General features: G+C 43.6%; 2 protein-coding genes across 2 annotated transcripts in view; both read right to left on the bottom strand.

Annotated features, from left to right (window-relative positions):
* Nucleotides 1–9,289, bottom strand: part of LOC311233627 (pleckstrin homology-like domain family B member 1) — a 105,496-nt gene extending 96,207 nt beyond the window's left edge. The window contains exon 1 of the mRNA XM_084320593.1: nt 9,187–9,289. Coding sequence (XP_084176719.1) covers nt 9,187–9,189 — 3 coding nt within the window. The 5' untranslated portion in view covers nt 9,190–9,289. The remainder of the gene's footprint in view (nt 1–9,186) is intronic.
* A 20,088-nt stretch (nt 9,290–29,377) lies between these two features.
* Nucleotides 29,378–55,752, bottom strand: LOC311232977 (uncharacterized protein). Its single transcript, XM_084319823.1, has 2 exons — nt 55,663–55,752; nt 29,378–31,669 (listed from the first exon to the last, which is right to left on the bottom strand). The coding sequence occupies exons 1-2, from the start codon at nt 55,718–55,720 to the stop codon at nt 30,480–30,482; spliced, it is 1,248 nt and encodes a 415-aa protein (XP_084175949.1). The 5' UTR covers nt 55,721–55,752; the 3' UTR covers nt 29,378–30,479.
* Between the last annotated feature and the right edge of the window lie 16,337 nt (nt 55,753–72,089).

The raw sequence follows: 72,089 nt of genomic DNA, 5'->3' as shown, positions 1-72,089 counted from the left end.
GTGGTATGTATCCGCTTCCATTCATTTGTGCTAAGCTAGGCTAGTGGTCTGTATCCGCTTCCATTGATTTGAGACGGTGAGCGTGTCTACCATAACGCCGGCATCTTCTTTAACCTGCGATGGGCTCAGCAGCACCTCTCCGGGTCTCCGACGCCTCATCAGATGAGGAGACGAGAGAGAGAGGAGCCACCCAGCTGTCTGGAAACAATCACCCCCACTGTGTTGAGTGTCTGAGGACGCCCTGACTCAGAGAACACAACATCCCTCTGTCCTCCCGGCTCTCAAACCCACGGGCTGTCAGCACGCTGCACCCCCCGCTTAGCTCTGATCCCCATCCACACACTCAGACCAGGGCTGACGGGAGGCCACTGGACTGTGTTCGGTTATGGTTATTATGGTTCACAATTTCTCTCTCGCTCTCTCACACACAATATACAGTATGTGCATGCTGTACACACACACACAATAGCATACAAGTGCATTCCTGATAATTTGACAGGCTACTGGACAGTATGCGGAAATGTTACAGTCTCCCCACACACGCACGCGCACACACACACACACACACACACACACACACACACGCTGTGTGAAATATGGAGCGTCTTGGTTGATTGACAGGCAAGACCCCCGGAAAGCCTCAACGGCAACACTTGGGGGGCGGTCTCTGTAAGAAGCTGTTCAGAATTATTTACCACAAACAAAATGCCATTTAGAAGCTTACCGTCTCCATTACTCAACTTGTAAAACATTCAATCACAGATGACTGAGTGTTGAGAACACTGAAGCACTATGTGTAGGTAGAGACTATAGGGTTGAAAACAGATTGGACTGGTGTGTGCAGTGGCGGACTGGCCATCGGGACGTTCGGGACGAATCCCGATGGGCCGGAACCAAAGTGGGCTGGCCCAAAAAAAAAAAAAAAAAAAAAAAAAAAAACCCTTTTTTTTTTTTTTTTTTTTTTTTTTTGGGGGGGCCAGTGTGTGGGCCACTAATGTGGGCCGGTGTGTGGGCCACTAATGTGGGCCGGTGTGTGGGCCAGTGTGTGGGCCAGTGTGTGGGCCACTAATGTGGGCCAGTGTGTGGGCCGGTGTGTGAGTCGGTGTGTGGGCCACTAATATGGGCCAGTGTGTGGGCCAGTGTGTGGGCCAGTGTGTGGGCCAGTATGTGGGCCGGTGTGTAGGCCGGTGTGTGGGCCGGTGTGTGGGCCAGTGTGTGGGCCAGTGTGTGGGCCACTAATGTGGGCCAGTGTGTGGGCCGGTGTGTGAGTCGGTGTGTGGGCCACTAATGTGGGCCAGTGTGTGGGCCAGTGTGTGGGCCAGTGTGTGGGCCAGTATGTGGGCCGGTGTGTGGGCCGGTGTGTGGGCCAGTATGTGGGCCAGTATGTGGGCCGGTGTGTGGGCCAGTATGTGGGCCAGTGTGTGGGCCAGTGTGTGGGCCACTAATGTGGGCCAGTATGTGGGCCGGTGTGTGAGTCGGTGTGTGGGCCACTAATGTGGGCCAGTGTGTGGGCCAGTGTGTGGGCCAGTGTGTGGGCCAGTATGTGGGCCGGTGTGTGGGCCGGTGTGTGGGCCAGTATGTGGGCCAGTGTGTGGGCCGGTGTGTGGGCCAGTGTGTGAGTCGGTGTGTGGGCCACTAATGTGGGCCAGTGTGTGGGCCGGTGTGTGGGCCAGTATGTGGGCCGGTGTGTGGGCCGGTGTGTGGGCCACTATGGGCCAGTATGTGGGCCAGTGTGTGGGCCAGTGTGTGGGCCACTAATGTGGGCCAGTATGTGGGCCGGTGTGTGAGTCGGTGTGTGGGCCACTAATGTGGGCCAGTGTGTGGGCCAGTGTGTGGGCCAGTGTGTGGGCCAGTATGTGGGCCGGTGTGTGGGCCGGTGTGTGGGCCAGTATGTGGGCCAGTGTGTGGGCCGGTGTGTGGGCCAGTGTGTGAGTCGGTGTGTGGGCCAGTGTGTGGGCCAGTGTGTGGGCCGGTGTGTGGGCCAGTATGTGGGCCGGTGTGTGGGCCGGTGTGTGGGCCAGTATGTGGGCCATTGTGTGGGCCGGCAATAAAACAATAAACAAGTTGCATAAACTAAATCAGATTAAAAATGATCACAGTTCTGGTTTGCCTTAAGATGCAGTTTAAGATGGGTCTTGAACATGGAGTATGTAGGGCACTCTCTAATCACAACTGGTAGGCTATTCCAGTAGTTACCACCTTTAACAGAGAACACAGTTTTTGCAAAGGTAGTATACCGAAAAGGCACCTTACAGTCCCCTCTACTGATGGCCCTGGTGGTAATGCCAGTGTCTGCTTTCTGTTGGATGAACTCATTCAATGGGGGAGGGGCAAGTCCATGCAGAACCTTGTTGCATGTTATGTTTTTCTAAAACATTACAGTGATGAAATGAAATTGGTTTCCTATCAAATACTTTTATGGCTTTTTTGTAGAGTAATTCTATTGGTGTAAGAGTAGTGACATATGAAAGAGACCAGTTGATAAAACAGTACTCGATGTGTGATAAAATCATTGAATGCAGAAACATCCTTGCAGCATTAACTGGCAGGCAGGGCCTGATCTGCCTGAAGTTTTCGATGTTAAACTTGACTGTTTGTCACTTTCTTCACATGACTTTTTGAAGGTGTGTAGAGTCCAATGTGACCCCAAGATACTTGAATTAATGGGATAATCCTTATGTTCCCCGGGTCCTATGTTCCCCGGGTCCTATGTTCCCCGCTTGATTGATTAATAGATTGACATTTTTATTAATTTCTATTATTTTATTAATTATGAATGTCCGCCTTGTTTCGAACTGGTTAAGCTTAGGCCCTCTTTCGAACTGGTTACGGTTAGAGTTTGGAATCAGGGCTGGTGGTCTAAAAATTTCAATCAATCAAAGCGGGGAACATAGAACCCGGGGAACATAGGACCCGGGGAACATAGGACCCGGGGAACATAGACATGCTCCCGAATTAATGTACAATGTCCAGCTCCGCCTCTCCCAGAAACACATTAGAGTGAGTGACCTCTACTGGTGACTTTGTGAACATCATAGACACTGTTTTCTTGGTGTTAAGTGAAAGACATGCTTTTGTTTTTGTCTTGAATGAGACATGAGACATCAGTGAATGAGATTCACGTTTCCTCCCAACCGCGGTAGTAGGCCTAGAAGCGCAGAAATGGAGAAAAAAAAAAAAAAAAAAGTGGAGCTGAAAAAGCTAGAATAAAAAAACAAAAATTGCTAGTAAAAGACGCAGAACAATGTTCTAAAATTACAGACATGTTTAGTAGAGGAAGGGCTCTCGTTAGAGTAGCTGCTGCTGCTAATAATGATGAAGTTCAAGTGGAAGGAACCAACAGTAACATGACAGGTGCGTGCAGTAGCCTAGTGCATATTCTACTGTTGGTGTCTGCCGGATCATGAGGGCTAGCTAGCCTATACTAGCTCTTGCAGTGATTTCAGTCATTCTATTACAAGACAATGTGCTTTCCGTATTCCTGATTCCTTACAGCACGTGGACATAAATAGTCGTGACTCGTGAAGTTTTTTCTCTGACTAAAAGTTTAGTTAGCAATGTTAGGACTAGTGCCCACCACAGCATCAGAAGCTAAAGTGCTAACCTAGAGAGCCAATCAGAACCTAGGACGGGCTGCAAATTAATCGGCTACTAATATTATAATAGTAAATACTAAAATAAAATACTATTATGTTCCCTTCCAAATTTTCATGTTGATATAATATTGGTAATCTAATTGATTGAATTGATTAGTTGCCATTTTACATGCTTAAATAAGATGTACCTTAGAATTCCCAACTGTTAGCCATGTTCTCGATATGATTAGTCTCATCTACATGTTTGTAAATAACCACAGCTAACTAGCTTAAGCTAACAACTCGGTCAACTACTACCCCGTAGTTAAACAAATGTGATTGCATATAACAGCTAACTGCTACAGCTAAGTTGGTAGTTAGCCTATTCCATTAATGTTGAATGTATTTATGAAGGTTGTTGATGGTGGTTGGCGCTGAATAGCAGACATGATTCCGTCAGTCTGCCACAGGGCAGCTGTGTTTGCTGATGCTGCTCATGACCACCAGTAGCGTGTGTGAGTGTGAATGCAGAGAGAGAGAGAGAGAGAGAGAGAGAGAGAGAGAGAGAGAGAGAGAGAGAGAGAGAGAGAGAGAGAGAGAGAGAGAGAGAGAGAGAGAGATGGCAAGCAGCCATGATGAAGTTGAGCTTCATCCAGTAGAATGAAAACGTTTATAAAAGACACCTAGATCATGACATTACTTTTCAAATTGTGTATTATAATGTGTATATTTTAGTGATGTCCGATATTATCGGCCTACCGATATTGGCATTCAAATGTGATATCGGAAATTATCTGTATCTGTTTTCAAAAAAAGAAAAATTTAATATCTTTATTTTTTATATTTATTTAACCTTTATTTACCCAGGCAGCGTGTAGCTTTATGCCAAGCAAGCAGTGCAAAAATTTACCGTAGTGGCATGCAGTAATGCGCCTTTCATTTTCCGCCGCCCAGCGCCCAGGTCGCGCGGAAATAGGCTGTCTATTGCCATTCTCTTTGACAAACTCTAACCTTAACCAGCTCCTTAACAACGCCTAAACTTAACCGTTCTAACCTTAACCAACTCCGAAACAATGCCTAACCTTAACCTTAACCTTAGAAATTATATTGCCATTCTCTTTGACAAACTCTAACCTTAACCAGCTCCTTAACAGCGCCTAAACTTAACCGTTCTAACCTTAACCAACTCCGAAACAATGCCTAACCTTAATCGGCGAAAGAATACACGTTAAAAAAAAATCACGTTAAAAAATATTTTTGATGGGATTCGAACTCGCCAGCAAACAAGCCATAGGATCCACAGCCATGTGTCCTTGCCAATTGAGCTATTTGCTAGATACTGAATAAGGGGCGGTGACTTATATATATTGAGCTCCGCTCGTGTCGCATGCGCGGGCACCTCGCGCGAGCACGCCGGCGCACGCACGCACCTGAGCGAGCACGCCGCCGCCGGTGCACGCACGGTAGCATTTGTCTGAAAAGAAGGGCGCTTTACCGCACTAGCGTGCGGTGACGAATGCGGAAGCATTTTTGCACTGCTTGCTTGGCATTAACGTACAGGCACCCAGGCAAGCAAGTAAGAACAAATTCTGATTTTATTTATTGTCAAAAGTATGCATAATGTTGTGTTAATTCCACAACAAGAGATATGTAATGTTAATTACCTGAAATTATTCGTTTTTTGGGGGGGAAACCCTGCATATATTGGTATCGGTTGATATCGGTATCGGAAATTTAAGTGTTGGACTATATCGGATATCGGTAAAAAAGCCAATATCGAACATCCCTAGTATATTTGTATCTTCTTCCTTACTGCCCCCACTACTGGGTCCATCACTACTAGCACAGATTTCAACTTTATTTTCAATTCTAGTGAAGATAACATGTTTTTCTCTATTGGATGAAATGGTGCAGCGATAAAAACATTGTATTCAAACATTTTATTCAATAAAGCCTCAACAAAGAGTTGGAACAGCATACAGAATATAGATGTGATGTCAGTCTGAATCAGAGCATTCTCTGCCTCATTGAATTCTGAAGAAAATCAGATTCCAATGAACCCTCAAATTCTGAAAATGGGAGTAGTCACCACTCACCAACTTCCCCATCTTCTCTAGTCACCCCCACACCTTCTATTTGAGCCATGACTTCTCAGCAGAGCCCAGACAAAACTTCCCTTTTCCTATCAACTCTGCTAATACTGAGTCACTATTGAGAGAGAGAGAGAGAGAGAGAGAGAGAGAGAGAGAGAGAGAGAGAGAGAGAGAGAGAGAGAGAGAGAGAGAGAGAGAGAGAGAGAGAGACTGAGAGAGACTGAGAGACTGAGAGAGACTGAGAGACTGAGAGAGACTGAGAGAGACTGAGAGACTGAGAGAGACTGAGAGACTGAGAGAGACTGAGAGAGACTGAGAGAGACTGAGACTCTTGGAATGGGTGTCTGGGAGGAAGTGGGGGGTCTTTCGATGTTGATTAAACGGCAAGCAACTAATGTCATGTGTGCCAAATTAAAGGACAATAAATCCAATCTAACTGAAATTGTGTAGCACAGACCTTTCTATGGATCAAAACCTCAATATTATTATGGTGTAGTTAATACTTCATGTATCCTTAATCCCTAGGCTAATGAGGCACTAAGATGTTACTAAAAAGTAAAAAGCCAAAGTAACGGTATATGTATGTGTGTGTGTGTGTGTGTGTGTGTGTGTGTGTGTGTGTGTGTGCACTGTGCACGAGTGCACATCTAGGGGCGGGGTGTAGATTTGGTCTCCCTGATGTTGACTCCTTAGCCACAGCCTTGGGTTGTTTAATACTGGACAAGTGTTTCATAACGGCCATTGTGTGGGCCGGTTTCGGGGCCGGTGCGTGGGCCGGTGTGTGGGCCGGTGTGTGGGCTGGTGCATCTGAATGTCCCGGGCTGAATTTGTGTCCCAGTCCGCCACTGGGTGTGTGCCCGTGTTCTTAAGGGTTTCATTTGTATAAATGCACCATTATTCATTTGGAAGAAATCACTGGCGATTGCGTTCACGTTGATTATACAGACATCCTCGGAATTAAATAATTATAATAATAAATACGACAATATTTGTATCATTAACAATTACATTTACATTTATAGTCATGACTCAACAAGGCATCGTGATGTCCGAAAATAAATAAAGGCACTAGTACACAAACACTTGGTGAGGATGTATACGGAGCTGCGCGCTCCTGGGCAGCTGCGCTCAGCGTGTGCACAGGAGTGAGGACCAGTACCGCGACCATGTGGACCTATTCGCAGAGAGCGATGAGTACCAAGACCTGTGCAATACCCTGGAGCCGGCACTGAGGAGCCGGACCAGACGCTCAAACCCTGTGCCACCACACGTCCAGGGACTGCCCACCTTGGGCACGTGTGCACTCGATCCACCGTCGAGTGCATCATCGGACTGCTGAGGAGGCACTGGATGTGTTGGAGCAGCTGACACACCTCAGACAACCCTGAGCCCACTGTTCCTCCTCCAGTGGCCAGCATCTCTATCCTGTCTTTTGAGATTCTTTTTTTGGACTCTGATTTCACATGAGCCCATTTCTATTTCACTTCAGCCACTGTGCGCTCCTCTCCCGAGGCCACGTTAAACTCACCCGTTATCTCGCCCCATGCTGCTTTTTCTGGGTGGCCTTGTACCCGTATTGACACTACTAAATAAGATGTCACGCTAAGATGTCATGTTCTACAGAATGGCTTACTACTAAAGTGTCTTTAAACCTGTATCGCTGTACATATTAATACTAAATGCATCTGATGAGCACTATTACTCAGTAGTATTTATATATTTTATACCCAGTTTAATCACCTGTACATTGTATGTTACTATTGCACTTTACTGTTACATTTTTACTCTGGTTAGATGCCAAACTTATTTTCGTTGTAATGTATGTGCTGTATGATGACAATAAATGTGAATGCAGGTGTACGAGAATGCGCTTTCAGTTGAAGAATGAGTGACGTTCTTCATTCAGAGGATCGCAGCTGAGATCACGTGGGGTGGGCTATTTTACGAACACCTTTTCACGCGTTCAGGCATCCGGAGGAGGAATTTCGTAAATGTGTTGGTACAAACTACTCATGAAGATAGTTGCGAAGATAGTTACGTATACTTTTGATCGTGAGGTCCAATGTTGTTTTTTGTTAAGGATGTTAATTCTTCAGTTCACCGTTTTTTTGTGATCTCTTTCTCTTAAACAGTACTGTATATTTGTATGTCTTGCATGTCATAAGTGTCTGGATGAAACAGTACTGTATATCTGTATGTCATGTATGTCATAAATTATCCTGATGAATTGAAAATGGGGGACCCTGATGTAAACAAGACAAAAGTCTTTCTCTGGTCTGCGTCCCCTTAACAATTGTTTGTATTGAGCCGTACTGTATTGTACCCATTCTGCAATCTGTTAATAAAGTGTTCAATCAATCAATCAATCAATCAATCACTGGACTGTGTCTATCGTTCTGCCCTCAGATGTATTACTGGTGACAGGTATGACACCAAACACTGTGTTCTTCATGAAAAGGTTGGATGGCCTTCTCTAGTCAAAAGGCGTAACCGCCATTGGTATTTGTTTATTTTTAAAGCCCTTATTGGTAGAGACTAGGGCTGAAAACACTGAAACACTAGGGCTGAAACACTGAAGCACTATTTGTAAATAGAGTGAATGATCCACCGTCAACTCTGAGTAGTGAACAACAGAATCATTTCTGGAGCGATTTATTCTTCCCAAAATAATTTACAGTACTACTGAGTAACAGTGCTAATCAGATGTCATCACTGTACACTGTGATAGAGGTATAAAGACACTATGGTAGTAAGTCATAATGGTCAGCAGCGTAACTAGTAACCAGCAGTGTAACTAGCAGCTTAAAATACTAGTACAATTAAAACAAACGTGTTTCGGCAACATGCCTTCATCAGGGTTACACAGACACACACAGACACACACACACGTGTGCAGAAACCCACGTGTGCAAAAGCCCACATAGGCGCAGACACGCACCTCAGACTCATGGCTGACAGCATGACAGACTATAGTGGGACAGTATGCTGTAACATGACACAGTCTCACTAGCATGCATGCACACAAACACATGTGCAGAAAAATAATATATATATATATATATATAAAAGTATGCGTGCACACACACACACACACATTTCACCCATACCTTGCACACACACAGCTGGGGGAAATAAAACAGTCACAAGCTCATTTAATTCAGGCCTTAACTCTGCAACATGTAATTATGTGGGGTAGTCATGCCCTTCAGGTCCGACCATAGCCTTCTGAAAATAGACACACAGCCAGCCACATAGTCTGGCCTGCTTGTACTTTCACTCTGAAATAACTTTGAATTGAATACGCATACGAGTAGAGAAAAGGAGGTACAAGAGACGTGTGGATATTTAAAAACCTAAACATCACCTGGTAAAAGGTTAATAAGGGGGGGGGGGGGGGTAGAAATTGAGGATTATAATAACTGACGGTTACTGGAGATTCTCTGAAGTACACAGTTGTGACAGATATTCTGTCAACAGCAGTTCACCGGGTTGGTTCACAGACGCTCAGCGACACTCACCATTCCTTCAGTCCCAGAGTGTCCCGGTCGGGTCCATGGTGTCCGTCCGCGAGGATATTAGTCCATAGACACACAGTGTCCGCACCGTGTTGTTTATGTCTCGTCTCCAGCTTAGTTCATTCAGTCACTGAGGACAGACACCACACCACCAGCTCCTCCCCCTCCACACCACCAGCTCCTCCCCCGCCACACCACGACCAGCTCCTCCCCCTCTACACCACGACCAGCTCCTCCCCCTCCACACCACCAGCTCCTCCCCCTCCACACCACCAGCTCCTCCCCCTCCACACCACCAGCTCCTCCCCCGCCACACCACCAGCTCCTCCCCCTCCACACCATGACCAGCTCCTCCCCTCCACACCACGACCAGCTCCTCCCCCTCCACACCACCAGCTCCTCCCCCTCCACACCACCAGCTCCTCCCCCGCCACACCACCAGCTCCTCCCCCTCCACACCACCAGCTCCTCCCCCTCCACACCACCAGCTCCTCCCCCTCCACACCACCATCTCCTCCCCCTCCACACCACGATTAGATTCTTAATTTTTTTATTTATTTTTTTACTACTTTGTTAATTAATACCCTAGTTACAGTACAGCAACCAAATTAAACTGTATCAAGTCAACTGAAAATGTGAATAGTATGAAAAAAATTTAAAATTTTCAAAAAAAAAGAATTCTCCTGCGAAATAAGCTGTGACCTGCACCTCAAATAATCGGAATCGAGAATCGTTCAGAACAGGAATCGATATGGAGAATCGGAATCGGAACCGGAATCGTTCAAATCCAAACGATGCCCAACCCTACTCACACTCCAGGATAAAGGTCACAGCCACCGCGCCCAGCTTTGATCCAAGACTTCCTCCGAGTTTTCCTCAAAATCCACCCGGCCTCTCTCTCGCTCCGCCTGAAGCTATAGCGTACGTTCGGCGCAAAAGCCACGTGAGGCTCTGCCGCTCGTGGAGACAGACTCGTATGGTTGAACTCTTTACGTTCTATACACTATTCATGAAAGGATATCACTTCCGGGTCAAGTAAAAGAGTGCAAGTCGTGAACTCGCTCTCGCCGACGCTCCCACCGACGGGAGGTCAAAACAGGCGGGAATACTACCTTTGATGGCCGGAGCCTTGGGAGCCGAGAGACCGCCAGCTCTGCCGCACGGAGCAGAGTACTATTCAGCGATACTCTCTGCCTCTTTAGTGTGGATTACTGAAGCAGGCATGGAGCAGAGTACTATTAGCTATACTGGAGCAGAGTACTATTAGCTATACTCTCTGCCTCTCTGCCTCTCTGCCCCTCTGCCCCTCTGTCTCTCTGCCCCTCTGCCTCTCTGCCCCTCTGCCTCTCTGCCTCTCTGCAGGCACGGGCAGTTCCAGGAGGTCCGGGGGACCGGTGTTACACATGGAAACGTGGCGTGGGAGTAGGAGATGGAAAAGACCTTGTGTCTTCCAGCTGGCTTCCTGTACGGAGCGCTGCGCTGTTGACTAAACAAAAGAGGGGCTTTCCCACGTAGAGAAAACCTTTTTGAAAAGTGATCCAGTCTAGATTAGTAGACTATGTGGTTTTACTACAGTAGTGCAGAGGCAGTGTGGTAACCAGTAGTTAATGACATAAGTTCAATTACTAGTTTAACTACAATTTGCAGGAGTTGGGTGGGTGGTACGTTGACATTTAGTCATTTAGCGACTTACACATTGTGAACAAGAAGTCAGCAGGAAGGGTGCAACTCTGGCAGATCAGGGTCAGTGGTGTTGTTGGTCAAATAGTGTCGAACATGAGTGTTACATAGAATTACAGTGTTGAGTGTTACATAGAATTATAGACATGTTAGCATGATAGGTAATAGTATAGTAGCATAGTAGTAAGGTTAAAGTAATAGTTAAAAAATAATATATCCAGATATTGATTGAAGAAGTGTGTTTCTAGTCGACGGTGGAAAATTGGCCACGTTACAGCTCTCCTGACTTCTCTTTGATGAACTTAGATAGTTAATTACAAAATACATATTCCCCTAGAAATCTAGCATTTTCCTGATTCCAACCTCACAACTGCTCCCCACTCCCTTAAAAACACCCCCTCAAGCAGCCTAAGTGAGCCCTGGTCACTAAATCAAACACACCCACACTCGACTGTCTCAGTTCAGTTGTTGCACCATGTAACTATGTGAGATTCCAGACCCAAGATTGTGATAATTCTCTGCCATTAGTTTAACTACTTTTCGTTGTGAAGTAGCTAGTCGTTTGGTAAACTACAGTTTCACATTCCTCAACACTGTTAGTAGCTCATTTAGTTACTGTGATTGAGTATATTTGTAAAACTATGCTACTTTAAAAAATAATAGTTAATACAAATGTAACTTTTACTTTATGACATATTTACTTCTACTTGAGTACATTTTATTTTTGGTTATAGGAGGGAGGAGGATGGCCTAAAGGCAAAGAGGCTGGCTAGTAAACAAATGGTTGCTGGGCTGATCCCTGCCACTGACAGGAGGGTGTATTCCAGCTGTGAGCTGGTGACGGGTGGCTAGTATTACATCTACAGTGTCCACCATCCTGCCTAAGTACCCTTGAGCAAGGCACTCAACCCCAAAACTGCTCCAGGGGCCTCTGCACTGCGGGCGACCCTGCACTCTGATGAAATGCATGTGTGTGGGGGGGACTGTGTGTGTGTGTGTATCTAGGAGGGATATGAGCATGGTGTGTATGTGTAACTAGGAGGGATGAGGACTGTGTGTAACTAGGAGGGATATGAGGACTGTGTGTATGTGTAACTAGGAGGGATATGAGGACTGAGGACTTTCTGAGTGAAAGACCCCAGGCGGTCAGGGTGGGGGGTCAGACCTCCAACACCATCACCCTGAGCATCGGGTCCCCCCAGGGCTGTGTTCTGAGCCCCCTGCTGTACTCACTCTACACACACGATTGTGTGGCCAAGTTCAGCTCCAACTCCATAGTGAAGTTTGCAGACGACACGGTGGTGGTGGGGCTGATCTTGGACAACGACGAGAAGGCCTACCGGGAGGAGGTTGAGGTACTGAAACGCTGGTGCCAGGACAACAGCCTGCTCCTGAACATTGGTAAAATCAAGGAGCTGATCGTGGATTATAGGAGAGGACAGCAGGAGACACACACACCACTGAGGATAAACAGGGCTACCGTGGACAGGGTGAGCAGCTTTAAGTACCTGGGGGTCCACATCTCAGAGGATCTGACATGATCAACACACATAGACACAGTCGTAAAAAAGGCGAAGCAGCGCCTCTACCACCTGAGACAGTTAAGGAAGTTCAGAGTATCTGGGAAGATACTCCAGTCCTTCTACTCCGGAACTGTAGAGAGCATCTTGACTGGAAACATCACTGCCTGGTATGGAAACAGCACGGCACAGGACAAGAAGGCCCTACAGAGAGTGGTGCGCTCAGCCAAGCGCACCACGGGTATTGCACTACCTCCCCTGCAGGTTCTATACAACAAGAGGTGCAAATCCAGAGCCTGCAGAATAATGAAAGACCCTCACCACCCCAACAACAGCCTGTTCCAGCTGCTGAGGTCAGGCAGACGCTTGCGAACCCCAGCTACTAGGACAGAGAGGCTTCGGCTCAGCTTCTTCCCCCAGGCCATCAGAGCCTTGAACACTGAACACTGAGTGCCACAGAACACTGAACTCTCCACACACAAGCACACATGAGCACACACACGACACGCACGCTGTACACGCTCGCACACTAGCAGCCACTTTAACATGAGCAAGCACATACTCATGCTGCACACGCCCACACTTATGGCCACAAAGGAAAGGTCACTTTAAAAATAGTATAGCAACAGTAACAGTGTATTGCACTACCAAAGGACCTAGCATGTCCTCCATGCTCTGTAAATAACTTATGTACAAATACCGAGATGCCCCACTATGTTACCTGTTTATTGCACAATGTTGTTTTATTGGATTCTATTATGTTGTACTACTGTATTGCACATCGTTGCGGGCAAGACCACCCGCATTTCATTGTATACTTGTATGCTGTGACAAATAAAACTCTTGACTTGACTTGACTGTGTGTATGTGTAACTAGGAGGGATATGAAGACTGTGTGTATGTGTAACTAGGAGGGATATGAGGACTGTGTGTATGTGTAACTAGGAGGGATATGAGCACTGTGTGTATGTGTAACTAGGAGGGATATGAGGACTATGTATAACTAAGAGGGATATGAGGACTGTGTGTATGTGTAACAGGAGGGATATGAGGACTGTGTGTATGTGTAACTAGGAGGGATATGAGGACTGTGTATGTGTAACTAGGAGGGATATGAGGACTGTGTGTAACTAGGAGGGATATGAGGACTGTGTGTATGTGTAACTAGGAGGGATATGAGGACTGTGTGTATGTGTAACTAGGAGGGATATGAGGACTGTGTGTATGTGTAACTATGAGGGATAGGAGGACTGTGTGTATGTGTAACTAGGAGGGATATGATCACTGTGTATGTGTAACTATGAGGGATAGGAGGACTGTGTGTATGTGTAACTAGGAGGGATATGATCACTGTGTATGTGTAACTAGGAGGGATATGAGGACTTTGTGTATGTGTAACTAGGAGGGATATGAGGACTGTGTGTATGTGTAACTAGGAGGGATATGAGGACTGTGTGTACACGGCAGCATGGCTACATGAGTAGAGCTCCGGACTCATGATCGGAAGATCACCGGTTCGAGCCCCGGTCAAGGCTGCTGTCGGAAAGTGGTGTTGTCCAGCAGGGGGCACTCTGTGCTCTGGACTTGTCAGTAACAATGCCCCTGTTACGGTGATGCCCCTGTTACGGTGATAGGGTAAGTGCCGTCCTTCGGATGAGACGCTAAACCGAGGTCCTGACTGAATTCGGTCGTTAAAGAACCCAGGACGCCTATCGTAAAGAGTAGGGGGTTCCCCGACGTTCCTGGCCAAATTCCCAATCAGGTCTCTGACATCAAGGCCACCTAATCATCCCTTCCCCTTAATTGGCTGATATCAATCCCTGTCTCCTGAGCCGTTCAGCCATTGTGTAGTCGTGTGATGTGTGCCTGGTGCCAGTGTATGGCAGCCATTGTGTAGTGTGATGTGTGCCTGGTGCCAGTGTATGGCAGCCATTGAGCCTGCGTAGCCCAAGGTTGGGGGCTACCAGTGGTGGTGAAGGAGGCAATTTCCCTAACCCTACGTTGTAAAGCGCTTTGAGTCTGAGAAAAGTGCTATATAAATGGAATAAATAAATTAACTAGGAGGGATATGTGAAAAGACACATTTTGATTGCCTTGTGTACATTGACAATGAAGTCATCTTTATTACAGAGTACAGCATGGCTTCACTGACTTGATATTTGCAAAGACCAGAAGGAGTATTCAGGTAATGAGCATGCGTTTGTTCAGAAGTAACAAAACACTGAAGTACTTCTTTGAAGTGCTACTCGTGTACTTTTACTACAGTCATTTTCTACAGGCTGCTCTTACTCTACTTTTTCTCCCAGATTTTTCTGTAAATAAGTACTAAAATAAGTACTGAAATACTTGTGTAATAAGTATGTCAGTGCTCTTTTACAGTCGTACTACGATCCTTGGCGCTTAGAGACAGAAACACCATGTTCCACAGGAAGTGACCTCACAGGTCATCTCTCTCCTCTCAAGTCCCACAGGAACAGGCTGGCTGAGTGGGAGACAACAGGAAGTGACCTCACAGGTCCCACAGGAGCAGGCTGGCTGAGTGACAGCGAGTGGGAGACAACAGGATGAAGAAAGACTATTGATCTCCCTCTTCCCTCCTCCCTCTTCCCTCTGTGCCTGTTTACAGGAAATCAAATCCTGGTTCACTTCAAATTTCCTCAAACTAAACAGTGATAAAACAGAGGTAGTCCTCATTGGCTCCAAGTCCACACTCACCAAGCACCCAAGTTTCACACTCACCATAGACAACTCCTTGGTTTCCCCTTCCCCCCAGGTCAAGAGTCTGGGTGTCGTCCTCGACAGCACCCTATCATTCCATTCCCACATCAATAACACCATCCGGTCCGCCTACTTCCACCTTCGCAACATCAACCACCTCCGCCCTTCACTCACTCCCAACAGCGCCGCAATCCTGGTCCTCTCCCTCGTCACTTCCCGCTTGGATTATTGCAACTACCTTCTCTTTGGCCCCCCCCCACAAACTCCTCCATAAGCTCCAACTGACGCCGAACGCCTGTACGTTAATGCCAAGCAAGCAGTGCAAAAATGCTTCCGCATTCGTCACCGCACGCTAGTGCGGTAAAGCGCCCTTCTTTTCAGACAAATGCTACCGTGCGTGCACCGGCGGCGGCGTGCTCGCTCAGGTGCGTGCGTGCGCCGGCGTGCTCGCGCGAGGTGCCCGCGCATGCGACACGAGCGGAGCTCAATATATATAAGTCACCGCCCCTTATTCAGTATCCAACAAATAGCTCAATTGGCAAGGACACATGGCTGTGGATCCTATGGCTTGTTTGCTGGCGAGTTCGAATCCCATCAAAAATATTTTTTAACGTGATTTTTTTTTAACGTGTATTCTTTCGCCGATTAAGGTTAGGCATTGTTTCGGAGTTGGTTAAGGTTAGAACGGTTAAGTTTAGGCGCTGTTAAGGAGCTGGTTAAGGTTAGAGTTTGTCAAAGAGAATGGCAATATAATTTCTATGGTTAAGGTTAAGGTTAGGCATTGTTTCGGAGTTGGTTAAGGTTAGAACGGTTAAGTTTAGGCGCTGTTAAGGAGCTGGTTAAGGTTAGAGTTTGTCAAAGAGAATGGCAATAGACAGCCTATTTCCGCGAAAATGAAAGGCGCATTACTGCATGCCACTACGGTAAATTTTTGCACTGCTTGCTTGGCATAAAGCTACACGCGTCCCGAACGCTGCTGCCCGTATAATAACCAGAACCCCTGTCATCAGTCACATCACCCCCGTCCTACGCCAACTACACTGGCTTCCCATTAAACACAGCATAGATTACAAGATCCTCCTCCATACATTCAAGGCCATCCACAACCTCGCCCCTCCATACCTGTCCGACCTCCTCCACATCAACATTCCCACCCGGTCCCTCAGGTCTGCCTCCTCCATCAACTGACCGTCCCCCCAGCCCGTCTGTCCACCATGGGGTCAAGAGCCTTCAGCCGCTCTGCCCCTCGCCTCTGGAACTCCCTCCCCCCCGACATCAGGAACATTGACTCCATCATCCCATTTAAAACCCACCTCAAAACCCACCTGTTTAGGCAGGCGTATGTCTGATTTAATTTTTTAAATGGATTGTGATTGTAAATGAACTGTTTTTAAATTGTTGTACGGCGACCTTGAGTGTCTTGAAAGGCGCCTTATAAATAAAATGCATTATTATTATTATTATTATTATTATTATTATTATTATTATTATTATTATTATTATTATTATTATTATTATTATTATTATTATTATTATTATTATTATTATCTCCTCAAGTGCTTTTCAAACTCAGGGCCGGAGAGGAGGAGGGAACAGGAAATAAAGAAAATAAAAGCAAAAACAGCAACTGTTACCAGGCAACCTTGATGATACCAGGCAACCTTGATGATACCAGGCAACCATGATGATACCAGGCAACCATGATGATACCAGGCAACCTTGATGATACCAGGCAACCATGATGATACCAGGCAACCATGATGATACCAGGCAACCTTGATGATACCAGGCAACCATGATGATACCAGGCAACCTTGATGATACCAGGCAACCTTGATGATACCAGGCAACCTTGATGATACCAGGCAACCATGATGATACCAGGCAACCTTGATGATACCAGGCAACCTTGATGATACCAGGCAACCATGATGATACCAGGCAACCATGATGATACCAGGCAACCATGATGATACAGGCAACCATGATGATACCAGGCAACCATGATGATACAGGCAACCATGATGATACCAGGCAACCATGATGATACAGGCAACCATGATGATACCAGGCAACCATGATGATACCAGGCAACCATGATGATACCAGGCAACCTTGATGATACAGGCAACCATGATGTTACCAGGCAACCATGATGGTACCAGGCAACCTTGATGATACCAGACAACCTTGATACCAGGCAACCATGATGTTACCAGGCAACCATGAGATACAGGCAACCTTGATGATACCAGGCAACCTTGATGATACCAGGCAACCTTGATGATACCAGGCAACCATGATGATACAGGCAACCATGATGATACCAGGCAACCATGATGATACAGGCAACCATGATGATACCAGGCAACCATGATGATACAGGCAACCATGATGATAGCAGGCAACGATGATGATACCAGGCAACCTTGATGATACCAGGCAACCTTTATATCAGTCAACCATGATGATACCAGGCAACCTTGATGATACCAGGCAACCATGATGATACCAGGCAACCTTGATGATACCAGGCAACCTTGATATCAGTCAACCATGATGGTACCAGGCAACCTTGATGGTACCAGGCAACCATGATGATACCAGGCAACCTTGATGATACCAGGCAACCATGATGATACCAGGCAACCTTGATGATACGGTCGCCGTCGGTTGTGTGATAGTAAAGGGCTAACCTTCTGCCGTGTGGCAGTGAAAGGGTTAACCGGCTGTCATGTGGCAGTGAAAGGGTTAACCTTCTGTGAATTGTCACAGTGAAAGGGTTAACCGTTTGGTAGCGCGGCAGTGAAAGGGCTGAGGCTCAGCTTCTTCCCTCAGGCCATGAGAACAGTGAACACTGGTGATCTCTCCACACACAAGCACACATGAACACACACACAACACAACATGCTGCACTCGCTCACACACAAACGCACCATAGGTCACTTTAAACACACAAGAAAAGGACACTTTAAACTTTAAAGGAAGGGGAAAGGGACACGGTAAGAAAATAACTTGTTGTGTGATTGTTGCATAGTATGGTTAGTAACAGCAAGTATAGCACATAGGGACATAGAAGTAAAACTGCACATTGTATAGGAGTGTACACAGTAGGCCGAAACATGTCGGTTTATTTTAAATTCTCTAAATAATGTGAGCCATAAAATAAAGGCATTTTAATATTTGTAGAGCTGCCTTGGATTTCAACTTTTTTATAACTATAACGAATCCTACCCCGGATTTAATCCAAAGAGCACCTACTGAAACACAAAACCAAGAACGCTGAAGCCCTCTCCATATCCTCTTTTGGATAAAATTCAAGCACTCGGGGTAAGCTTTTGGACAGGTGCTCCACCTTGCTAGGTGTAGTGCGTCATTTCAATATATCTTTTACAACTTAACTCTTGGATTCGACTATGGAACCCAATGGATTTTCTTATTCTAACGAGGATGGAAAACGGATCATCACAAGCTCATCATTACTTGATGGAGCACAAGCTGACACCTCAAAGAACTCTGATCTTAAAGATATTTTTACAGACTTGAAATATCTCAAGGAGAAAGACATTAAATTGGACCTTAATTCAATCACGTTATCTGATTACTGGAGAAAAGTATACATTCCACGGGGCCTAAGAATCAAGAAATTCCCTTCATTTGGATCAAAGGACAATACTGATTTCAAAAAGAAATGGGAAGCTATTCTTAATAAATGCTCGTCCGATTTAATGCTCCTGCTGATAGAAGAAGCTACCAAAGATCGACAGATTGTTCAGCATGAAATTGAGGAAATGAGCAAGAAGGTCGATACACTGAGCAATGACCCGGAGAAGGCTCCGCTTGAAATCAAATTGACAGAACATTTGAACAAATTCACAATGACACCCAAACAAGATAAGCTCCCTTTCTGGTTTTGTCATGTTAAGTATATGCTGTGCCTCCATTCATTTAGCACCAGCTGTCCCTCATTGTAATTAGTCTCTCTGCTACTGGTCAGTGAGACTCTGCTGCTACTGGTCAGTGAGACTCTGCTGCTACTGGTCAGTGAGACTCTGCTGCTACTGGTCAGTGAGACTCTGCTGCTACTGGTCAGTGATACTCTGCTGCTACTGGTCAGTGAGACTCTGCTGCTACTGGTCAGTGAGACTCTGCTGCTACTGGTCAGTGAGACTCTGCTGCTACTGGTCAGTGAGACTTACTGCTGCTACTGGTCAGTGAGACTCTGCTGCTACTGGTCAGTGAGACTCTGCTGCTACTGGTCAGTGAGACTCTGCTGCTACTGGTCAGTGAGACTCATTGAGTAGCTGTACACTGTTTCAGTTTAAGTTTATTTAAAAAGGACAGTACACATTAATAAACATTTCTGTAAATGTCAGTTTTAGCCAGCTGGCTAATTCGCAACTCTAGTCCTTTTGGCTAGATGTTATAAGACCGCACCTCAAAGGCGCTAAAAACAAAATTACAAACATCACAAAACAAACTGGTCAGACTACTACTTGACCTCACCCCTGCCCACTTTGACAACCTAGGATGGCTTAGAGTAGACGACAGAGTACAGCAACTTGCAATGGGCCTGGTCTACAAGATACACTACACGACCAAGGTACTCATGTACATGTCAAATCACTTCCCAAAGGTCAGTGAATACCACGACCACAACACCAGAGGGAGCTCCACAAATCATGTTAAACCCAGATTCGGCTCAAATAAGGGACTAAACACGTTTCGCAATTATGCCACATCAATGTGGAACGCCCTACCCACAGCTGTAAAGGAATGTGAATCACTACCCACTTTCAAAACCACTCTCAAAGAACACCTACGGGAGACTGCAATTCGAAACTGGCCCCTGTAAATGTCCTAACCCAACCCTCTCCAATGTAGTTACCCCCCCACCCCGCCTACCCAACCCCACCCACCTCCAATGTGAGTGGTGGTGTTGTTGTTGTCCAGCAGGGAGACACTCTGTCCTCTGGACCTGGTGGTGTTGTTGTCCAGCAGGGAGCACTCGGTCCTCTGGACCTGGTGGTGTTGTTGTCCAGCAGGGAGCACTCGGTCCTCTGGACCTGGTGGTGTTGTTGTCCAGCAGGAAACACTCTGTCCTCTGGACCTGGTGGTGTTGTTGTCCAGCAGGGAGCTCTCTGTCCTCTGGACCTGGTGGTGTTGTTGTCCAGCAAGGAGCACTCTGTCCTCTGGACCTGGTGGTGTTGTTGTCCAGCAGGGAGCTCTCTGTCCTCTGGACATGGTGGTGTTGTTATCCAGCAGGGAGCACTCGGTCCTCTGGACCTGGTGGTGTTGTTGTCCAGCAGGGAGCACTCCGTCCTCTGGACTTGTCAGTAACAATGTCCCTGTTACGGTGATAGGGACTCCGTACAGCTGCGAGTGCCGTCCTTCTGAAGAGACGTTAAACTGATGTCCCGACTGGATTCGGTCGTTAAAGGACCCAGGGCATCTATCGCAAAGAGTAGGGGGGTTCCCCGACGTTCCTGGACAAATTCACAATCAGGTGTCTCTGACAAAAATGCCACCTAATCATCCCTCCCCCTTAATTGGCTGATATCAGTCCCTGTTTCCTGAGCCGTTCAGCCATTGTGTAGTGTGATGTGTGCCTGGTGCCAGTGTATGGCAGCCATTGAGCCTGCGTAGCCCAAGGTTGGGTTCTACCAGTGGTGGTGAAGGAGGCAATTCACAGCTTACATTGTAAAAAGCGATATCCGTCTAGAAAAAAGCACTATATAAATGCAATTATCATTCATTCATACTTGCTAACAACACATTCAACTTGTCGTATGTAGAAAACCCCCACTCCAAACACATTTTTATAATAATTTGGTAAAAAATACCATATGACTCAGGTCAGCCTATAATCATCCCAAGCTACCCCCCCCCCCCACACAAACACACCACCCAAAGCACAGATTTGCTGCAATTGCAAACGCTCCATTTAAGTTACAACACCTGTGAAACAGCAACAAGTGTGAAAACAAGCAGAGATTATTCTTCTAATCTATTATAATCTGGGACACATGTTTGTTTATGTGAAATTGTGACATTACATAGACTTACATCATGCATTCTGTAACTAACCCTAACCTTATCCCTAACCATAACCTAATTTGTGTTATGGGGACACCCAGATTTGTCCCCATAATGTTTTTTTGTACCCATTGCGCGAGTGTGTAAACTAGTGTCCCCTGTAGTATACAAGTACACAAATGCATGTGTGCACACATAGACACAGACACACACACAGACACAGACACAGACACACACACACAATTGACCAGTCTGAAGATTGACACAAAGATTTAGCAGGAACTTACCACTGGAAACAATAAAGTTCTAGAAAATTCCAAACTAGAATTGTGAAGAGAAAGAAAGTCGCTCCTGAAAGGGATTAATCCAAAAGGTCTCGGGAGACGAGGAATTCCTCCAGCTCTCTTCGTGAAGGACGGTCACGTCTTGATAATGCGGTGTCCTCGCTGTCAAATGTCCACTTGTTGATGATACATTCTCAACGTGGATCCAGACATCTCTCCATCAGGCCCAACCCTTTCCCTCCCTCCATCCTCCCTCTCTCTCTCTCTCTCTCTCTCTCTCTCTCCATCTACCTCTTCATGTGTTCTTTTCATTCATTGCTCTTTCTCTCTGACAGAAATGTGTTTCTCTTTCCTTGTCTCTGTGTCCTCTCTCCCTCTTACACACACTCTCTCTCTCTCTCTTACACACCCACACACACACACACACACACACACGCCAGATTTGTTGATCAGTGACCCTCTACTCAGACTATAAATTAGTGTGCAGCATTACTAGTGCATCCTATTTTCAACAGCTCGCCACTGAGATTATAGACCACAGATATTCCACTGGTCCCTGTGGTTAAAAAAAAAACTTTAATAAAATAATACATGCACAGAGCTTTTAGAAAGGTGTGGAATAAAAGTATTGCTTTTACCCAAAATAAATGACTCATTAATGAATGTATCATTTCAATTAATGTTGCAGGCATGTATCCCCTCCCTACTTCCCATGTCCGCACCTGGAACGCACCCAATTGGATAAATTACATGCTGGTGCTCTAGTGCGACATCTAGTAGCTGCATGTTGTTTGATTGATTGATTGAAAACTTTATTAACAGATTGCAGAATAGATACAATACAGTACGGCTCAATACACACAATTGTTAAGGGGATGCAGACCAGAGAAAGACTTTCGTCTTGTTTACATCAGGGTCCCCCATTTTCAACAACATTTTCACCTTTAACATTGTGTAAATGTACCCCAGGGAATAGTGTTGTTCCCTCATTAACACACCTTTTATGAACAATAAAATGAACTATACCTATAACAATAACTGTATATTCATATAAAGCTGAAATGAGGAAGTTCTACACTTTTCACAAAAGTCACTAGTCACCTTCAAGTATGATGAACTAACCACTAGCATGAGCTTTTGTGAACGCTATACACAGACATGGCTGCAGGTTGTAGATCAACTAAACTACAAGCAAGTGTTTCTTGGAAAAACATGTAAAAAAATGTTTGTCTTATCGTAAGCATCGACACTCATTGCACACACATCCACATGCACACACTCACTTTAAACAAACACCCACCACCACACGTACACTATATTTGATCTATTTATTAAAGAGATTTGCACTACATCCATACCTAATTTTTGCATTTAGCATTTTCTTTTTAAAGGTTTTTGTACCTCATTTTTACTTCATTGTACTTAGGTTGTACTTTAGTTTGTATATTGAATATTTGTATAGTGTTTTTTACTGTATGAAGCACATTCTCCGGGGGCTCATACAGAGCCAAGCATTTCACTGTAATGTACAGTACACAAGGGTAATGGCTCCCTCCTACCTCCAGTAAATGGTCTCTAACTACACACCCCCAAGACCCCTCCGCTCTGCATCTTCTGGCCGCCTCAGACCCACCCCTATCTGAGCTCCTGGGGGTCATCAAGAGAAGCAGACACTGGTCTCTTGTGAGAACAGCCGAAACCCACCCAAAAAACACACTTCTTCAATCTATATCTGAAAAAAACTACAAACGTCTTTTATTATGCACTTTGCTACTAGGTAATCTACTATGCCTATATTACTACCTATGCTAATATGTCTCGACTACTACTATGCACTCTAGACTGCAGCACTCAAGTTCAACACTGTTTGATGAACAATATTACCGACCCTTCGCTGCCAGAGTTGTACCCTTCCTGCTGCCTTGTTGTACAGAACTTGTAAGTCAATTTGGGTAAAAGTGTCAGCTGAATGACTAAATGTACACACACACACACACTACCACTGAGCAGCTCGGGACAGTGCTATACATTCACGTCTCTCTGGGGATTCAAACTGGGGAATAATGTCCCAGTCGTTTGCCTGCATCTCGAACATTTACGTCACCACTGCCACTGAAAAAGACAGCTCATCTAAAGATCACAAATCGTGACAATAATTCTGAAAACATCTGTGACTGTGTTTGTTAAAGAGAGCGTCTATAAATCTATTTTATAGTGAGGTGAGGGAATTAACCACTGAACTGCATGCTAAAAAGGCCCACCGAGGGAAGATCTATTATAGTCTATTATAAGACATGTTATTTCAGGTTGGCAGCTAGTTAACAGTATTCTGGGAATAAGAGGGTGTTCTTCTGTGGTCTGTGACTCAACAGTAAGGAGGCCCTGCAGGTTCACTAGGCACCAACTGTGCTCCGATACATCCAGTGAGTACAACCATGTGACTGTGATGCTGCTGTCCATATGTAGAGTAGCCCTGCCTGAAGCCTAGTAAGCCTGATATCTCTCTTGACCTGAAGCCTAGTAAGCCTGATATCTCTCTTAGCCTGAGGCATAGTAAGCCTAATATCTTTCTTGACCTGAAGCCTAATATCTCTCTTGACCTGAAGCCTAGTAAGCCCGATATCTCTCTTGGCCTGAAGCCTAGTAAGCCTAATATCTCTCTTGACCTGAAGCCTAGTAAGCCCGATATCTCTCTTGGCCTGAAGCCTAGTAAGCCTAATATCTCTCTTGACCTGAAGCCTAGTAAGCCCGATATCTCTCTTGGCCTGAAGCCTAGTAAGCCTAATATCTATCTTGGCCTGAAGCCTAATATCTATCTTGGCCTGAAGCCTAATAAGCCTAATATCTATATTGGCCTGAAGCCTAATATCTATCTTGGCCTGAAGCCTAATATCTATCTTGGCCTGAAGCCTAGTAAGCCTAATATCTATCTTGGCCTGAAGCCTAATATCTATCTTGGCCTGAAGCCTAGTAAGCCTAATATCTGCCTTGGCCTGAAGCCTAGTAAGCCTAATATCTGCCTTGACCTGAAGACTAGTAAGCGTATCTGCCTTGGCCTGAAGGGGTTAAAGGATTAAATAAGTTTAAACGTCTTCCTACTCCTTTTCGGACATGTTTATGTTAATATTGTTTATTTGTTTTGGTTTTCTGTTGCTTTTTATAATTTGTGTATGTATTTCAATCTTTCACATGTTCGAAATAAAGATTGAATTAAATGCAATATATAATATAATATAACACCCTATCTTATCGATTTTCTCGATGGCTCTCTCTGGTGCACAAAGCTCTGCTTAAACTGGTTCCCTCGTACCTAAGTGTGCTTCTGTGCACAAAGCAATATAAGTATGCCCTTCGTTCTCAAGCTGTTCTAACACTGGAAGTTCCCCATATGAGAACTGAATTGGGAAAAAGGGCTTTTAAATATGCTGCTCCTTCATCTTGGAACAAGATACAGGAGGACCTAAAATTACCAGGACTGGTCACCCTCGGAGAATTCAAAGCCATTTTAAAATCCTACGAACTCAGTTCCCTTGGTCAGTGCAACTGTGTTTGATCATTTGCCTGTTTGATAACTTGCCTGAAATTGGAGCTTGATGTAAATGTTTTATCTGTATTTTATTGTGATGTTCTTTTTTATGTTGAAACTTTCTGCTGCCTTGCTTGGCCAGATCGCTCTTGAAAAAGAGATTTTAATCTCAATGATGCTTATCTGGTTAAATAAAGGATTTGATTTGATTGATTGATCGTGTGTTGTCATGTTTGTTTATATGTTTGTTTAAAAAATAATAAAAAAATAAAATACAAAAAAAATATAACACCCTATAGTGTTTGGAGGTTGTTCCTGTGTGGAGAGAGGACCCGAGATGACCTGATATTTATAATGAGCGCCTCGTATACAACCAGGAATAAATCGGGAGTCGGGACAGAAAATCGCTTCGCTCAAAAGGCCAAAACACAGTCGACGGCTAAATAATTTGAGGAGTTGCATCATTTGCCGAGTTTATTCGTCAAAGGAGAGCAGTGAAGCCATCTCGACAGAAACAGATTTAGGAGAATTGTGTTTGAAATCTCATCTCAAACTCATTCATCTCAGACGACAGCTCCCTCTGCTGGCCAGATCATGCCTGTACACTCAGGGAGCTGGCCATGGTGCTGAACCCAGTCTGTGAACCAGGAGAGCAGCAATGATTCACCAAATTTGGGCTGATGACCTAGTTGCATTAAACAAAATCATGTTGGGACATCAATTCGACCTATAATAATGAAGTCTGATGTGCCGAAATTATTGGACAGATATCTGACCTGATGAAAGAGAGCTTTGCAGCGTAGAGGGCTGCTCGATGACAAAACTCTTAATTACGATTACATAAGCACGATTATTCATTGATTTGAGAACATCACAGGGCTTGATGCTTACTCCCCCCCCCCCCCCCTCAAGGAGCACATGGCCCACTCCTAAATGGAAAATTTAGGAGCACACAAAGACATTTAGGAATACAGGGAAACATTTTGGTACAGCAGGGTTGGGTAACATTTGGATTTTATTGATTCCGGTTCTGGTTCTGCTTATCGATTCCGGGTCTTATTGATCTCTTTCATTCTTGGCAGATTTAGGCCCTAGTTGTAAACCATGACATGAAGGCATCTTCTATCTTAACCTGGTGGAGTGCACTGCAGTGAAGGGAGGGTGTGCTGCATTTCCAACACAGGACAAAATGAGAGCAACACGGCACAATAATCGTAATGTCGATTATCTTGTTTTCACAATCGCAGGAAGACAAAATCGTAATTGAAATGTGATTAATGGAGCAGCCCTACCTCATGGCAGTGCTCATCGATGGGGACACTGACATGTCGACCACCAAGTGAGAGATTGTTTACGTGCGCCTTTGGAAGATGGGAAGCCGGTAAATATCTTTGTTGAGCAGCAGAGTCTTAAATAGAGAAATTGTGAGGGCTGGTCCAGTACTGCGCGCTTCCAGGTGCCAATTACCATCACGCACCTGAGAGGAGTTTCCAATCAGCTCGACGGGAGCCCTCTTATACACGGTTTGCTGAACATTCAGTGTCGGGTCGTTTTGGTCACCACCAGCTACTGCTTGTTCCTCTTGTGTGTTTCTCCAGTACGCCTGTGGAGATTGCTGCTGTTTCCTCTCTCTGCCTCCGTGGACCCGTGCCTCGTATTTACACTTTGCCCTTGGTGAATTTTTGATATCTATTTTTTGATGAACTGAAATCCTGGTTTTATCCTGGACTCAATACCTTCATCCGTTTTGTTTTTCTGCAGAGCCACAGAGCCCTACTCGGCTAAAGGACTATCAAGCTGCAGAGCCGCAGAGCCCTACTCGGCTAAAGGACTATCAAGCTGCAGAGCCGCAGAGCCCTACTCGGCTAAAGGATTCCCCTCGGATGCATTTACTTTATTGTTGCTAATTTCTGTTTGTGAAATAAATACGCCCATCGTTTTGGCTAACTCTGAACTACCCGTCTGTGTCGTGCTGTTGGGGTTGTTTACAAACCATAACAGAAATAGGCCAAAACTCATTCCTGTATTCAGCAGCAGTACTATGGAATAGCCTACCAATGGAGTTGAAGTCCATAAGCCCCTTCTCCACTTTTAAATCAGCTATAAAGAGGTGGATCATAAGTAGCAGAAGCTGGGAGTAGTGACCAAAGGGATTATATTATGTGTCCTTGCTTTTGTTCTTTTATTGTTTATAAAATGGAATATTACTGTATGCATGTATTAATAATAGTATTGCATAGTTGAACAATGCATGAATGAATATGAATATGTCGCCCTACACAGTCCCCTCTAACTACAGACCTGGTATATATGTTAGCAGAACTACACAGTCCCCTCTAACTACAGACCTGGTATATCTGTCAGCAGAACTACACAGTCCCCTCTAACTACAGACCTGGTATATCTGTCAGCAGAACTACACAGTCCCCTCTAACTACAGACCTGGTATATCTGTTAGCAGAACTACACAGTCCCCTCTAACTACAGACCTGGTATATCTGTCAGCAGAACTACACAGTCCCCTCTAACTACAGACCTGGTATATCTGTTAGCAGAACTACACAGTCCCCTCTAACTACAGACCTGGTATATCTGTCAGCAGAACTACAGTCCCCTCTAACTACAGACCTGGTATATATGTCAGCAGAACTACACAGTCCCCTCTAACTACAGACCTGGTATATCTGTCAGCAGATGCTTTCTGTTTTTTTTTTTTATAAAAGTACAGATAGGGGGAGGAGCCAAGCCATGTAGGATCTTATAGGTAAGGCAGGCATCTTTGAATTTAACAAAATTGTCCCAGCTCAGTAGATTCTGATTTGTTATGCTATGACAATGGTGGTGGCTGTTTGTTTTCCTGTCTAGTACGTTCACAGCCTGATGGTAAACTACTAAACTAACTAAAAGACCCTGGGCCCTCTGGACATTTGGGGAGACTCTAATTCCTTATCTGAAAAGTGGATCTGGGTACAGTGGATCACACCTCCCCATCTCCCTTTTTGTTTAACTTACCCAGGGTAGTGTTCGCAGAGCACAGATGCTCTTTTTCATGAACGCCCTGCTTCACATTCACACCTGGGAGCTGCCCAGTACAACCACCACAGTCGACACCATTGGCCACTGAGCAACTCCACTGGAGCCGTTGGGGCAGGTCGCTTCAGTCCCTTCAGGTCGCTCTAATATTATAGCCAGGTACAGTCAGAGCAGCAGCTGGGGAGTTATCATGAAGCCAGGTTTCAGAGAAAAATAAATGATCCAGAATTTGATTCTAAGAGTAGTTGTTTAATCTGTTCACTTTTAGGGGTGATACTGCGTATGTTTAGGTGTCCCCCTGGAAGGCCTTTAGGCTTGGCATGGGGGTCCCAGACCACTCTAGCATGATTAACAGACTGGATGAAACTGATTTTAGTTTTTTTAATTGCTTCTTCAGATTGACAACACAATATAATAAAAACCAATCTGGACATCCTGCAAAAAATGGTCACAGATTTTATTTGATAAATTGTCTCAGAAATGCCTCTTTATCATCAATGTACATAGATACACCACAAACTCTCTTAATGCCCCATATCTCTAGTTTCAGAGTAAAGGTTCATGAAGTCATTTTATAAATATATCTACAGCTCATGTATCTCCATTACATGAAGGTGGAGGTAGATGTGACCTAAATAACTATGGACCAAACTGTCCTGTCTAGCAAGAATCCTGGAATCATTGGTAAATAATCAACCTAAAGCAGTTGGGTGGGTTTCTCTTTCCGTTTGTCTGTTTTCTTTTTGATTTAATTGTTTAACTGTTTGTTAAAAACTATAGGGGAAAAAGGAAAAGCTGTAAATTTTTTATACTTTTATATTTCGAATACAATATCTAGACATTTCAGTTCTGAAAACATGCCATAATCCACCGCAATTGTTTTTTAATCTGTGGCTGTTATTAAATGTTGATTCAATGTAATTTCTCACTCGAAGACCCCTGTGACCAGAATTCAAGGTTGAACCGTTTTAACACAAAAAAACTAAATGTACCCGATTTTAGATTATACTTTTGCTTCATGTATTTTTGGTCTCGACTTTTTACCTGGAGCAATATTTTCAAATGAATACATGTTTGACCTTGTAAGGGCTTGTTTATAAAAAATGTAAAAAGAGAAGTAATTTGATTTATTTCTCAGTGACTCATCAGGATAAATAAACAATGACAATAAAGTTTTGAATTCTCACATTTCACAATTTAGTCATTTAGTTGATGCTTTTATCCAAAGCTACTTAGATTGTGAACACCATGTCACCAGGAGGTACTTCTGTGGCAGCTAAGGGTCAGTGACATTGTTCATCAAATAATATCAAGCTTGAGTGCATAGTAGTATAGACATATTAGCAAGATGGGTAGTAGATTTAAATTCTTTATTATTTCAGATAGTTTGATGGCGTTTCTAGTCAACAGCAGAACATTTTCAAAAAATTATCATAGCTGCACTCAGATGAAGCCTCATACAAAGTAGGTTAAAATATTAATATTTCATTTTCATACTTCTGAGTTAGTTACTTCGAAGACATCAATACACACCTTCCCACTTAGCTTGACGCTTACAATTCATCCATATTATTAGCATATCATACATTCTAATGAGAATGTTTCAAAGTTGGGATCAATTCACTTTTTAATTGAAGATGTAGATTTTATTTAAAATATTTTTAAGTTCTGTCATGAAAGGGTTTTTACTATCGAACCTAATGTGTAAGTAAAGTAAATGTGAATAGCTGTTTCATCATCAGAAAGTAAACAATTTGTCGATTTTAATTGATTGAATTTAAAGTGAATTGATTCCAACCTTATAAGGTTTTGATAGTTTCATCAATAGTACAGCCATTACTCATCAATATACACACAATAATGACAAAATAGTTAGTTACTTGTGCAACAGGTTGCTCTGCAATTCCCATAAACCCACAAGCAGTAAGATGGTAGAAAAACCATCTAGAAAAAGACAATACATGGAACACTAAAAATAAACACTTCTTGTGAAAGTAAAAAAAAAAAAGTCCTACTAGAAATGTTGACAATATGTGTGACATTAGTTCAATACATCAGTGTCCACATAAAAATGTGTAAGTCCATACCGATCTAATAATGATGTTAACCATCTTGGCTTTTGGCTGGTCACCCCCATAGAGGTCAGAAAGTACCTATGATCCCAGTATTTAAAACACTAGAACAATGTGTGTTCACTCTTATACCAATGACATATTGTCCCAGGAACATCCACACTGTCCGTCTCACTCAGAGTGACCAAAACACAACTGTGTCTATGCTAGTACTGCTTCTCTCTCACAGATGCTTCTGTGCAGGTCAAAAGCGCTTGGTAGTAGTTTTTCATTTCAAAAGAACGGTCAAATATTACTACCACTATTATTCTTATGATTTGTTGATGGACTGATAGCTGTAATGACGTACTGAAGCGTTTAACACTGGGCCACACATTCATTATGAGTGGAACTCTTCTAACACTGGTCACAGCAGTAGGGTTTATCTCTAATAATGTACAAGTGAATTGAGAGGGTTGACATTTCCCTGAATCTTCTCTCCCAAGTGAATTTTCTCATGTTTTGTGAAATATGCTAATGTACTGAATCTCTTATCACACAAACCACAATGATGTGGCTTTTCTCCTGTGTGAACTCTCTGATGTTTTTGCAGAGTACTCAGCTGACTAAAGCTCTTCTCACACTGGTCACAGGAGTAGGGCTTCTCTCCTGTGTGAACTCTCTGGTGTGATTTAAGACTATCCAGTCGACTAAAGCTCTTCTCACACTGGTCACAGGAGTAGGGCTTCTCTCCTGTGTGAATTATCTGGTGTTTTTTCAGATGAGACGGTTGACTAAAGCTCTTCCCACATTGGTCACAAAAGTAGGGCTTCCATCCTGTGTGAATTATCTGGTGTGTTTTCAGAGTAGACAGTTGCCTAAAGCGCTTCCCACACTGGTCACAAAAGCAGGGCTTCTCTCCCGTGTGAATTCTCTGGTGTGATTGCAGACTACTCAGTTGGTTAAAGCTCTTCCCACACTGGCCACAGGAGTAGGGTTTCTCTCCTGTGTGAATTCTCTGGTGTGCTCGCAGATTATGTTGCTGACTATAGCTCTTCCCACACTGGTCACAGGAATAGGGCTTCTCTCCTGTGTGAATTCTCTGGTGTGATTTCAGAACATGCAGAAGAATAAAGCTCGTCCCACACTGGTCACAGGAGTAGGGCTTCTCTCCTGTGTGAATTCTCTGGTGTGTTTTCAGATTATGTTGATGACTAAAGATCTTCCCACACTGGTCACAGGAGTAGGGCTTCTCTCCTGTGTGAATTCTCTGGTGTAATTTAAGACTACCCAGTCGACTAAAGCTCTTCTCACACTGGTCACAGGAGTAAGGCTTCTCTCCTGTGTGAATTCTGTGGTGTAATTTAAGACTACCCAGTCGACTAAAGCTCTTCTCACACTGGTCACAGGCGTAGGGCTTCTCTCCTGTGTGAATTCTCTGGTGTGTTTTCAGATTATGTTGATGACTAAAGCTCTTCCCACACTGGTCACAGGAGTAGGGATTCTTTCCTGTGTGAATGCGTTGGTGTTTATTGAGATTCATCTTTGAACTGAAGCTTTTTCCACACTGGTCACAGCAGAGACATTTTCTTCCATCCAAGCTTCTTGGTTTCTTCCCAGGCCTGACAGGACAGCTACCTGAATGGAGATAGTGATGGAGAAGAGTGTCAAGAGGAAGGAGAGATTTGGTGATTTTATTCAGCTTTAAATTTCCATGCAAGAGGTTTATAATGGTATTAGGGGTGGAACGGTTCACAAAATCCACGGTTCAGTTCGTATCACGGTTTTCGGTTCGGTATACTTTGTTTTTTATTTAAAAGATTTAACACTCCAAAAATATCATACATCAGCATGAGATATATAGCCTAAAAATAATCCAACTTTTCCGTTATTCAAGGATGTAGTCATGCAAAAACTGAATGACTGAGGCAGTTTGACATCAGGCACATCATTTTGACAGTGACCGGTTAGAGCTAGGAGATTTTGGTACAGCAAGAGGGGAGCCATTGCTGATTTAAACATTTAAACATTATTTGGTCAAAAAAAGGTTTACAGCGGTTTGCCTTAAATAATGTTGGCACACAAAGACCGAACTGACTGAAAAATATAGGCTACATTTGTCAAAGTATTAACTTTGTTTACAAAATAATTAAACCTTTCTATTTTTTGTGGTTACATTATAGACAAAGGCCATCAACATAAAGTATGCTCAACCAGCACTAGACTTTCCTTTCTTTAAAATAAACACAAAAACAATGTCAACAATGTTTAAATTTCCTGATGGTCAGTTCTTAACACATTGGGTGCCATGCAGTATGCCCATTTTATACCACTCTCTGCCAGTGCTGTAACCCTATGGAGTGGCTCACCTTCTTTGCAGGGCTATAACTTTTTAAATAGTATAGCTATATCGACATTACTATGGCCCATTCAACATCGGGTATCTATCGTTCTGGATGAGGGCACGTTATATTTTCCCATTCCAACATTGTCGTGTTAGTACCGTCGAGAATATAAGTATGTTTTTAGACTGTATAGCAGTAATTCCTAGAACGCGCGGTATAGGCCCTGACGCATATTATACATTATCGATTGGCGTTTCATCCCTATATACGCTATATTAAAAATGTCAAATGCATATGATCCAGGGTTAGAAATAAAAAAAAAAAAAATTGCAGGGCTTTTTTTTAAGTAAGTAAAGAGGCATATGTTCATATCGGTGAGCCCAATTTGTAACACAAAAAGAGACGTGTAGCCTATTTATTTATTTAATATTTTATTTATTCATTTTATTATTATTTTATTTGTTGCCATGTCTAAAATATTAGTCAAGCATAGGGCTAAAACATTTTCTTAAACAATAACATAATTCTTTGTTATATGAAAGAATGTTATAATTAGGGGTGCACCGATATATCGGTCGGGTATCGGTATTAGGGTTGCACGGTATACCGGTATTAGTATAGTACCGCGGTACTAGAGTGTTCAAAATGATACTATACTGCGTTCGGAAAAAAAGGTTTATTTTTTATTTATGCAAGCGAATGCCTTCCTATTGGAGCAGGGCTCTACAGTGCGACCATATTGCTCGCATATGCCCCTAAAAATATGTGTGTGCGAACCTGAAAAATCAATTACTCGCACGTTGTGCGAATGCATATTACAGCCTCAGTCGTTCTTTTTATTTCTCCGCTGAGAATCGTTAAAAAACTACAAGTCCCACATTGCACTCAAGCCAACGGTCCAATCACAGTAGAGTGACGTGACTGGTTTCATGGGAAATAAAGCAAATGACCAATCGGAAGCTCTCATTTTGTTTGTTTACTTCCTGAAAGACGAGCGAGCGTTTTCCGAGCAGCAGAACTCCGCGGAGTCCAGTCCGAGTACAGTCCGCTCGACTATGCACCTTTATTATAGTCTTACCAATAGCAATAGATTTTAGAACACCTAGATTTAGCGATAGCAATAGTAATATAACGTTAATGCAACCAAACGAATGCCTTGCTTTGTTAATCATAACGTTGATGCAGTAGCGCATGTCGTTGTGTCGCACACAACAGCAGAGGTGGGCAATAGGGTCTAGCTGCAGCGCCGGACGGCCGGAGTGCAAGCAGTGTTACGTAATTGGCAGAATCAACCGTCAATCAATGGTCTACCTGACACGCAAACTCATAAACAATGTTTCTGTACTGGAGGTGTACAGTATTTCAATAGGCAACCCTGAAAGGATTATTTTTCTAGAAGAGCAACACAGCCAAAACATAGGCATTGTATGCATAAAAGGGGCAAAAGCTAAAGTTAAGTCACTGTTATTTTTGTAGCAGTAGTTTGATTTGATAGTTTATTTGATAGGGACATCACATGTTAATGAACATCAAGTACAAAATACAAAATGTAAACATGCAGGGTTGTAGCAAGGGCTAATTTACACCAGGAGACAGCAAAACTTTCAATAAATAAATAGCCTGCTTAGGGTAAAAGCATGGTGACAATCAACGATAAAAACAAAAAACAAGTTACATAAACTAAATCAGATTAAAAATGATCACAGTTCTGGTTTGCCTTAAGATGCAGTTTAAGATTGGTCTTGAACATGGAGTATGTGGGGCACTCTCTAATCACAACTGGTAGGCTATTCCAGTAGTTACCACCTTTAACAGAGAACACAGTTTTAGCAAAGGTAGTATACCGAAAAGGCACCTTACAGTCCCCTCTACTGATGGCCCTGGTGGTAATGCCAGTGTCTCCTTTTTGTTCAATGTCACTGCCTTTCTTATTAGGTCTCTAGTTGTTGGCTACAACTTTGCCACAGTAGGCATTAATCACTTAATAGTTCAAATGTCTGTGTCCCATTCCCGTTTGCACACGCAGATACACACACACAGTGGGCCAGTGACTTTGGTGGTATGTGCTATTGCACAGATGTGTGTCCCGTTCCCGTTTGCACATGCACGCACAGTACAAATATACATTTATTTTTGAAAAAAAAAAAAAAAATGTATTTTTGTGTGCTCCTAAATTTCTTTGTGTGCTCCTAAATTTTCTCATTTAGGAGCACATGTGCTCCTTGGGAAAAAGGTTAGCGTAGAGCCCTGCACAGCGCTGCTGTCAGTGGTGACGTTGCGCTAGTTTACCCGGAAGAGAGAGCTCTGATGGAGAGAGATTGAGATTTCTATTCTTGCGAACAGCACCGCGGACACCCTCCAATGCTCGCACAAGGAACCCTAGTCACGAGAGCTAGCATCAACGTAACGCCAGCCACCACAACCATCGACAAACGCAACGAGGATCCCCATTGATTAACGCCAGCCAGCCAGCTTCAACTAGAATTATAGTTCGCTAGCTATATAAGCAAACGTTAGCAGAGTTTATTCTATGCAAAATGTGCTAGCTAGCCAACGTCAATAAAGATCCCCACTGCAACTGCCGATGGTATGGTATGACAACTAACGTTACGCCAATGCTACAGTAGCTCCCATCAGTACTGTAGTCATGCCATTGATACCAACATTCGTTGGATGAGCTATGCCAGCTCTCGTTCAGTTCCTTATTTAGCCCCCTTCGTGACTGCGATGCAACTCCCGTGCTGAAAGCTAGTAAACACAGCATCCCCTGCTGCCTACCCACAACAGAAATTAATTGATGCACACTGCATCTCTATAGCTTAGTCACAAACGTGATTTATACAGAGACATTTGACAATTGCCCATTTAATGGTTCATACATACTCTTTTCGTTTCCGTTAGCCGGTAATTACCGGTATTTGACCGGCAAAATCTGTTGAAGTCCGACATATTTAATCTCTCCGGTCTTAATGTCCGGTGAAAATAATTCCCTGAGTCTAAGCACAATTTGATTATTTGAATTGTATTAAAATAGGCTAAAATTAAATAGCCTATGCGATGAACGAAACAATCATTACATGATTTGTTTCATCGTTGCTTCTAATAATGACAACGACGTTGTCAGCGAGAGCTTAGTGCTGGGTGTGCGAACTTTTGTGAAGCTGCAGAGCCGGAGCAACAGCAGCACAATGCAGTACTCCAGCAGTACTCCAATTCAGCCATTTTCAATTCAATGTTGGGTGGGGGGCGCTGTTGTGCGGTTCCCAGAAAAGAGCCAATAACAGCTGAATCTGCTGCTCTGCAGCGCCATACTCTCGCAAATAAGTCATTGGGAGGTGGAGAGAGAGAGAGTCGTCACGCAGACCCACGATAATGTTGCCGTCTCTCTCTGCCAAATTTCTCAGTTCTTCGCTTGATATAATTAATACAAAATACGGAATTCGTTAGCTCATAAAAATGTGATTATAACAGACTGTTGTTTATTAATGTCGGGCGACTGCCCACAGACACCTATTTGATTTAAAGTCGGCAGCAGCACGAGTCTCGGGACTTATTTTATTTGGAATATAATGACTTTATACGCAAAAGTAGCCTAGTTTTAAGTAAAAATATTATCAATCTACATGCCTTGATGATGTCATCCTTTTGTTTTGTTGTCATTCTTTTGCCTATCAATTGTTTTTAAGCTCAATAAACTCTGACCGGAATGTCTCTCATTTGACCGGTAGATTGAAATCTACCGGACACTGAGGCCGGCAACAATTTTTTCTAACGGAAACCCTGGTATAAAGACAACGGAAATCTATTTTATTTTTGTTAAACAGCCTACAATATAACATAACCTAGTTCTAGATTATGATAAGCTATATATAATCAGTCACTCATCAAAATGTTTTCTAGGTTATTACATCTCAAACTAATTAGGCCCTCTGCTATAGTAGCCTATGCCTGTGGCAATGGCTAATGGGGATCCAAATAAACTAAACTATGACACATGTCCATACTTTTTCTACCCCATGAATTTTTTTTAACTACCGAAGTCTGCTGCATTTGGCTAACAGAGTGACTCCCACCACTCCCAGCTTTTTTTGAGCAGCATATTAAGTACAAAAATTAGTCCAAAGATGATAAAAGGCTCAACAGGGCAGTCGCAGAGTTCATCTGTGTGGACCAAGTTCCAATATATATATACAGTTGAGAAAGCTGGGTTCAGAAACCTTGTACAGCAACTGTTTTGAGTGCAAAAAAAAAATCGAAAGTATCGAAAAGTATCGAAATTAATATTGGTATAGTATCGAAACTAAAATGTTGGTATCGTGACAACCCTAATCGGTATCGGCCGATAAGCTCAAATTTGCCGATGGCAGTGGCCAATATATATCAGACTATGCTTGCACCTCATGGTACCAAAGCACCTCAAAAGGCACTAAAAAACAAACATCTCAAAACAAGCTAGTCAGACTACTGCTTGACCTGACTCCTAGAACCCACCTCACCCCTGCACACTTTGCCAACCTAGGATGGCTTAGAGTAGACGACAGAGTACAGCAACTTGCAATGGGCCTGGTCTACAAGATACACTACACCAGTGATTCCCAACCTGGGGTCCGCGGACTGGGGGTCCGCCAGAGGGCGCAGGGGGTCCGCCAGACCACAGATGATTTGAGGTATTTTTTTTTTTCAGTGAAATATTTAATTAGCATATTTTTATCATCAGAAGCATGAATAGTCTCTCCACTACAATAAAAAATAAAGATAAATAAATAAACATCTAGACATGATTTTTGAACGTTAACAGTAGGCTACCGGGTAGCCGCTAAAACGCGAATCAGTTGACTGTATCACTTTCTGTAGCTAGCCTAGCACGCTAGTTAACTTTCTCGGCTCGTCTGCAGTCAGCCGCCAGAGGCGAAAATGTGTGACAAACGAAAAGGAGATGACGGCAGCTCATCTGCAAAAAAAGTTAGGACCTACAGCAATCGCGAAAATTACATCACCATGGGCTTCACTGAGGGACCAGACAAACGACCTGAGTGTGTGATTTGTGGAGAAAAGTTGGCAAACTCGAGCCTGAAGCCCAGCAAGCTGAAGAGACATCAGGCGTCTAAGCACCCAGAAACCGTTGGGAAGGATCCGGACTTTTTTCGGAGGAAAGAACAGTCTCTCAAGGCGAACAAGCCTGTTGATGTTAGAGTAGCGTGGAGCAGGGGTGGCAGTGATTTACAGAAGGCTACCGAAGCCTCCTTTGAGTGTTCGCTTTTAATTGCAAAAGCAAAGAAACAGCACAATATTGGCGAGCAGCTCATCAAACCAGCCTGCATCAAAATGGTTTAGAAACTGTGCGGCCCACAGGTGGCGGATAAACTAAAATCAGTACCACTCTCGAACAATGTAGTGAAAGACCGAATTGATAAGATGTCAAGTGATTGCGAGCAGCAGCTGTCAGAAAAGCTTAGAAAGGGTCCATTTGCCATACAACTTGATGAATCTACAACTGTCGCAGACGAGGCTGTGCTCATCGTTTATGTGCAATATATCGAAAATGAGGATCTGAAGCAGGACATTCTCATGTCAGTCAACCTTACTACCACCACTCGAGGTGAGGATATTTTTACTGCAGTGGATTCTTACTTCATTCAACATAAATGCAAACCGTTCACCATTAGGGCCTGATTTGAGAGGATGAATACAGGATTTGAATATTGGCCAAAATTTTGAAATGCATATGGTGCAAGATTAGATTTGTTGATTGAAGGCACAAGTCAAAGAAGCATAGTGGGTCTAATTATGATGCATATGCCTGTGTATAAGCAGTTTGTTATTAAAATGACAAAAAAAGGTATTAAACCCAGCTAGGACAGATTCTCTCTGCTACTGATTGGAATTTCCTGTCTCATATTTAGTTTAATTTGTTGCATTGATTTGTTCCATAAATGCAAACCGTTCACCATTAGGGACTGATTTGAGAGGATGAATACTGGATTTGAATATTGGCCAAACATTTTGAAATGCATATGGTGCAAGATGAGATTTGTTGATTGAAGGCACAAGTTAAAGAAGCATAGTGGGTCTAATTGTGATGCATATGCCTGTGTATAAGCAGTTTGTTATTAAAATGACAAAAAAAGGTATTAAACCCAGCTAGGACAGATTCTCTCTGCTACTGATTGGAATTTCCTGTCTCATATTTAGTTTAATTTGTTGCATTGATTTGTTCCATAAATGCAAACCGTTCACCATTAGGGCCTGATTTGAGAGGATGAATACAGCATTTGAATATTGGCCAAACATTTTGAAATGCATATGGTGCAAGATGAGATTTGTTGATTGAAGGCACAAGTCAAAGAAGCATAGTGGGTCTAATTGTGATGCATATGCCTGTGTATAAGCAGTTTGTTATTAAAATGAAAAAAAAAAAAGTATTTTATGGTATCTTATTAGGAGGGGGTCCACGAATTTCATCAGAGATGTTTGGGGGTCCCTGGGGGGAAAAAGGTTGGGAACCACTGCACTACACGACCAAGGTACCCATGTACATGTCAAAATACTTCCCAAAGGTCAGTGAATACCACGATCACAACACCAGAGGGAGCTCCACAAATCATGTTAAACCCAGATTCGGCTCAAACAAGGGACTAAACACGTTTTGCAATTATGCCACATCAATGTGGAACGCCCTACCCAAAGCTGTAAAGGAATGTGAATCACTACCCATTTTCAAAAACACTCAAAAAACACCTACGGGAGACTGCAATTCGAAACTGGCCCCTACAAATGTCCTAACCCAGTTGTACAGTAAATGACCAAGTATGGCTTTGTCAGTATTCCAATGTACAGTGTACAATGTTCCCCCCCCCCCCCCTACCCAATTTAATTGAAAATGGGGGACCCTGATGTAAACAAGACAAAAGTCTTTCTCTGGTCTGCATCCCCTTAACAATTGTATGTATTGAGCTGTACTGTACCCATTCTGCAATCCGTTAATAAACTTTTCAATCAATCAATCCGTCAATTTGTGTTGCGTCAATCTGATCCACACGTTCAAACTTTGAAAACAGTTTCAGTCAAGCGACCTGCACAACCCCACCCCCAAACACGCTACTGCATCAGTTACTTATGATTAACAAAGGCATTCGTTTTGTGGCATTAACGTTATAGTTACACGTTCAATAACATCAGCATATTTACCGGGTAATTTACCCGACCATATAGCATTGTTGTTGGTCATTCATATCTCAGTTCCTTCCTTTGCTCAGTCTTTATGGGTACTTTAATTGTACCCATTCTGCAATCTGTTAATAAAGTTTTCAATCAGGGCGGCTAGGTGGTGTAGTGGGCAAGGCACTCGCCACCAACGCAGGAGATGCTGGGTTCGAGCCCAGCTCTCTGCATTGCTACCAGCTTGGCTGGCCGTTCATACTAACACAATTGGCAGTGTTAGGGGTGGGAAAGCTGGTGGGTGGGTCCTGGTCGTTGTAAACAGCGACTCCTACAGTTTGGTCGGGGCACCTGCTCAGCGAGGAAAAGGATCTAAGGGGGGGGGGGGGGGGGTAGTGTGATCCTTCCACACGTTTCACCCTCTCAGTGAGAGTCCGCGCTGCCAGGTGAAAAGAAGCGGTTGATTGGCTACACATGTGTCGGAGGAAGCATGCGATAGCCTCCACTCTCCCAGACCGACTGTAGGGGGTAGGTGCGCAGCGACCAGGAAGGGGATTGGGAATTGGCATAACAACTAACATTGGGATGGGAGAAAAACAGAGGGGGAAAAAAATCAAAAGATATAAAGTTTTCAATCAGACAAATGTATAGAAAAGCTTTTATTATAACATTCGTTGCAGTAAAATCATCATGCCTCGTTTGGGACTCCTGCGGAGCGCTGGTAGTCTACTCGTGGGTGGCGGGGAGCTAACGTTATTAGCTACGGTATGTTTGTTATTGATTCTCTCATGTAAATTAATGGCGGACTTCCCGGAAGTAAAAAACAAATAAGCGCTTGCCGATTGGTGGCAAGAACAGCAGAGGTGGGTGCAAGCTGTGTGACGTAATTGGCAGAATCGACTAATCAAAATTGTTCTGTTGCCGTCTACCTGCATTGCTTTGGTTGAGAGATATAGTGCTCTCTTATTAAAACTCATAAACAAATCTTGAGCAAGACAAGTTAGTCTGTTAGGTTATGAAAGCCAGTGAGTATTGTATGACTCAGAATTCAGCAATAATCATGACGCATGAGCATTATAAAATAAAAAACACACATGGCATGGTGGAATACCATAAAGTACCGTAAGTAAAGAGGCCTATGTTCATATCGGTTCATATTAATTTTATTATTATTATTTTATTTGTTGCCAATGCCTAAAATAATAGTCAAGCATAGGGATAAAACATTTTCATAAACAATATAATTTTACTTTATTAACAGATTGCAGAATGGGTACAATACAGTACAGCCAGGGGGCGAAATTAAAGCCTGCCGCCCGCCAGGGGCGCTCAGTTTTTACCTTTGGCGCTTGCCACTGAGAGCCCTGCCCGCCGTGTGGCGTGTGGACGTGTAGTTCATAACGATACTCTTATTTTGAAAATCTGTTCGGGTCTCATTTCCGGCCCAAGCGCAGCTAGAGTCATAATATCGATGGCTCCGGCAGTTAGCAGCATTCGGTTCGTATGATATTCTTATTTTGAAAAAAAACGTGGCAACGAGTCATATCCGCCCAGCCGGGCCAGCCCTGCAGCGGGATACTATTGGCTTCTGCTCGTATCAACACAGAGCGGCCCGCAGCTCTAGTGCCACTGCTAACGTTAAGCTCTCAGAATGGTAGCAGCTCGCCCGCAGCATCTAGTGCTGTGCTAACGTTAAGCTCTCAGAATGGTAGCAGCTCGCCCCCAGCTCTAGTGCTAACGTTAAGCTCTCAGAATGGTAGCAGTCTGCTCTAGTCTAGATCGGACCTCCATGAGCTGCATAATACCTCCGTTCCCTCGTTAGCTAGCTCGCGTTAGCTAGCTCACTTAGATCGATCTGTCCCAGTAAACTAAATTGTCTTAACGTTATCTACCGGGCTAGCAGTAGCTACAGATAGCTCCTGATATCAATGTCTTATAACATTGATTGAATGCGTATTCTAGCTGAGGGCATGTTGAATGTGATTTGACAAAATAACCGTAACGTTAAAAAATGGGGTCCAGCTGCATCGCCGGAGAATCCTTGCATGCTGAATGTAGGGTCTAGCTGAATATAGGGTCTAGCTGCAGGGCCGGAGAATCCTTGCTGGAGCTGGAGGCTACTCAAGTATACACACAGACAGTGGAGCTGTTTGCAGATAGCAAGCATTTTGACTTATTGCGTGGTGGCGATGTCTCGCAGATAATACAACTACAAGTATGATTATATAATATATATTTTATTTAAAAAAATTTTTTTATAAAATATATATATATATTTTTTTTAATCAAAAAAATGTTGGCAGGTAAGAAATATGCTTGGCGGGTAGACTCTTCCCATCTACCCGCCACTGGCCGGTGAGTCAAAAAGTTAATTTCGCTCCCTGAGTACAGCTCAATACAACAACTGCTAAGACCAGAAAAAGACGTTCGGCTTGTTTACATAAGGGTCCTCCATTTTCAATTCATCAAAACATGTAGAGACATACAAATAAATACTTTAACACTTTCAGTGCCGGCCTCCGTTTCCTATTTACCCCCTTGAATGCCGCCACCCACTTCAATGATAGAGCTCTCATACTTGCGAATGCATAAACTATCTTAAATTATGGATATGTGTCTAATCTGGCCGTCGCTGATCAATGACTTGTTTGCAGTCAACATTGTCGAAACGGATCGGTTAATTTCCGTTTTATACCATTTTGAAAAACGCTTGTTTCTTGAAACTTCCAGAATATTTCAGAAGATTGTGTGATAAACGCCCTTTACTGTAATACACAAAACACGTTGTAATTTTTCTGCCTATTTATGAATAGTTTTCAAATAAAACGCTAGATTATCGATAGTATATGTGTACTATAGAAGCGGGCTGAAAAATCGATTCTTATTTCCTGATCGCACACACACATGGCACACGCTGATGATATATATATATATATATATGTGAAAATAGCTCTGATTATCCCAATACTGGTAAAATAGATTCCTTACCTCAGATCAGATGTTCTCCAAAAAGATTATTCCAATTCCTGATCGCCATTCCAAATATTGATCGTGTTTATTGATCCATCGCTGGGTACTGAAAATATATATTCCACGCTGTTCTGACTATCCACAATGAGTCCGATCGGCTCGGGTTACTTGCCTGAGAAGTAAAATGTGGATTCCGGATTTCTCTTTTCTCATCCATTTTCATTGAGTCCATTCCAATGCGTGCATTACCATCCGGGAGACGATAGGGGGCGGTATTTTCCCTATTAGAGTTCAGACAGATCCCCACTGGTAACGTGAGGCTAGATTGATGAAATATGAATGGAAATCGCTAATAAATAAAAAAAACTATTAAAAACGAGATATATCGTCGGCTGGCACTCAACGGTTGGCATGAACTAACAAGATATCTCGTCGCTGGCACTCAGTGTTAATTTAAAAAAGAAATTGGGTTATTTTAAAAAGTGCCCCTAAAAAAGATTCTGTGCCCCTAGTGAAAAAGCTTAGCGTACAGCCCTGCTTAGTAAGTAAGTTATGGTTAAGCATATGGAAGATGAGCGTATGAGGGTCCGGATATCTTTTCTTAGAACACGGGACGTTTGTATGGATAATTGTCCAGAGTTATGAATGCCGGGAGTGTATGCCGTTCCAGTTCCACTGATTGTGTGTGCGTATTGGCTTCGGTGATTTGGTACAGGGGTTAACCTGCAATGAGTCTCCTGGCCATTTTAGTTTTCGTTTTTTTTCAAAGCTTTGTTTATTGAAGTTTTTTCGTTGCAATTGAATATGAGATGAGCACAAGGTCAAATTGTACACATATATGCCAGACGTATTGCACATATCTACATATAAGTAGTCAAAATATAGGTCCGTTGAATGTAGAGCGACGAGATGATCGCAAATTGCCTCTTTAATTGGCCGTTGCGATTGGTAAATAACATTTGGGGGCAGGCTTGCGAGTAGTGATTTCAAGCCTTGCATTCGCATTTCACTCCTAAATTATCCAAGGCATGTGATGACGCTGAGCACTCAGGTATGATCAGTGGGGAAAATCGACTGAGCACTCACTCCGATTGGCTGACTGTCTGATTTATCTATGAAGAAAAGTAAAGTTAGTAGTAGGGATGGGAATTAGTGGTCTGCAAGGGCCTTGAAATAAAGCCCGAGCCCTGCCCGAGCCCGTGAACTTCAGGCCTTGCCCGAAAATAAGCCCGACTGTAAATAATATTTTAAGCCCTAGCCCGCGTGAAAACCCGAAAAAAATGTATTATTATTATTATTAAAATATAATTTTTTTTGTATTCGTTTTAAATATTCTAAACACTTTATATATTAACTTAATAAATAAACAAAAACGAAAATGTCCAATAGGTCTGCCTAAATAACGCATATCACGCTGAAAACTAAGAAGCATTTATGCCTCCCTCCCAGTGCTCGCTTATAGAGCAGCCTCGTAAAACGTATTTAAGGCTATAGAATCTTCTTTGACACACAGTACACACACGACACACAATAGCCTACTCAGTCACTATATACAAACAAACAGAAATCAGATTTCGAGCAGAGCAATAATGAAAAGCACAACAAAACAGGTAGCGAGCGACCCAGCAAATAATAAACATCACTCACCACGACGTCAGCAACGCGTTGAACAACTTTAACAAAACTTCAACCGGCTACATGATCCAAGTACAAATAAAACGTTCGCCAACTGGCTATATTCCAACACAACCAATCGAGTTGTCCCCGGCCTGAGTTCTCCCTGCGCGCTGCGGTAATTACATCCAAATGTTTCTCTGATGACAGCTTGGCGCAAAAGCGAAAAACGAATCTTAAAAACGAAGGTTATCCTATAACCCTAGTTATATGAAAAAAAAAGAAAAAAAAAAGCAATACAAAAAAAAAAAAAAAAACGGCTGTGCCCGGGCCCGGCCGAGCCCGAATTATTTATTAAAAAAAAAGCCCTACCCAGCCCGAACCCGTCGGGCCGGGCCCCGTCGGGCCTGGGCAAGGTTGCAGTGCACTAATGGGAATCGATGGTTCCTAATTGTCCGATGCCTGGAATCGCGTGCCTGTGACTTTCGATTCCCTTATCGCTGCCAGGTTTTCCCGACCGTTATAACGTTAGCGTTAGCATGTAGCTAATGGCAGACTATTTGATTCCTTAAGGGCTCGAAATTGCCTGGGTTTTGGTCATATGCTCCCAAAATGCTCCCGCTGTTTGGCTACTTCTATGTGCAGTGAAAACTACTCTAAATGCTTTAGAACCTAGTCATTGATTTAGTTCAGGGTTAGCCGCGGAGCTAACGCTAGCTAACGTGAGCTAATCAAGCTCACAGAGAGAGATAAACAGCCGACAGCAGGTAGTACAGGTACAAATACAATAAAACAAGGGGTGGGGGCTGTTGTGTAACTTGTGTAAACCTTGTACTCTTTAGTTCACATATAATAAGAGACGGAGGGTTGACTGTTTACTAGGGCCTAACAAAATTAATAGTTGGTTTCCGGTTGCCGACAGACCCTGCCGATTTAGGTGCGACCCAATATATTTTATGAGTTTAAAAAAAATATATATATATATATTTATTTATTTTTTATTTTTTTAGAATAAAGTTTCATAGAAATCTTAGTCAAACATTTAGTATTATGGATATTAAACATGCTGGCAGAGTACATGCATCCATGTTGTTGTGAACATTTTAATTAAATAAAGAAATTCCCTATCCATAGTCGCCATGGGAAAGAATAAAATAAAAAAATAAAAATAAAATAAATTCCCTACCTACCCATGGCCAAACTGACAACCAACAGGAAACCAACAATATATTTTACTTTGCCTAGTAGAGAGTCCTAGGGACCGTGCAACATACAAACAGGTCCGTGTAGCAACACAAGCCCATAGCTTACAGGACAGGGGCCCGGGGAGGGAGCTCTGTGTGTGTGTGTGTGTGTAAGAGAGAGGGAGAGAGAGAAACAGAGAGCATGATTTAGTGTATGTCTTAGAGCAGGCGGCTGTGTTGCAGTGTGCAGGCCTGTGGGTTTAGTGTACGTCTCTAGAGCTGTGTTGCAGTGTGCAGGCCTGTGGGTTTAGTGTCTCTAGAGCTGTGTTGCAGTGTGCAGGCCTGTGGGTTTAGTGTACGTCTCTAGAGCTGTGTTGCAGTGTGCAGGCCTGTGGGTTTAGTGTCTCTAGAGCTGTGTTGCAGTGTGCAGTAGGGATGGGTACCTTTCACATTTGAACCGATACCGGTATCTGTGAATCGATACCGGTACCCAACGGTACCTTTTTTCGGTACTTTAGTCTCAAGAAATTTAATTTACCTACCTCAGTCGTAAAAAAAAATCCAAACTTCAAATAACTACAATTTCGACAGTTTTCGGCTTGTCATTGCTCCGACTGCTTTGTTGTTGAATCAAGTCAAATCCTAGGTAAGCATATATTGTGCGTGTGAACGTTGACATGAAAAGAAAAAAGTAAAAAAAAAAAGGTAAAAAAAAAAAAAAAAAAAAAAACGGTTTCTCACTAGTAGGGGTGGACGGTATGGTCTAAAATTTATATCACGGTATAATTTGAAGCATAGACGGTAACGGTATATATCACGGTATCATCGTTTTTGATAAACTTTTTTTTAATTTTATATAATTTTTTTATTTTTTTTTTATAAAATATATATATTATATAATTAGACTTGTACTTGGATTATCTGCGAGACATCGCCACCACGCAACAAGCTCCACTGTCTGTGTGTACTCTAGTAGCCTCCAGCTACGGCCAGGATTCTCCGGAGCTGCACCTGGACCTATACTCGAGTAGCCTCGAGCAGAGCTACGGCCAGGATTCTCCGGCGCTGCACCTGGACCCTATTGTATTGGTATAACGTTAGCAAGCCCTCAGCTCGAATACGCATCGAATCAGTGTTATAAGACATTGATATCAGGAGCTATCTGTAGCCGGATATATAACGTTAATACAACGCCTCAGTGAATTATTTAGTTCAATGGGACATTTCGTTTTGAACGGTGAACTAACTTGCGTTAACGTGAGCCAACAGGTAGCACACACGTCTCTAGTACTAGACTTTGTGGAGCGTTTGTTGATGTCAGGAGCTATCGGTAGCTGGCCGACTAGATACCGTTCGGTTAGACAATGCCCCATCATGTATTAAACTAAAAGTGAATAGTTGACTGGGTCATTTTGTAACGGTAGCTAAGCTAACGTTAGCTCAGGGAGACGCCGCCGTCCTCCCGACAGCTCCCTTGTCCCGTCCCACTAGACTACTAGACCCGTGTTTACATGCGTGCGGTAGGGGCTGGCGCGCCCACTGCGCGAAGCCTCCTAATTAACTTTTTCCAGTTTGCACATATCTATGACTAATTCTATCTATTTTTAGGGGCAAATGCGAGTGAAATAGTCGCGCTGTGGTTACATGACGTCATTGGTATTTTAGAGCTGCACTACCGGTTACACGGTAGTCAAAATCCATACAGTAGAGCAAATTCATACCGTTTATACCGTATACCGTTTATACCGTCCACCCCTACTCGGTAGTACCGACGTGTTTCGGTTCGGTACCTCAAAAGTACCGAATTCGGTACCCATCCCTACTGGTGATCAACTACAGTTTGCTGTAAACATGATATGTGTGTAGTGTTATGATAACGACGGCTGCAGCGGGAGGACGGCTGCAAATCAAATCAAATTTATTTATAAGGCCCGACAACACACGTTAATGTCCCCATGGGCCGTACAGGTCTTCTTTAAACAAGTCAAGAAGAAAACATAACAATAATTGAACAGTGCAATACTCCAATTCAGCCATTGGCAATTCAGCCGTTGGGTGGGGGGGGCGCTGTTGAGCGGGCCTGTGACCAGGGCCCTATTCCCCGTACCTGGTTCAACTAAGTCGATCAAGGGTCCCATTATCCAGATTCAATTAACCCGATGTTTGAAGCCGGGATTTTCCTGTTCCTCGAAGGTGGATTCAGTCTCGTTAACTCGAACCAGACTTGATACTCAGGATCAGTGCGCGCGCCCGCCTCAGCCGAGAAGACAGCAAGTGTCGAGAGCAGAGATCCTGATTTTCTAACGGCATTGATTGATTTAAAACTTTATTAACAGATTGCAGTACGGCTCAATAGCCTCGCCGACAAGTTAAATGCATAATCTATAGGCAAATTTTAAGTCCCTCATTACCCCAATCAATCAATCAGATTATATTTCTTTAAACGTGCCCTGCTGGCAGTAGGTTCATGGAATGGATAATCAAATGAGATCTTGCTAGCGAAAATAATTAGTTCAACAGTTTCAGAATAAGGATACGGCTCTCTTATCCATTGATGGATGTATGGTTGATGTTTCATTTGGCTGCCACCGTGGTCTGATGGTCGAGCATTTTGTCTTTCAGACGGACGACCCGCGTTCGAATCCCACTTCTTCTAGCTTTCTTTTTGAAATGTAAATACTTCAATTTGGTGCACGTTGAGAGCTATATAAAGAATGACATCCTCAATGCATGTAGATTTATAATATTTTAACTTAAAACTAGGCTACTTTTGCGTATAATCATTAATATTATATTCCAAAAAAATCATATTGGAAACGCGGGGTCTCGAACCCGGGTCGCCGGCTTGCCAGGAGTGAACACTGGCCGTTGGACCACTGTGCCAGACGGGATATATCCATTGTGTATCCAAGACCATCAATGGACAAGAGACCTGTGTTTAGAATATTTCTCTTTTGAATGAAGTTTTATCTCTTTATTCTCAAATGCATTAATCCCAGTTACAATATCACAATAACGTGCGAGTGATGATACAATTCAACAATCCTCAGATTCCTCGTAATTCATAATCCACAAAAACCACAATCCACGCATAGACACTTAAATTTTATGCTTTAATGAAACACAATCCAGGCGCTCCCACAGCGGAGAATATGAAAGGAATCAGAGCCAAACGAGCGATAGGTTTCAATCATTAAAAATATCCCTGCAGGATTCACATTTGCAATGCTGCGTGTTATTAAAATAACCACATAATGTGTACATCGCACCTAGCGAGCGCCACGGTATATATAACGTGCATTATTTAGGACAACGTGAATTTAGTATCAGCATTTTGAGTCTATTTTACATTTCAAAAGCCCCCTCTGGAAGAATGAAGCACAAAAACGTAATTCAGAATGGTATAATGCAGATCCTAGACTGTGAGAATCATTTCAGGAAGCGAGCTGTCATTTCTTTGCGGGGGCGTGGCCATGGTTCATCCAGCTAACTGAACTTAAGCCTGCTCTCGACCAGGCTCAAACTTTTTGATCCGTTGTCATGGTGATTTGGACAATCGAGCGTCGGGGAACAGAAAGGTCCGGCTTAAGTCAGGCTATACTGGAAATTATCCGGCTAACTCAGTTAGCCAGGTACGGGGAACGGGGCCCAGACCTGTAAGCGCCCCTGGCTCTGCGGCTCTGCAGCTACATATGCTTCTAGCAAAATCCAGCATCCAGCCCCGCTGTTTGCAATGGGAGCAGCACGGAGTCTCGACTCTGGACTTATTTTATTTGGAATATAATGACTTTATACGCAAAAGTAGCCTAGTTTTAAGTTAAAATATTATAAATCTACATGCCTTGAGGATGTCATTCTTTATATAGCCTGCCTATCAGGCAAACAAAATTATTCTAACGGAAACACTGATACCGTGATATATACCGTTACCGTCTATGCTTCAAATTATACCGTGATATACATTTTAGACCATACCGTCCACCCCTATCTTAACGTCATCTAGCCGGCTAGCAGTAGCTACAGATAGCTCTTGATATCAATGTCTTATAACATTGATTCAATGCGTATTCGAGCTGAGGGCTTGCTGAATGTGATATGACCAAAGCACAGTAACGTTACCAATAGGGTCCCGCTGCAGCACAGGAGAATCCTTTTTGGAGCTGGAGGCTACTAGAGTACACACAGACAGTGGAGCTGTTTGCAGATAGCGAGCATTTTGACTTGTTGCATGGTGGCGATGTCTCGCAGATAATACAAGTACAAGTCTAATTATATAATCTATATATTTTATAAAAAAAAAAATATATATATATATATATATATATATATAAAAAAATTATTTTTTTTTAATCAAAAACGATCGGTATCGGATCGGTATCGGCCGATATGGCTCACGACGACCGGTATCGGTGGCAAAAAACGTGATCAGGGCATCCCTACTAACTGCCTATGAAAACAGGCACAGGATTTCACCCATCTAATGAACACACTAGACTAGACAAATATCAAGATGTATCCATCAGTGGACCAATTGCATGCTTTTGCAGAGGACAAGAAGCCTTCAGTCGACTCCTTCAGACATTAAGCACCCCCCACATCCCAACATTTTTTTTTTTACCCTTTTTCTTTTCATGTCAACGTTCACACGCACAATATATGCTTACCTAGGATTTTACTTGATTCAACAACAAAGCAGTTGGAGCAATGGCAAGCCGAAAACGGTCGAACTTGTAGTTATTTGAAGTTTGGATTTTTTTTTATACGACTGAGGTAGGTAAATTAAATTTCTTGAGACTAAAGTACCGAAAAAAGTAGGGATGCACCGATATGAAAATTGGCCGCCGATACCGATACCGATTGTTCAACTAACACTATCGGCCGATACCGATATTTGTATATTTGTATATAAGTATTTGTAAAAAAAAAAAAAAAAAAAAAAAAATTATTTTTTACTTTTTTTTTAATGAAACTACTGTTTGTATGTGTATGTTTGTATTTGTAGGCCTCTTTACTTACTTAAAAAAAGGAAACATCAAGAAATATGTTTATGGTATCACTATCTCTCTCCCAGTATCGTCTTGCGGCCTGCAGAGGGATACTATTTTCTCAACCAGAGCTTTCAACCAATGCAATGGAACCATTCTTGCGGCCTGCAGCGGGATACTATTCTCTCAACCAGAGCTTTCAACCAATGCAATGGAACCATTTTGATTGACAGTCGATTCGGCCAATTACGCCACACCGCTAGCACCCACCTCCTGCTGTCCTTACCACCAATCGGCAAGCGTTTATTAATTTTTCTACTTCCGGGCATGCCGCCATTGTTCTGTTTGCGAGAGCAGAACACACTTAACGTAGCTACGTTAGCTGCCTGGCCCGCCGACCGGCGCTCCACGCATGACCAAATGAGACATAATGATTTTACTGCAACAAATGTTATAATAAAACAAAGCCTTTCTATACATTTGTCTGGTTGAAAACTTTATTAACAGATTGCAGAATGTGTAGTTGGGTACGGAATGAGCAACGGAATGGAACCGAGCTATGAACGGACTAACGGAGTAATGCCTTGTTTACTGCTATCTTCGGGTAAATAATATGCTTGTTATTGAACATGTAACACTTCATTTTAACAGCAGATACTTTCTTAAATGCCATCTTCCCGAGAGAGTAAATTTAAATTCCCAAAGGAACATAGGCCATCGACGAAGCTCCTCCATCCTATTCTATTTTACGACTGAGGTAGGTAAATTAAATTTCTTGAGACTGAAGTACCGAAAAAAGGTACCGTTGGGTACCGGTATCGATTCACAGGTACCGGTACTCTTAGTACATTTTCATTTAATTATTTTTTAAAGCATCTTCATGGTTTAATAATGCAAACATATGTTGCAGGGACTTATTATAATCATCATATTGGCGTGACTGTATGCATCAAAGGGTTAAATCAAGCATTTTTAAGTGCTTTAGAGGAAATGTCAAAATATCGTGATATATATCATGTATTGTGATATGGCCTAACGCCTAACGGGAGGCTGCAATTCAAAACTGGCCCCCGTAAATGTCCAAACCCCCACTCCTTATGCTTGCACCACCCTCCCAATGTACAGTCTCCTCCCCCTCGTATGTATATATTTTCTGTTAGGATCTCTGTAAATGTCAGAACACCCTCCCACCCTCCCCCTCCTATTGTACATTTCCCTCCCCCTCGTATATATTTACTAGGGGTGGGACGGTACGCAACCGAACCGTGTACCGTTCGGCACGACCTCCACGGTTCGGGCGTCTGTGTATTGTACGGTTCCGGGGATGCGCAAATAAAAAAAAATCATTTGGCGGAGCTGGGAGAGGTGAGCGCTGGCTGCAGGCAGCAGCAGCACTGCAGCCAAGTGCTAGTCAGTTTGTGTAAAAATGGCAAGCACAATATAAATCAATCTTCATTACGACTTTAAAAACATAGCCATTAACATTACATAGGCCTACACACATCTTGCCATAGCGTTAGCAGTTTGTACAACACAACGCACGTTTTAACTATGGTAGCCCCGCTAGCCCCAGCTAATAGTCAACTAAATGTTACCGTAGCTAGTACTAGCTAGCAGAGGAGGAGATGAGAGTCTGAGAGGCGGGGTGTTTAAAGACAACGATAGGCGTTTATTCAACATCCAAGAAGGCTAACATACAACTGTGTTTTACTAACTCCAACCGGGACTATTGCTGCTTTCGTGCTGCTTGTTGATGTTATGAACTCCTCCTAAGCTGATGGTCCCACACGCTAAAATATCCGTGGGGACCCGCGCCAACCCATAGATAGTTCCAACTCACCGAATTACGTAATCAACCACAGTTGCACTCAATATTTAAATAATGTTAGTCTAAATAAATGTAGACAGATAATGTACGTATTTTAAAAATAGAATGAACAGAGCAGTAGGGGTGGACGGTATAAACGGTATACGGTATAAACGGTATGAATTTGCTCTACGGTATGGATTTTGAGTATACCGTGTAACCGGTAGTGCAGCTCTAAAATAGCAATGACGTCATGTAACCACAGCGCGACTATTTCACTGGCATTTGCCCCTAAAAATAGATAGAATTAGTCATAGATAATAGATATGTGCGAACTGGAAAAAGTTATTTAGGAGGCTTCGCGCAGTGGGCGTGCCAGCCCCTACCGCACGCATGTAAACACGGGTCTAGTAGTCTAGTGGGACGGGACACGGGAGCTGTCGGCGTCTCCCTGAGCTAACGTTAGCTTAGCTACCGTTACAAAATGACCCAGTCAACTATTCACTTTTAGTTTAATACATGATGGGGCATTGTCTAACCGAACGGTATCTAGTCGGCCAGCTACCGATAGCTCCTGACATCAACAAACGCTCCACAAAGTCTAGTACTAGAGACGTGTATGCTACCTGTTAGCTCACGTTAACACAAGTTAGTTCACCGTTCAAAACGAAATGTCCCATTGAACTAAATAATTCACTGAGGCGTTGTATTAACGTTATATATGCAGTAGCTACAGATAGCTCATGATATCAATGTCTTATAACACTGATTCGATGCGTATTCGAGCTGAGGGCTTGCTAACGTTATAATACCAATACAATAGGGTCCAGGTGCAGCGCCGGAGAATCCTGGCCGTAGCTCTGCTCGAGGCTACTCGAGTATAGGTCCAGGTGCAGCTCCGGAGAATTCTGGCCGTAGCTGGAGGCTACTAGAGTACACACAGACAGTGGAGCTTGTTGCGTGGTGGCGATGTCTCGCAGATAATACCAGTACAAGTCTAATTATATAATATATATATTTTATAAAAAAAAAATATATATATAAAATTAAAAAATTTTTTTTATCAAAAACGATGATACCGTGATATATACCGTTACCGTCTATGCTTCAAATTATACCGTGATATAAATTTTAGACCATACCGTCCACCCCTACAGAGCAGTGTTGTTTTTAAACAGTACAGTGCGTGTGTGTTAGTTTGATGTATGCTGTCAGTTCGGTCTTTGTGTGCCAAACATTATTTAAGGCTGTAAACACTTCCTCCGCGTGGTAAAATGATGTGCCTGATGTCAAACTGCCTCATTCTTTCAGTTTTTGCATGACTACGTCCTTGAGAATAACTGAAAAGTTGGATTATTTTTAGGCTATATATATTTTATGCTGATATTTTGAGTAACATTTTTTTTTATATAAAAAACAATATACCGAACCGAACCAAAAACCGTGACCACAAAACCGAGGTACGTACCGAACCGTGGGTTTTGTGAACCGTCCCACCCCTATTTACTGTTAGGATATGTTTAACAGTACTGTATATTTGCATATCTTGTATGTCACAAATGTAACAGTACTGTATATCTGTATGTCATATGTCATAAATGTCATGATTATTAAATGGGGGGCCCTGATGTAAACAAGACGAAAGTCTTTCTCTGGTCTGCATCCCCTTAACAAGTGTGTATTGAGCTGTACTGTACTGTTCCCATTCTGCAATCTGTTAATTAAAATGTTCAATCAATGATGAATAGAAAATGGGGGACCGTGATGTAAACTTTCTGGACTCTTTTGTATCACAAACAGTACTGTATTTGTAAATCTGGTATGTCATAAATGTGTAGATGTAGCAGTACTGTCTATCTGTATGCAAAATCTGCATATGGCTCGCCGACAACAAACTATCATTACACATGGGCAAAACAGAGTCCATTCTCTTCGGTTCAAATAACAAACTCAGCAAGACCGATGGCTTCTCGGTTGCAGTGGGTGACAATATTATTACAAGGAAAGATGAAATTACCTACCTGGGTTCCATCCTAGAGGCTAATCTTGCCTGTGACAAAATGGCATCCAATGTAATAAAAAAAGTCAACCAACGAACGCGATTCTTGTACCGGATCTCCTCTCTGGTAAACAAGAATACCCTGAAGACTCTAGCAGGAGCACTCATTCAAGGGTACTACGACTATGCTTGCACCTCATGGTACCAAAGCACCTCAAAGGCACTAAAAAACAAATTACAAACATCTCAAAACAAGCTAGTCAGACTACTGCTTGACCTAACTCCTAGAACCCACCTCACCCCTGCCCACTTTGACAACCTAGGATGGCTTAGAGTAGACGACAGAGTACAGCAACTTGCAATGGGCCTGGTCTACAAGATACACTACGCGACCAAGGTACCCATGTACATGTCAAAATACTTCCCAAAGGTCAGTGAATACCACGATCACAACACCAGAGGGAGCTCCACAAATCATGTAAAACCCAGATTCGGCTCAAACAAGGGACTAAACACGTTTAGCAATTATGCCACATCAATGTGGAACTCCCTACCTAAAGCTGTAAAGGAATACTTTCAAAAACACTCAAAACACCTACGTGAGACTGCAATTCGAAACTGGCCCCTACAAATGTCCTAACCTAGTTGTACAGTAAATGACCAAGTAAGGCTTTGTCAGTATTCCAATGTACAGTGTAAAATGTGTGTATGTCCCCTACCCAACCCCCCCCCCCCCCACCTCCAATGTACAGCCCTCACCCAACCCACCCAACCTCCTCCAATGTACAGTTTCTACACCAAATGTATATACACTCTTTTTCTGGACACTTTTGTATCACAAACAGTACTGTATTTGCAAATCTGATATGTCATAAATGTATAGATGTAGCAGTACTGTCTATCTTATGTTATGATGAATTGAAAATGGGGGACCCTGATGTAAACAAGACGAAAGTCTTATCTGGTCTGCATCCCCTTAAATATGTATTGAGCTGTACTGTACTGTACCCATTCTGCAATCTGTTAATAAACTTTTCAATCAATCAATTATGTTGTGCATTGAAAATGGGGGACCCTGATGTAAACAAGACGAAAGTATCTCTCTGGTCTGCATCCCCTTAACAATTGTGTGTATTGAGCCGTACTGTATTGTACCCATTCTGCAATTTGTTAAATAAGGTTTTCAATCAATCACACACCAAAAGTGAGACAATAGAGGCCGTTGAGTCGACCCCAACAAGCTAAGCTAACACAAGCCCCGGCTAAGCTAACACTAGGCCAAGATACGGCAATAATATAACAGCTCCAGCTACAGAAGGAAAACTACCGAAATATACCAGATAACAGTAACGAAAATAACTATTGGAATGAACGTGAAGCAAGACCGAAAACAAATAGTATCCCCCAAAAACGGGAGCAGTCGAAACGTGAGAGAGAGAGAGGGAGAGAGTGCTATGACTGGCTATGCTAACTAGGCCAACAACAGTACAACAACACAGTAAGAGCGGATAACTCCCCTCAAACACTCTCTACATACAGCTAGAAAACACATGTCAGTCACTAACTTACCTGACGAGCCTCCATCACCAGGAGGACGGGGCTCAGATGTCAGTCCCACTAGAGACATGAGCAGCACAGAGGACAGCAGCAGCAGCAGGACCAGACTCACTGCAGGAAGCGCTGATACTGATGACGTGACGTTCTTCTTCTTCTTCTTCTTCTTCTTCTTCTTCTTCTTCTTCTTCTTCTTCTTCTTCTTCTTCTTCTTCTTCTAATGTTTATTGGCGGTTGGCACTAACGTGTTGGTGCATTACCGCCACCTACTGAAATTGATTTTAGAGCTAGATGGATTATGCACATGCCAATCCCTATTCTACACTACTCTATATCCTACCACTCAAACCTGTACTATTTAGAAAATTAAAAATGGCCCTATACCCCACATTCCCTGAACTCAGTCGCAACACTTCTCTTACCTCCAGCTTGATGTGGTCTCTCTCTAACCTTTCTTTTAGGATCTGTCTCTCTTCCCTATACTTACTACACTCCACTAACACATGCTCCACTGTTTCCTGTCTACCGCAATACTCACACCTACCCGTCTCATGCTTGCCCATTAACCTAAGTGTACTATTTAGCCCTGTGTGCCCTAATCTCATTCTTGATACAATCACTTCTTCCCTCGTACTCCTACCCCCACTTCTCATCTTCCCTACTGCCCTCTGGATATTATAAAACTGCCTACCTTTACTTCCTCTATCCCACTCCTCCTGCCACTTCTTTTTCATTTCATACTTAACTACACTCTTAACTTCTGCCTTGCTGTACCTCACTTCCCTACTTACTTCTACTCTACTAGCTGCTTCCTTAGCAAATGTATCCGCCAGTTCATTCCCCTCCACCCCTATATGTGCTGGCACCCATATGAAACACACATCTGCGCCAACCCTCCTTACCCTAAACATCGCCTGCGCTATTTCTAAAATAATGTCCTGCCTTGATTCTGACTCTATGTTCTTTATACTTACTAATGCGCTACTTGAATCTGACGCTATTAATACCTTGCTTGGTTTAATTGTTTCCACCCAATTAATAGCTAACAAAATAGCCATTAACTCACCCGTGTATACCGACAATTTATCACTCACCCTCTCCTTTTCCATGATATCTACTTCTGTGCTTATAAATGCAACCCCCACCTTGCCACTGATTGTTTTTGATGCATCCGTGTATACTTTAATCTGCTCTCCATACTTACTTTCTATATACCTACTAACTTCATACCTATCCAACACTTCCTCACCTCTTTCCCTCCTTCTTTCCAATAAATGAAAATCTACCTGCGCCTCCTCAAACAGCCATGGTGGAACATCAGACAATGGTACCGTCGGGCTTATCTCCATCTCCCCTATCCCTATCTCCCTACTGTCATTCCCTATTGTCCACCCAAAACTCTTAAACTCTTTCTTTTCTTTTTCCTGACACTCTAATAATACCTTTTGAGTGGGGTGACTCTCCTTATGGCCCTTTAAATTTACCCAATACGTTAACGCTATCTGCTTCCGTCTGAACTCCAAAGGAGCTTCATTCATTTCCACTTGCAATGCAGATACTGGGGTTGTTCTGATCGCACCACAGCACAGTCTTAACGCCTGATACTGTATTATATCTAACTTTTTTAATAACGTTTTCGATGCAGACTGATACACGATGCAGCCATAATCTAAAGCAGACCTTACTAACCCTATATACACAGCTTTCAAAGAACCCCTACCTGCTCCCCACTCCCTACCCCTCAGGCACCTTACAATATTTAATACTTTCTTACACTTAGCAACAACTTTTCCTATATGGTTTGCCCACGTAAGCCTTTTGTCAAACCAAATCCCTAGATATTTAAAGCACTCTACTCTCTCTAACCTTTCCCCATATAACTTAAGACTAACCTGTTCTGACACTTTCCTTCTGGTAAAAAATGCCACCTTTGTCTTCGCCACTGAAAATCTAAAACCCCACTCTTTTGTCCACTTCTCTACTTTCTCTACTGCTTCTTGTAATTTCTTAACTATATACTCTATATTCCTTCCCCTTTTCCACATAATCCCATCATCTGCAAATAATGCCACCCCAATACTGCTCTCTATATTCTTAAACACTTCATTTATCATAATAGAAAATAAAACTGGACTTATTACGCTTCCTTGAGGTGTCCCATTCTCCACTACATACTCTCCACTATACTCTTTCCCTACCCGTACTGATATTGACCTACCTGTTAGAAAGTTTTCCACCCACTTATAAATTCTCCCTCTTATTCCCATATGTTTTAACTTGATCAATAGTCCTGCCTTCCACATCATATCATACGCCTTTTCCACATCAAAAAATATAGCTACTACACTTTCCTTATTAGCTTGCGCCTTCCTTATCTCATTTTCTAGACATATAGCTGGATCTATCGTATTTCTCCCTTTTCTGAACCCACTCTGATAACTCTCTAATAATTCATTCTTTTCTATATGATACTGTAACCTTTCATTTATCATTCTCTCCATAGTTTTCCCTACATGTGATGTTAATGCTATCGGTCTGTAGCTTCCTGCTAAACTTGGATCCTTTCCTGGCTTGCATATAGGAACAATAATTGACTCTTTCCACTGAGTCGGCAAATACCCCTCATCCCATATCTTATTATACAACTTTAATAATACCTCTTTGCTCATATCACTTAAGTTATCTAACATACAATAGCTTATTTGATCTTTCCCTGGCGTTGTCTTCCCTGCTTTCCTTAATGCCCTATTTAGTTCTGTTATTGTAAACATCACATTTATTACACTTCCATACTCATTCTCATCCTGCATTAACTCCCTATTTTTCCCCATTGTACTTTCTCTCTGTTTCTTTTCCTCATCACTCAAATTCGCATTACTATGTACCTTAACAAAATTATTCGCTAATAATTCTGCTTTATCCTTACTTTCAACTACTACACTTTCTCCATCTTTCATTATCGGATATCCATACTCCTTCCTATTACCAGACATCTTCTTAATCATGCCCCACACTCGGCCTAGCGGCGTAGTCCTGCCTATTGACTCACAGAACCTCCTCCAGCATTCTTTCTTCGCTGTCTTCACTACACTCCTAACTATTGCCTGCTTTCTTTTATACTCAATTACCTTCTGAACTGTATGTGTCTTCCTTAATATTTTAAAAGCCTTATTCCTATTTTTTATTGCCTCAGTGCATTCTTTCGTCCACCATGGAACTATCTTTTTCCTGCTACTATTTTTAACTTTCGGTATCACCTTTCTCCCTGCTTCTACTATACTATTACTTACTTCTGTGTTGAGGCCATTAATATCCTGATCTACATTTATTTCCCTCAATTTCTCATCGGTTAACATCCTGTACTTGTCCCAATCTGCCCCTTCAAACTTCCACCTCCCCTCTCTCTCATCCTGCTCTATTTCCCTTTCTGCCCCTCCTATACTAATGAATATTGGGTAATGATCACTACCTATAGTACTCTCCTTATGTACTTCCCAATTCGTACTTCCAGCCATACCTTGCGTTACCAAAGTGAGATCTAGCACTGACTCTGTACCCTTTATCAAATTCACTCTTGTCCCTGATCCATCATTTAAACACACCAATTCCTTTTCATCCATTATTTCTTCTATTACTTCCCCATTTGCATCTTCTTGTTCGCCCCATATTGTGCTGTGTGCATTGAAGTCTCCACACCAAACAACATTACCTCTCCAATTTTCTAATATTATTTCTAGTTTTACTTTCTCTAACCTTTTGCATGGGTTATACAAATTGATTATCTTCCAACTCTTTTTCTTACTCCACACTTCAATAACTATTACTTCCAATTCTTGTATTGTTCCTAACCTTCTATAATTTATGCCCTCCTTAATAAATATTGCACACCCTCCCCCATTTCCACTACATCTATCTTTACGTATTGTTGTATACCCTCTAATGATGAAATCCAAACTCGGTTTCAACCATGTTTCCTGAATGCAAATAATATCTGGTTTCCTTTTCAACTTGTCAACATACCCCTTAAACTCCTGCCCATTCGCTATCAGGCTTCTAGCGTTCCATTGCAATACTAACATGCACCATCAGGAGGCTCCTTTGCTGTTCCTTCCCCTGCCTCCGTTTCCTTCACTACTCTGTCAATTTCTTCTTGTATTTCTTCCCACGCCAACTCCTTCACCCCTAGGAACATACCTGCTGCCTTTACTACCATTTTGATTCTAGCAGTTCTAGATTTGATTTGATCTGCACAGTTGATAACGTACGCTAGGAACACCACTATCTCATCCTTTACCACTCCTGGTTTGCTGATACGCTCTTGCTCTGGTCTTACTCTTCCTTCATTATTGCTCTGGGTTATACTGCCACTGGGCTGTCGTTGGCTGTACTCCTCCTCTCGTCTATCATTTTTACGCAACTGTACTGCCTCTGCATATGACACTTTGCGTTCCCTTTTGACTTGCTGAATCTCAACCTCTCTCTTCCTCACTTCGCACCCGCCATACGCTGCTGTATGGCTCCCTCCACAATTGCAACACTTAATCTCTGCATTTTCGTCACATTGGCCATACTCATGCTCTCCTCCACACTTCCCGCACCTTAGCTTCGCTCTACATACATTTGCAATATGTCCATACCTCTGACATTTGTAGCATCTCACCGGCGGGGGAACATACTCCCTTACATAAAAGCTTATATACCCGATCATTACTCTCTTTGGAAGCACTTCACTCCCAAAATGTATCATTATTGACTCACTGTCAGTCTTCTCCCCATTTCTAGAAGTCTGTAGCCGTTTTATTGCTAGAACTTCTACTCCTTTACTAGTAATCTCTCTTTCCACCCTTTTTACATCTTCTTTCGTGTTCACTCCTGTTATGACTCCCCTAGTCCCTCTCTGTTCACCAACTACCTTCTTCTCCGATATATCTCCTTTTTTATGCAGAAATGCTAGACCCATGGCTTTCTTTCTCTGCTCCTCACTTCTGCACTTCACAAACAGGCTCCCATCCCACAAGGTCCGTGCCATTTCTATATCCCCTCCTAGTGCCTTCCTCAATATTGCCGACAACTCCGTTGGGCTAATCCCTTTTACCCCCTTTCCTTCGTTAAACTTTATGATCACTTTAAACTCTCCCTCCTTACCGACATTTCTTTTCTTCGCACCCCCTACCTGCCCTTCATCATCATCTCGCCCCTCTCGGCCCCTCTTCGCAACCCCCCCCCCTCTGCCAATCTGTGAATACTCTTCTCCACTCTCTCCCCCTTCCATCTCTTCCTCATTCTCTACGTACAAATCCATCCAACTCTAGTCACAAATCAGTTTAGCCAACAAAGAAAACTCGCCACTCAAACCGTGTGCCAAACAACTATCAGAGTAGTTTAGACACGTCAACTTTTCCGTTCCCCAAACAGCTGGCTCTCCTCTCCCTTCAACGACCAGCATCTGTCAAACTTTCCCGCTCCGGATGTGACGTCCGACGTGACGTTCAACGATCCGGTTCTTTTTTAACCAAGGGAACGTAGCATGTGGCTGCAGGCCCCGGGGACCATCGTTTTTTGCGACAGCGCCACCTATCGTCTTGGAAGCCCAAGCTCAAGGCCATGGACGATTGATTGATTGATTGATTGATTGATTGATTGATTGATTGATTGATTGATTGATTGATTGATTGAAAATTGTATTAACAGATTGCAGAATGGGTACAATACAGTACAGCGCTCAATACACACAATTGTTAAGGGGATGCAGACCAGAGAAAGACTTTCGTCTTGTTTACATCAGGGTCCCCCATTTTCAATTCATCATAACTTACATGACATACAGATACAGTATACTGTTACATCCAGACACCAGATCTACAAATATACAGTACTGTTTAAGAGTACAACGCCTGTCATATAGACCCTGGCGTTGGAAACTCTGATTATTAGACAGAGTTTCTAAAAAAGAGAGTATATACATTATATACATTTGAGAGTATATTTGAGGGGGAAGAAACTGTACATTGGAGGAGGTTGGGTAGGTGGGGTGGGGGGTTGAGTAGGTGGAGAAGGGGGTTGTACATTGGAGGGGGTTGGGTAGGTGTGGGGGGGGGGGGGGGGGGGGGTGTACATTGGAGGGGGTTGGGTTTGGACATTTACAGGGGCCAGTTTCGAATTGCAGCCTCTTTGAGAGCGGTTTTGAAGGTGGGTAGTGATTCACATTCCTTTACGGCTGTGGGTAGGGCATTCCACATTGATGTGGCATAATTGCGAAACGTGTTCAGTCCCTTGTTTGAGCCGAATCTGGGTTTAACATGATTTGTGGTGCTCCCTCTGGTGTTGTGGTCGTGGTATTCACTGACCTTTGGGAAGTATTTTGACATGTACATGGGTACCTTAGTGGTGTAGTGTATCTTGTAGACCAGGCCCATTGCAAGTTTCTGTACTCTTTCGTCTACTCTAAGCCATCCTAGGTTGTCAAAATGGGCAGAGGTGAGGTAAGTTTTAGGAGTGAGGTTAAGCAGTAGTCTGACCAGTTTGTTTTCTGATGTTTGTAATCGATAGGTTATGACTATAACCAAGTTCTGTTAGTAATGGTGACGCTCGGCATCACTACTGCACTATGCCTCGCTTGTGCACGCGCACTGAATAAAGATTCCACAATGTACCTTTATATCCCAACATTCGTCTGGCCACACCCCTATCAGCTTACCTACATAAGCAGGGGTGGGGCCACATACTCGCCTCCTTCCCAAGCTTTCACCACAAGGTGAGATCAAGGGCAGCAGCGGCGTCTGATGCCGAGCGTCACCATTACTAACAGAACTTGGTTATAGTCATAACCTATCGTTCTGTATCGTAATGGGCTCCGCTCTGCATCAATACTGCACAAGGGAGGCCGAGCGAGAGCCATCGGCCGACAAATATACCCCGCTGAGGCCCCCCACAACCATCAGATCAGGGAGGACCGAGCCCCCCCGACCCCCCCTAATGGAGGGCACCCCCCCTATTGGAGGTTCCCGGGAGGGCGACGGACCCGACCGTGCGAAGAGGCACTCAAGCAACTCAACGCACAGGGTGAGCAGACCGTGGCCTGACCCCACGACTACACACACGCGCAACCCGCATGCCACCCGGGAACGAACGGAGGGAACAACCTCGTTACTGCCCCCAGAAATCACGGGGTCAAGAGCAAACCCAACCCCGTGGCAAGGCCGTAGCAGCGGAGCGCGAAGGAAGACCCAGACCCACCGAAGGGACTCGATCCCCTGGAAAACGGGGGCCCGGAGAGGTCAATGACGCCAGGCATCAAGACCCCACCAGGCGGTCACTTAGTGACACCGCCCCCCACATCACCAGCGTATTCGGATAAGGCCCCTCCAAGAGCGGGCCCTTTCCCCCCAATAGCACACCGCCTGGCACACTGACCCTGCAGAACAGGCAGTCAGCATGGCCGTAAGCACACAAAAAAGGTTAACCAACGGAAGCAGGCAGCGCACCGGGGAAAACCAGGCAACAGGCTGTAACCTGAGCCTGGAGCACTGCGGACGAGACAGGCGCCAAAGGAGTTAGCTGAGAACAGCCCCCCCGGCGGAAGGGGCGTATGCTGGCGTTGTTGCATGACCAAGCCTCCATTTAAAAAAAACCCACCCAGAGGGGTTGAGGCAGAGAAGGCTGACATGATTGGCAGACGTCATGAACGTGCAGGGGCACCCTCAACCGGGTAACCCGGGAGTTGACACTGCTCCAACACACCAGGGAATCAACCACCTTGTCGTTACCCAATGCGGTGGTTGTTAAAAAGACACTTCATGTAGCAGAATATGACTGTGTCATACTCTTTTTTGTCATTACATCGTATCATGGGTGTGGGGTCGTAAAGGGGTGAACTGGTAATACTTTTCTCCCCTTCTTTGATTGGCAGGGGTTAAAACCTCCTGTCCTTCAAGGTTCCTGTCACGTTGCTGTTCGGCACGTTACAGGGTATAGGCACCCCCCCTATTGGAGGTTCCCGGGAGGGCGACGGACCCGACCGTGCGAAGAGGCACTCAAGCAACTCAACGCACAGGGTGAGCAGACCGTGGCCTGACCCCACGACTACACACACGCGCAACCCGCATGCCACCCGGGAACGAACGGAGGGAACAACCTCGTTACTGCCCCCAGAAATCACGGGGTCAAGAGCAAACCCAACCCCGTGGCAAGGCCGTAGCAGCGGAGCGCGAAGGAAGACCCAGACCCACCGAAGGGACTCGATCCCCTGGAAAACGGGGGCCCGGAGAGGTCAATGACGCCAGGCATCAAGACCCCACCAGGCGGTCACTTAGTGACACCGCCCCCCACATCACCAGCGTATTCGGATAAGGCCCCTCCAAGAGCGGGCCCTTTCCCCCCAATAGCACACCGCCTGGCACACTGACCCTGCAGAACAGGCAGTCAGCATGGCCGTAAGCACACAAAAAAGGTTAACCAACGGAAGCAGGCAGCGCACCGGGGAAAACCAGGCAACAGGCTGTAACCTGAGCCTGGAGCACTGCGGACGAGACAGGCGCCAAAGGAGTTAGCTGAGAACAGCCCCCCCGGCGGAAGGGGCGTATGCTGGCGTTGTTGCATGACCAAGCCTCCATTTAAAAAAAACCCACCCAGAGGGGTTGAGGCAGAGAAGGCTGACATGATTGGCAGACGTCATGAACGTGCAGGGGCACCCTCAACCGGGTAACCCGGGAGTTGACACTGCTCCAACACACCAGGGAATCAACCACCTTGTCGTTACCCAATGCGGTGGTTGTTCCTATAACCCCTCAAGAAAAAACTCCAAAACACACCTGCGGGTACACACTGGCTATACCGCAGTACAAGTGTTTCAGTTTTCAAAAAAGGGTTATCCCAGGCCTACGGGTCGACGAAACATTACTTAGGACCGGGCCCGGCGATACGGGAAGCACAGGGTCACCAGAGGAGGTCAAAGACCACCCCAACAGGCCCCTCTTCGCCATGCGTGAGAGAGGAGCGAAAAGAATGGAGAACCAGCCCCAAGCACACCGTACTTGGTATTCCCAGGCGGTCTCCCAACCAAGTACTAACCAGGACCAACCTGCGTATCGGCCGAGATCTGACGAGATCGGGCGTGTACAGGTTGGCATGGCCGTAAGCCATTACGACAGTGCAGAGTACAAAATGTACCCAACCAGGGTCTCCATAGCGCTTAACCCTGTGACACCCGGACCGACCTGGCATTTTTCCCCCTGAAAAAAGCCCAAGTCCCTCAGGGTACCAGAACAGCAGATCTGCATCCCCGGCGGACAACGGGTTTAACTGATCCGGACCAGCGTGACCAGAACCAGTCCCGTGCCCTAACCACGCCGACATGCCTACTCCAGGAGAAGGGGCAGATATGCGTGTTGATCTTAAACATGAAAAGAAGGCGCCACCCAGACGTTCGGTGCGAACCGCGCTCGGTGGCCCACCCCCAGGGCGTGAGACCCCTCTACATATGTTCAGATCCATTCATTCATCATCCCCCAGATATGAACGAGAATCCGTCGACAACCAACACAGGTCGTCGGAAGAGGAAAAACCTCCATCCCAGTTGCTTTATAAAAACGCTGTTTTAACCTCAAGCAACCAAGGCGTGCCAGTCATTCGCCTGATCTTCAACAGAACACCCCGAGCTAGCACTATGCGTGCGTCGGGACACAACCACATCAATGAACAGGCTATTTAGACCTGTCATTGAATCCCCAAGGCGCCCAGGGGAACAACAAGAGGGGTGTGATGCTTCCCAACTCCAACTCTTTTTAATAGAAAAGAAGGAAGCACCAACAGCATGTATCCCAGTCTACACAGCCGGGGGTAAATTCGTTTTACATTTTTACATCCCACCACCCTCCCATAGGGAGGAGACGGAAATCCCCAAAGAGACTTCCCACGCGAGCTGTACAGATTGAAAAGAATATATTGCAACCTTGAGCCATGTAAAATGTTGGTTTTAGGGCTCTCCGGGGAGGAGGCACTGAACCCATACACACTCAATAATCGAATTGAATCGAATACACACACAATAATAATAATAATAATAATAACTTTATTTGTATAGCACTTTTCATACAGAGGTTGCAGTTCAAAGTGCTTCACAACAGTAAAAAATACAGGCATAAGCGGGCATAAAAAAGATAGACAGGTAGCAAGGTATGGCAAATCACAGTGTTTCACATTAGGATCTAGCATCCCAATAGGCTCTCCGCTTACAGTTTTCAGTAACACAAATAATAAAAATAGTTTAAAATGATTCAGTTTAAAAATAGTCAAAAAATTATAAAATAGAACAGACATAGCAAGGTATGGTAAATCACAGTGTTTCACATTAGGATCTAGCATCCTAATAGGCTCTCTATTCAGTAATACAAATAGTCACAGTGTTTCACATTTGGATCTAGCAATAATAAAAATAGTTTAAAATGATTCAGTTTAAAAATAGTCATCAGTAAGAAGTAAAAAGTGCAATAACCGACACATGAATTTGATAGGCAGGGTATGGTAAATCACAGTGTTTCACATTAGGATCTAGCATCCTAATAGGCTCTCTATTCAGTAATACAAATAATAAAGTAGTTTAAAATGATTAAGTTTAAAAATAGTCTAAAAATTATAAAATAGAACGGACATACAACAACATGTAACAAGGTTACAGTAAAAAGTGTGAAAAATAGTTTAAAATTATTCAGTTTAAAAATAGTCATCAGTAAGAAGTAAAAAGTGTGATAACCGACACATGAATTTGATAGCCAGTGTAAAATAAGATAAAATTAGCATAGAAAAGTAGGCAGGGTAAGAATAGTGCAGGTAAGTCATTGAAATGCCTGAGCAAAGAGATAGGTTTTAAGCTGTCTTTTGAAGATGTCTAGCGAGTTGGCTTCCCTGATGTTTTGGGGTAGTTTGTTCCACAGTTTTGGGGCATAGTTGATAAAGGCTGCATTACCGATCCTCTTTTGACTGTTTATGGGAGCCTCTAGTAGTCCAGCAGCTGATGATCGCAGTGTTCTTGCTGGCGTGTAATTTATTAGAGTGTTGGTGATGTAGCTAGGTCCCTGTCCATTTAGAGCTTTGTATGTAAGGAGAAGGACCTTAAAGTCAATTCTAAATGTTACAGGAAGCCAGTGTAAAGCAGCTAAGACTGGACTAATGTGCTCTCTCCTTTTGGTTCTAGTTAGCAGTCGGGCTGCAGAGTTTTGGATTAGCTGAAGCCTCTCTGTGGTTTTCTTAGGGAGACCTGTGAAAAGTGCATTACAGTAGTCAAACCGGCTAGATATGAATGCATGAATTAGCTTCTCAGCATCGTTCTGATTAATAAATGGTTGTACTTTTGCTATATTTCTGAGATGGAAGAACGATGTTTTCGTTACTTTGCTAATATGAGAATTGAAGTTCAGTTCTGAATCTATGATAACCCCGAAACTAGTGACCTCAGATTTGATCCAAGGGGTTAGTCCTCCTAGGTTCTTTATTAACGTTTCTTTTTTAGTTTTGGGGCCGATAATTAGAATTTCAGTTTTGTTCTCATTTAGTTTCAGGAAGTTCTTACTCATCCATTTATTTATTGCCAGTAAGCAGTCTGTAATGGAGCTAATCGCTGTATCATTTGGTTCAGCAGATATGTACAGTTGTGTATCATCCGCATAGCTATGGAAATCTACATTATGTTCTCTGATGATATCACCCAGCGGTAACATGTAAAGGGAGAAGAGTAAAGGACCTAAGCAACTCCCTTGTGCAACTCCATAGTTGTTGTCGTATATATCAGACATGTGCTCTCCTAGTCTAACATAGAATTTCCTCCCTCTGATGTATGTTTTGAACCAGCTTAGCACATGTTCTGAGAAACCGACAAGGTTTTCAAGATGATCGATTAGAATATCGTGATCGATTGTATCAAATGCTGCACTGAGATCTAGCAGGACAAGGATGGAGATCTTATTCTCGTCAGAGTTTAGCCTGAGGTCACTGATTATTTTGGTGAGGGCAGTTTCAGTGCTATGATATTTTCTGAATCCCGACTGAAATTCTTCTAAGATGTTGTTTTCTTCAAGAAAGGAATTTATTTGAACTGAAACTATCTTTTCAAGTAGAGCAGGACTCCTTTTTGAAGTTCTACTCACCTTGACAATCTGAGGAGGAGGCTCTCCACTCTGAGGAGGCTCCCTCACATGGAAGGAGAGTCCTAACTCACAGAAGGCCCGAATAGGAGCTTCGTGAGGAGGAGCCCTGACCACTCCCCGAAACAGATCCATCATATGGACCCGAACAGCTCACGGAAGTCCTACCAACAGAGTGACGTACTCTATGGCGGGGGAATTTCTGCTGTGCACACGCCCAATATTCCAGGGCGTGGGACCAGGAAACTCCCCCCCCCCCCCCCCCCCCCCCCTCTTACCCTGTAACGTGCCGAACAGCAACGTGACAGGAACCTTGAAGGACAGGAGGTTTTAACCCCTGCCAATCAAAGAAGGGGAGAAAAGTATTACCAGTTCACCCCTTTACGACCCCGCACCCATGATACGATGTAATGACAAAAAAGAGTATGACACAGTCATATTCTGCTACATGAAGTGTCTTTTTAACAGCTTCACACAGCTCATGTGCTAACCTGCTATCTGATTTTTACTAAGGAAAATAGAGAGGGCCCCCTTAAGAGCCCCGGTACCAGACTTACACATGTGCTTCTGTGGCCAACCCAACCCAGTTGTAGGTCACACGACACACACAACCCATTATCACCTACAAAAAATGGCAAAAACACTCTACAGAGGAACGCCGTTTTTCATAATGAGAGAATACATAATTCTCAATCATTATCGGCCACAGGCCTTGCTAAGCACACACGAAAAGTTACCTAACAATCTTTTCTTTAGGAAAATATAGTTTCTCAAGCGGTGAGCACAACCCCAGCAACTAAGCTAAGGGTGACATCGTATCCCTACCACACAGTGACACAATATATTGTAACAACATGTCTGAGAGGAGGGTGAAGAAGTCCCCAGGGAACCGGGGGGAAAACACCCCTCCTACTTTACCCTTAATACGGCCAGTTAAACAGGTAAACCTGTTAATATGTGAACACACTGTTCACTGTTCGATTTGCATGGAGACCAGTGCATGTGAGCGGATCGGAGCGTGAGCGGCGCGGGGCGCGGAGCGGCCGGTTTTGACGTGAGCGAGGAGTGGGTTTTAAAATGAGTCGGCGCGACGTCCGGAGCGAGAGTTCTCCTCCGCTCCAATCCACTCCAGGCCGCTCACAGTGGTTTAACACTGTTGATGTAATATATACATGCAGTACAATGTCAAAGCAACAGATGGCGATGTACAAACATGAAGGCCATTTTCAACCAATGAGAAGGGTTCAGGCTTCGTCACTGTAGAGACGCCCACCATAGATATCTATGACGCCCACACTCACTCTCCTGTTAGAAAAGGTATCGACGCCATTGTTGTTGACGTTAGCTTACATGCTAACGTTAATGGCAGCGACCATAGCATTGTGGCTCGGCTAGCCTATCATCGCTTAATAGAACTAGTGAATGGATAAACAACGTTATTTAACATTGCAGAATGGCTACAATTACAATGCGGCTCAATACAAACAATTGTTAAGGGGCCCAGGGGGTGTAGACTGTTGTAGTTTGAGCTCATTTACACCATGCTCCAAAAAAGAAAAAGAAAAACTGCCGAGCGATCTGGCGCGGGGAGCGGGGAGCGCTCGATTCAAGGTGAGTGGGGAGCGAGCGGAGAGCGACTTGGGGGCGGGGTCAACATGAGCGATTAGCGGAGCGGACCAAGCTTTAAAGAGCGAAGAGCGGATTTCTCGGCCGCGCCGATCCGCTCACGTGGTCTGATGGAGACCAGTGACAAGACAATTCACACATAACTCGCGTTGTATCCTAAATGTAGTGCAGCAACACTCGTTTTGGAAAACATCGTTATTTACAAAACATTTAGAAGGGAAAGAAAGAAGAAGTGTTCAAGGTCTGGGCCCTATTCCCCGTACCTGGTTCAACTAAGTCGATCAAGAGTCCCATTATCCAGATTCAATTAACCCGATGTTTGAATCCGGGATTTTCCTGTTCCTCGAACGCTGATTCAGTCTCGTTCATTTGAACCAGACTTGAGACTCAGGATAATTGCGCGCGGCCGCTTCAGCTGAAAAGACAGCATGTGTCGATCGCAGGAATCCTGATTTTCTAACGGCATTGATTGATTGATTTAAAACTTTATTAACAGATTGCAGAATGGGTACAATACAGTACGGCTCAATAGCCTCGCCGACAAGTTAAATGCATAATCTATAGGCTAATTTTAAGTCCCTCATTACCCCAATCAATCAGATTATATTTCTTTAAACCTGGCAGTAGGCTTAATGGAATGAATAATCAAATGAGATATTGCTAGCGAAAATAATTAGTTCAACTCTTTCAGAATAACGATAAAAACAAGCCCAAATAGTATATCTAATTGATACGAATTATATTATGAGGATATCTGTATGTGCTTAGGTATATAAATACATGGTTTCCAAAGAGAGGCTTGGAGGGAGGCTTGCAGTTACACTATTAATCAGGTTTTAATCTGTTTCGGACCTAATCCATACATGCATTGAATTGATTACCATTTGGTTTATACCAGTAACACCTCATGTTCATCATCAGATAACAGTGCTTGAAAAGATAAATGCATTTTCTCAAATTCATTCATCAAAAACGTCAAAGGCTCATTCAATTTATCAAGTCACGTCACGTCATCAAATCCATCAAACAGCGCATCTCCTCATATATTTTAATCCCAGTTACAATATCACAATAACGTGTGACACTGTCACAGTGATAGTGATACAATTAAATACTCCACAGATTCAGATTCCTCATAATTCATATCCACAATCCGCGCATAGACGCTTCAGCTTGAATGAAACGCATCCGGGTGCTCCATTAAGCAAATACACAGCGAAGAATATTAAACTAATCAGAGCCAAACACCCGATAGGTTTCATTCATTAAAAATATCCCAGCGGGATTCACATTTGCAATGATCCGTTTAGTCCGTTATTAAAATAACTGTGTGTGTCGCGACTCGCGAGCGCCGTATCCGTATAACCACGACCAGTGCTTTAGCCCACATGTCTCCATTTTCATTTTCCAGATTTTTCCAGATTGTGAAAGTACAGAATGTAAGCTTTCAAATGATGTGTCATACTTTGAAATATGAGAATGTTTTGAATATCATATATTCATTTAAATCTTGTAACTCAGTCTGTTGTCTAAAACACTCAAGGGGAGAAAACGCCTGTCAAAGATGTTCACACTTCAGCTAGTTTGGGGGGGGGGGGGGGGGGCGTGGACAACTACCCTCACCTGAATGCGTCCATCGTTAACGTTAATGACTCTCTCTGTGTGAATGCCTTTACCTGGCTCAGTGAATCTGAATCCCAACACGCAGCTCTATTCAGATGCAAAAATAAACCCAGCCCCCACCTCTCATCTGTGGAGAGCACAAACTGTGTTTCAAAATGGCCTTTTTTAAACACAGAATTCTTACAATTAGAGTTATTATATCTGTTCGCTGTTGTACTAAATATGTTCTTCAACTCTCGAACTGTAGTTATATATAAAAAAAAAAAAAAAAAAAAAAAAATCTTTTTTTATTGTGTCTATCTGTCATTTCACCCTGGCGACTTGTAGGCTACATCACCAGACTGGGTCACATATGACGTGCATTATATAGGACAAAGTAAATTCATAGGCTGAATATGATTTATTATCAGCGTTACTGCAGACCTATTATTTTACATTTCAAACGAAGCACAAAAACATAATTCAGAATGGTATAATGGGATCTAGACTGTGAGAAATATTTCAGGAAGGGAGCTGGGATTTTTTTGCGGGGGCGTGGCCATAGTTCATCCAGCTAACTGAACTTAACCCTGCTCCGGACCAGGTTCAAACTTTTTGATCTGTTGTCATAGTGATTTAGACAATCGAGCGTCAGGGAATGGAAAGGTCTGGCTTAAGTCAAGCTATGCTGAAAATTATCCGGCTAACTCAGTTAGCCAGGTACGGGGAACGGGGCCCTGGTCAGGACCTTTCCTACCGTGAGCGCAGATCAAGGTAACTGCAGTCTCTAACAAGGCACCGATAGTAAACACAGCATTCCTGTGTTGTCGACATGGGCAGCGTCGCCGCTCCATCCCGCTGCTACGGTTCTCCTTGTTGACGCAGTCCTCGCCGGCCGGGCTCAGGGTAGGTTCGACTAACATCCTCTGTCAAAGATGACGTCGTAGTCAGAGTGTTTAAAGCATGTTATAGTCTCAGAACGTTCAACAGTGTAGCATTAAGCTAACGGCCGCTCTCGGCCTATAGCAGCAAGCTAACGTTTCCTAGCCTAGTGACACAACAGGCTAGCGCCTGCAG

Source organism: Notolepis coatsorum (assembly GCF_963971535.1).
Source record: "Notolepis coatsorum genome assembly, chromosome: 8".
Taxonomy (NCBI): Eukaryota; Metazoa; Chordata; class Actinopteri; order Aulopiformes; family Paralepididae; genus Notolepis; species Notolepis coatsorum.
Note: the sequence above shows the minus strand (reverse complement) of the source record. Positions and strands in the feature narration are given on the sequence as shown.

Coding starts and splice junctions, on each gene's coding strand:
- LOC311232977 (XM_084319823.1), bottom strand. CDS start 55,720: ATGTCTCTAGTGGGACTGACATCTGAGCCCCGTCCTCCTGGTGATGGA. Junction 31,670..55,662: donor TGGTGATGGAGGCTCGTCAG/GTAAGTTAGTGA, acceptor ATCTCCATTCAG/GTAGCTGTCCTGTCAGGCCT.